Source organism: Nyctibius grandis, chromosome 1, assembly GCF_013368605.1.
Source record: "Nyctibius grandis isolate bNycGra1 chromosome 1, bNycGra1.pri, whole genome shotgun sequence".
NCBI lineage: Eukaryota > Metazoa > Chordata > Aves > Nyctibiiformes > Nyctibiidae > Nyctibius > Nyctibius grandis.
The window spans coordinates 39,360,941-39,432,640 of record NC_090658.1 but is presented as its reverse complement, the minus strand read 5'-3'; the positions used below and the strand labels follow the sequence as shown (position 1 = coordinate 39,432,640).

Below are 71,700 nucleotides of genomic sequence, written 5' to 3'. Positions count from 1 at the left end.
AGATTTGCTTAAGTGAATCCCTCTCTGAATTTGCTCAAATATTTCAAGTGGGATTGCTTCATGGCAGATTCAAAATCATCTCCTAATTTTTCTATTGCTTATATATTTACATGTGCCTTATTTTCTACTTCAAGTGTTCCAAGCAAACTTTCATTCACATGCATCATTGCCTTGGAATGGGTCAATCCCCTGTTTCAGTCAAGGCTGAAATGTAGGGAAGAATATCTTTTCAGGCACAGATCAGCTATTGGGTTTTTCATGCCTCACCAGTTTCACCCTGGACACTTTAAAGAGTATTACCACCAAAATCACACTGTTAGCATACTTAAGCCTTTCAATGTATGCCCTAATTGCAGGAACTGGTTCTGAAAAATAATTTCTAGAATCTGTTTCATCAAAATGCACACATTGCCTGGTTTCACTGAATACTATTGGGAGAACAAACTGTCTTAGAGAAATCAGCTCTATCACATCCTAACTGCTTGACACAACCCAAAGAAGCATGCTTTCCACAATTCCTCAATCCACACAGGTACAATAAGGAAATCATCCTAGTCCATTGGGGAGAAGGTGGTCCACTTAACCCATGTATGACTTGACAGTTATTTCAGAAGAGGATTTCTAAACATCCCAAGATTACACTCAAAATCTCCATCCCTGAAAAAGTTCTCTTTAAATTAACATACTTCCCGAAGCAAAAAATTGGGACCCCTGCACCTCCAGGCATGGCCAAGTGTAAAGGCCTACTTACTCCCTCTTCAAAGTTTTCATATTCCAGAGTGACAGGTAGCCATCTGAAAAACCCACAACGAGCTGATTGCTTCTGCTTATGTAGTAGAGGGTTGGTATCGCTGTTCCTGAAGGATTTTGTAATTGAAAACAGAGATGTCTTCCTTCTCTGGTCACAGTTTCTCTTCTTTGTGCAACTTCAGCAGGCACTCTAGTGACAACTTCTAGATCTACACACACAAAACAATGCAATAAATGAGTATGTTATGCCATTTAGGTTGCATTTGAAACACTGATGTGACAACATGTATAATCTAATTCTGCCGTCCCAGGCAAAATGCCCATTTATGAAACACTTTTTTTGCTATTTCCACCTTGTATGCATTCAAAGAACATAAGAACTCTCTGATCAGACAGGTATTCTCACTCGTAGTTCAAAACCAAATAAAAGTGTAACCTACACAGACAAATTCTTCTTGGACTCTCTGAATCAGGAGTTTCGGCCTCATGATGAAGCTATTAGAGGTGACATCAGCTCCTGAAGCCACTCTTGTAATTGCCAAAACAGTGTATGAAATCTGAACGCACACATTAGAGATTTCATTCATCCAAATGCATGACTTTTGATAAGTCGCATTTGTTTTAAAAAACAAGCCTAAAATTTGCCCCAAGTCAATTAACAGAAGCCGAAGAACACGCCCAAGACATAGGGCCCCTCTGACACAACTGCCTCTCAGGCAGCTGCACTGACTCTGATCGGAAAATTCCTACACCTCACTGGCAAGAACCGTGGTGACATAGGGGTCTTGGTGGGAGGGGGGCATTTATAACGTCAGGAAGAGTATGAAGCCACTCCCATTTCTAATCCGTTCCAGACTATACAATGTCAAACCGCCATCTGTAATCAGTAGTCATAAATGTCTGCACACCAGTGTCTTCAAAGTGGGATGCATATTGTTTATTTAAAAGACACAAGTTTTCTTACTTTGAAATTCAAGTTTCAAAACTGCAAGCTTACCCGATGCTTCTACTTCATTCTGACTGCAGGACAAATCATCCAAACAAAGGTCAACCAGAAGCAGGTGACCAACGTCTGTAGCCACTGCTACCACTCCAAAGAGCCATCGCAGGCTCTGATGTAGGTGCAGGGTGCTCACACTGGCTCCTCCACAATTAGTTATGGGTTCTATAGCAGTTACCTACAGGAAAATGACAAGTTAATATTCAAGCTGTTTGACAAGCTAAATAGAAACCACTCAAAAGTGAAGCCAGAATTAGCACATCAGAAACAAGAAAGTAAATGCCAGATCATAAGACTTAGAAACACAGCAGTCTTTCCATAGGGAAAAAAAAAAAGCAAAAGCCCTGCACAAAAATCCATTCCTGCCTTCTACTTACTAGATTTCCTACAGTTATTTACCCAAATTAACTTCAACTTAAATGGTGCCTTGTCTTGTTAGAGCTTCCCAATTTCCATTTCCTACTTCAAAATAATTATATGCAAGAAACTTGATCATATTTAAGGGACTTAAGTAAGAAAGACAAAACCAAATCTAGTTCTCTCAATTCTCCCACTGCTCACAGCCCAGCAGCACTGGGATACAGTCTGTGCCGCCTTTGCCAAACAGGAGCCAGGATACATCACGGCTCCAAGTCAGACGAGGCAGCGGCCAAGTTGCATGGTAGACACACCATTTCCATGTGAATGAAATGTTTTTAGGAAGTGTTGAAGGGACATACAAGCTTAGCAAAACTTACACTAGTTCTCATTTAGAATGAAAAGAACGACCAGATAAAGTAAGAAAAGATTTCGATGCACACCAGCACTTTTATCAATGTTAACAGAAATCTCAAAAGCCAGCCTAGAACAAGGGCAAAAAGAGCAGCAGCTTGTTAGAGAAAAAGCTAACTCCAGCTAAGGACGAAGCGCCCACTGCTCTCTAACGTGCCAAGCAGTCTGCATGCAACTTTCTCACAAGGTGAAGACAGACCTTTCAGCACCCGCAACACAGCCCAGGACAACACTGACTGCTATAGCAGAGATACAAGCGCGTGAAGACTCCTGCACTAAAGCTATACGACAAAAGAACACAGGCTATCGTTTGGCCTTCTTACAAAATGTAACACAATGAAAGCAGCAAGATTTACATCAACAACAAAGTTTTGCATGAAAGTAAAGCAAAGAAGTGAGCGTCACAAGGTAGTCCAAAAATGTTTCCCTGTTTTAACACTTTGATTTTCCATTTAGAAGCTCCTGAAGCTGCATATTTTTCCACTACACTATGCACTGGCTGTTCATGTTCTGCTAAGCTACAGCCAGCTCATTCTGGGAATGAATAAAGAAAACTTTTCTCAGCTCACTGAATCTGAATGCTACCCTTCTGCCTCATACAAACCAGGAAAATTTGTGAAAATACCATTCAATAGTTCTGAAACATACAACCATTACAAACCAATTTAATATAATTAATCTTTTAAAGTCAGATTTGGTTTTAGTAGAATCCAATTCGAATAATACTCCAGTAACATTATCAGTTTTCTGCTGCATTTCACAGGTATATCCAGAGGGCAATGAGAGATGTTCTAGAAAAAAAAATATGCCAAAATTCCTTCTAAGCTTGTGAGTTTGGTTTTTTTATTGATTCTTTCCTTTACTCTCTGAATGACTACACACCTACTCTTACACTAAGAGGCAGTCATACAGTCACTCTAAATGCCCTGTATTAATACACTAATGGCTTGACACCTTGGACCAGAGTTACACTAAGTCAGGGTTAACCTGTAACAACTTAGTTGTCCACAGAAGACATATCCACATGGAAAACAGTCCATAAGTTAAGGTGCTCATTAAAGCCTTAAAACAGTAACGACAAAAACTGCAGAAAGTGATGGTAAGAACACATCTGCATTTTACTTTTAAAAATAATCCGTGTGAAAATCAGAGAAAGTTTCCCGCAGATTAAAAACGCATTTTGTGTAACGTATAATTTGGAACTACGAGTTACAGAATAAATGGAAACCATATGGGCAGTGGCCAAGCTCAAGTTTTATCTCCTTGTTTTCTTACCCTTACTCCCACTCACAACTTAGAAGTTAACAGTCCAACTAGCAATACCTGTGTCCTGTCTATGCTGATCTAACTAACCTAAGAGCAAAAAGATAGGAAGCAAAATGAAAGCAACAGACCAAACATGCCTGTACTCACCAGGATTCAGGGCATAAGAGTACAAATTCAGATAAGCTTTGGCTTGATTCCAAAATTCATGACCTTCATCACACAACAGCCAAATTTTGCCACCAAGGCTTCTTCATATTCTCTCTGGAACCTCATTTTGGTACAGAAAAGCTCCCTAATACAACTGGTAGTTATAACTACATTTTGTTTCAAACCACTTCTGTAGACACAGATTCCATATGTGACATGGTCCTTCTTAACCTTTCCTTTTCCTATCCCCAGCTTACTTCGATTTAAGAAAAAAACCTTAACAAAGCTGTGTCATTTCTCACAAACATAATTTACTTATTCACTATATGCTTATGTCAGCACACAGCTTGCCTTTCCATCTAAAACTCTAAGATTTATCAAGATGATCGGCAAACCAACACAGAGGAGCATCAACCCAACTCTCATCTTTAGAAATCACCACAACACAAATGATGACAACTAGTAATCACGCGGTAGCATTACAAGCAAACAGAACTCCACCTGTCTTCTAGCAAGTCAAACCAAATCCCCTCATGGAAAGCTCAGTCATAACTAAGTATTTATTTGTTGCAGATTCTAAGGTGATCAAAACAGAGTGAATCTTGATGTTCTATTAACTTACACTGATTCTTGTTTACACGAGCACAATGAGACTAGGGGACATCACATCATTTGAGTTTAAGGGTTATGGAAGACAGAAAAAAACTAGTAACATTACACCAGTGTATCCCATCTACACAAACACAGTATTCAATAAGCAGAGATTCAAGGACTGCAGATTCCAAGTCAATCTATCAACAACCTGTCAGACAACTCACTCGAGGCTCTTTTTTCCTATCCCCAGTCAACATAAAAATGTGTTCTGCTCTCAAGTCACCTGCTTGCTAGTCCGAGATTCATGGGGAAGTCATTTACAGCACAACTAGGGAAGTCTGAGACATTTTAAAGACAGTAGTTCTGACAGAAATTAAGCATTTCCTAAGTGTCTGTTACAGATACTGTAAAGAATGTGGGTTTTTTCCTTTTTCACTCTGGCCAAAAAAAAGCTACTTTTCAATGCCTTTTTGTGGAAGTGGAGAATTAGGTAACCATGTGCACTACAATAAAACCAGAAAACTTGTTTTACTCTCAGTAAACTCAAAAGACAATGGTACTGTTAAGCCCAAGATTTTACATCAAGGCTCTCTTGACCGATACTCTGAAGTGACAGGTTGTTAATGTAAAAGGGAAAAAGTACTTCCTACAACGAGACGCTCCAAAGCTTTTCCTGAAACACGAATATGCAGCACCTAACAACATAAAACCTTCGTTTCTCCGGTTACAAGGTACGTACCCTTCCTGGGAGAACGACCGCTTTAACCACTCTTGATATTCCAAGGTCGTACAGACAGAGAACACTTCCCTCTGCTTCTTCCAATGCAACCAGTAGTCCAGTTCTCTTCTGCCAGGAAAACTCCTTTACCACACGCACAGTGGGACGCTGATCATTTACTCCACTGAAACAGTATGCAGAGAGCCGCTCTCCTGTCATGGAGTTCACTACCTCAAGTTGAGGACCACAGGCCAACCATGCTAGGCCCTTTCTCCCTGTAAGAGAAAAGAAAGCTGACTACAGCAAATTTCCCACACAAGACTGAAAACAACTGAAAAGCCACAGTCACTGCCCCATTCCTTCAATAAAAGGACCTAACAGAGGTAGACCAACTTACCTCATTCTGGTCAATTCCTTACAATCACCCAGTGAAATCCTCAAGCAATACATCCTAAAATTAACAACCTTGTTATTTTACATTGGTACCTGGCAGTCCTGCACTGAAGAATTTTGATTGTTTGGGATAAAGATTACAAGATATTGATCTACAGTCTTTATACCATATTCGGCTTGGTTTTGCTAGAAATCATCTAAATACATAAGGGAATACAAGTCTTAAAGCATACTTCAAATATAACAAATCTAAGCCAATTCATTTCTAATTAATTTTACTTGACACATGCCTACTTTGGGCAGGGCTGAGAAATGACATAAGATTCTACCTGGCCTTAACCGAGGCCTAGACATCCAGGCAGGCACCCAGCGCTACTTTCGGATCACCTAGGAAGTCAGCTACCTCATCTGCTTAGCCACTTTCAGCAGCTCTCACTGGCTACTCATCTGAATCCTATTCAATACTTTGGAAATAGGGCTGCAGCGCTTAGCAGGCTTATCCTCTTCCTTATGGTTTTATCCAGAGTAGAAAAGAAAAAGTAGGGGGTTTGGCCTCTGTAACATTGGAGAGGAACTATTTCTGCGTGTGCTGTTACGACAGTCATAGAGCTTGAGCTGGTGCAAATCAATACAGCCCAAAACAACACTATTACTTTTCTGAAAACTGCCTTTTATTAATGAAAAGTTGAGGAGGGCTCACTGACTCACCATGTTTAGGGAAATTATTTTAATAGCACAAGATTGGTGTGAGTTGTTGTAATTTCAAAGTTGAAATCTTTTCATACTTTTAATTGTTAAAACATCCTTTTTGTTCTCTCAAAACCTGATGCATCTTAACAGCACCAACATGACACAGTTGATACTACGACTCTATGCTTCAGGTAACCTCCAGACAAAAATTACTTTGTACCAAGACCAGATTTATAGGAGAATGCTCACCTCCAGAAAACTTCCCACACAGCACAGAATCTAGGGTTATCTCATCTTCCCCAAGTGCCTGAACAGTCACCTCTGGAAACCGCAGCAGACTGCTCGTTACCTGAGCCGTTAGCTCTCGCATTCTTCACTGTAAATAAAGAAGAAAATGCAAAAATGGACTCAAGTCAGCCATAAATATTTTCGAGACTGACAGAAGTTTCACCAGTATGCAGTGAAAAATCTCCTATCCGTCACCTGTAGCTCTTCTCCTTAAAAAAATGGCACTCAGGACAGTTTTTAATCTCACAGCAGAGCAAAAGAAGAACCCTTGGCTTTTCTGATGCCTACAAAAAATGGCACAGACGTATTGACAAGATAACAGGAAAAAAAAACATTACACTGACTTCAAGTCTACACACATAGGTTAGTAAGACGCGATTTGAGAAAAAATACTTATTTTAAAAAGCTTCTCAGTAACAGGTATAAGTTTGCATTTGTCCTTTCCCTTCATTTTATACTTTATTATTTATTGTCAGTTGTCTTCTGGTAGACTTCACCATTCATTTATGTCTTGTTCACTTTCTGTACGTTTATTTTAAACATTAAGGAATACTAAGTTCTTAACTGCCTTCATTCTCAATTTCTTCCAGAAAATGTACTGGTGATATTGTCACGTTTCAAGCAATACAGACTTCCATGGCTCATCAATCAGACAGTGCTTTTCCATACGCTTATGATGTAAACATAGCACCGCACTTCGAAACACTGACTTTTTTCTATACTTAAATCCTCCTATTCCTTATTCCAGTCCCTTCCTTCCTAGTGCCTGTCCTTATCACAGCTCTGCAGTATTTTACTAAAGTTTATAGGCCTTTCACACAGTTTCCACACTTCTGCAGGTGCTCCACAAAGAGGTCACATGTCAGTATGTCAAGACAGACTTTTTTGTGTCTTCTTTACCCCCTCCCTTCAGGTATTTATATGCACTGATAAGATCCCCCCTGAGCCTTCTCTTCTCCAGGCTGAACAGTCCCAGCTCTCCCAGCCTTTCCTCTCAGGAAAGATGCTCCAGTCCCCTCTCACCATCTTTGTAGCCCTTTGCTATGCTCTCTCCAGTACCTCCAGATCTCTCTTGTGAGGCTGGGGAGCCCAGACTTGGACACAGCACTGCAGGTGTGGCCTCACCAGTGCTGATTAGGGGAAGGATCACCTCCCTCCACCTGCTGGAAACGCTCCTCCTCAAGCAGCCCAGGACACCATCAGCTGCCTTTGCTGCAAAGGCGCATTGCTGGCTCGCAGTCAGCTTGGTGTCCACCAGGATGCCCAGGCCTTTTCTGCCAAGCTGTTTTCCACTGGGTCATTTCTTTCCCGCTTAGGCAGAAAACCTCCCCACGATGTTTCAGGGAAAAACCCTACATTTAACCTCAAACCTAAGTTCTAGTCTAAAAAGCCTGGCCAGCTGATCTGCAAAAACATTCGCAACACGTGCAACAGGTCCAGGGTTTTGGTGACTCTCTCCTACCAATTTAAGTACTCTCTCCACCACACAAGTGAAACACCACCACACCAGCAAAGGCCTGGCAACACTAGTTCTCTAAAACTGTATCTGACAGGTTACTAGGTAGAAGATGTGAAAATAACAGAAGCCTGATTAAGTTCATTTCACTGCTTAAAAAGCAAACCCCAGGCAAATCAGGGCAGGAAAACGAGCTGATGCAGTAAGTGAAAGAGGAGCTGTCCTCAGCGGAACAGGACACAGTCCTGTGTGCCCAAACGCATGTGGCAGCTGCCAGCCAAGACTGATACTCCAGACTGATGGGCCTAAGAAGGCACTTGGGCTACCACGTTTAGCCAGACACCCCAAACGAGGTTCAGCATTCCTGACAGAACTAACTCCCTACATTTCCCATCATTTTACCAAACATGATCAGGAAGCAATTATTAGACCTGAAAGACTGACACCATGCTTCTTTCCATTGGCAGAAGCTCCACACCTGGAGTCACGCTTTGTTAAGGAAGAAATCAAGCACTTTTGTTTAAGCCAGCAACTTTGCTGCATGTGGCACGCTTCACGCAAAAATCAAGAGACCCCTCACAAAATGCACTGGATTCCAGTAAAGCTGTGCTCTCCCCAGTAAACCCAGCCCTCTTCCCGCGATCGCCGCTCTACGCAGAGGGCGAACTTCCCGCCTCCTCCGTTTGGCAGTTACCCACGTTGAAGCAGAGAAACGGTTCACGAAGAGCAACGGGGAGGGGAGCAGCATATGGCCGTTCAGTGAAGGTGTGCCTTGAATGATTCACTAGTCAGGGCATCAGCAGACCCCTTCTTTCCCAGAGCAGCCCATCGTGCACTCCTTGGCTCTTACACACCACAGCCGCCTACTGAAATGCTTCTGTCTGCCCAAAGAAGTCAAGCTAACATTGGTTGCTTTCAGACACATGCCCAAAATTAAAAGCACTATTGTTTTTTGGTTTCCCCTTGTTGAACTGCATGAGGTTCCTGTCAGCCCATTTCTCCAGCCTGTCCAGATCCCTCTGGATGGCAGCATGAGCCACTGGTGTGTCACCACTCTTCCCAGTTTTCCATCATCAGACAGGTTGCTGAGGGTACACTCTGCTCCATCATCCACATCATTAATGAAAACACTGAACAATCAAGTCCCACCCCAGCCCCAAAGTAGCCTGATTTAAAATATTCAGTTGGTCAATCCTCCCTTAAGGGAGAACACTGACTATGACAACACATACTAAGGAACTTTAGGAAACAGCACAAAATTCAAAAAAAAGACCATATATCATCGTAGTCAATAAAAAATAAATCTTTTTTGTAAATAAGCACAGAGATGTCTGAAAAACAAGTCTGTGTGCTAAGTGCTTCATGATTACTAATAATACATCAGAGTTTTAGCAAGACAGTCTTAAGAAAAAGAGTGAACAAGTATCTTCCAGTAGGGCAGGTAACAGCATTCAGGAAAACTTCTCATCTGCACGCTCTCCATGAGTCACCCTGCCTTGGCCACTCCCACCTGGACAGGCCAAGAGCACAGAGGAAATGCCTGAACTTTCTGTGGCCAAATTGGAAATCCAATTTTAAGATACTCTACTGGGGAGATTTGAGTTGAAAAACAAACCACTCACCACCCCAAACTCCTCACCAAATCAGAAAGAATTCTTCTCTGCTGGAAAGCTCACACCTTGACACAGTGTAGCCCTGTCTACAGCGCACATCAAATGTGCTTATCAGTCCAACAGCACCAGTGAGAACCACCAAATAACTAACAAACACCCCAACATCTGGACCATTCACGTAACTTTAAATTTAATCATGCTGCAGTTGTTAACTGCATAGAAAAGCATGTGAAAATGCCAGAGCATCAGGCATGCCCAGGCTTCCTCTAGTAAGCCAAGGGGCATTTTAAACACTTGTTTTCTAGACATCTGTCTTGGCAAGATGGAACTAGGAAGGGAAAATCCATAATGAGTTATGGACAGTATATCTAGTGGTCTGGTTATTAGGATGTTTTACTTGCATCGTTCTGCCAAGTTAAAGCAAGGATTACTGGCAAAGCAAAACAGGGGGAAACCAGTTAGAGATCGGTTAAAGGCATGAAGCCTCTCCTTGGAGAGATAGAGCCAACACTAGCTGTGTTTCAGCTGTCTTTGAAAACAATAACTACAATCACATTCCTATTTCTGTCTGTTAGAAACCAGATCAGTGTAAAACGTCACAGGCTTACGCCATGCTCAGGAATAAACCAGAATCCAACCTCCCGGCTGTATCCTATACCAAAGCGGTCTGTGTACAAGTTGTCACAATCACCATTCTTCTTCACCCTGCATACTTACGACTTCCAAACATCATGAACTACTTCCAAAGAAATGAACATGTCACAAGTCATAGATGGATGACAGTGTTTTGGACTTAAAAGATCCATAAAAAAAAGAAAAATGACATGTTCAAGCAGAATTACACACAGCCAAGTCAGAATTCTGGGATGTCAGTTTTGACTGACAACAGTACATGAAAATCAAAGGCCAACAATGATACAGGCTTACTGAAGAAAAAGCTAAAAATATGGTCAGTTGTAGCTGAAGATATGATTTCACAAAACATGTTGACTTCACCACCACCGAGAGAGGCTTTGCTGCCGCCTCCCATCTCTCCATCTGCTTCTTTGTTCTACTACTGTATTCCTGGGGCTTACCTTGCACTGACTTGAACTCTTTTCAGAGCACTTTATGAGCTCAGTTAACTCCCTAAGCAGACAGGAAACTAACACAGAAAAGTAGTCAGTTTTTTACCAGTTTAGAGAGTTAAACTGGCTTGCAGAGGGAACTAGTAAGCATAAAAGTTGGCACAAGGAAGGAGGTAGGACAATGCATTGGGAAGGAGAGGCAATTCCTTCATCTCCATTTTGTGGCAGTAAGCTGTTATACTAGCTCATACACGTGTGAAACTACACGCAGTTTGCAAGGAGAGCTGAAAAACCCTTTACTTTTAGCAAGGACACCACCCAAGACACAGTCAGTCAACTTTTAACCCCTCCTTGCACGTAGAGACTCGCTATCTCACCGATAAAGGCTGCAGGTGACAGGCATCATTCTTTCATTCAGCCAGATGTAGAAGCTAATGGGATTTCAGGGAAGTGTTACTTGGTGATCAGAGAATGGACATCGTGCGACACTATTCAGACCACATTTTCTAAGGAAACAGGACAAAGAGCGGGAAGAAGCCAAAGAAGAAGAAATGGAAGAAAAAATAAGTTCTTTTGAGAAAAACAGCAACCACTTTGCTGAATAACAGGTAAAGATGACAATTATTGAATTTTTTGAATTATTACTAACAACTGGTTCAATGACATTTTCCCCAGAAAAACAGGAAGCAACTCACAAGCACTGGAGAAGCAGTAGATGGAACAGACACTTTCTGGACCTTAGTAGTCAGGTTCTGTGAATCTGCGCTTTGCCATGTTTCACTCCTGCAGAAAGAGGATTTAGTGAGTGAGTTAGCAAGTGATATAGTGGGTACCACTAGGTCACTTCTTTCCCACTTAGGCAGAAAACCTGTAAAACTATACCCAACAGCTCACTAGGCAGAAGATGTGAAACTAACAGAAGCCTGATTAAGTTCATTTCACTGCTTAAAAAGCAAACCCCAGGCAAATCAGGGCAGGAAAACGAGCTGATGCAGTAAGTGAATGAGGAGCTGTCCTCAGCAGAACAGGACACAGTCCTGTGTGCCCAAACGCATGTGGCAGCTGCCAGCCAAGACTGATACAATCCTCCAGACTGATGGGCCTAAGAAGGCACTTGGGCTACCACGTTTAGCCAGACACCCCAAACGAGGTTCAGCATTCCTGACAGAACTAACTCCCTACATTTCCCATCATTTTACCAAACATGATCAGGAAGCAATTATTAGACCTGAAAGACTGACACCACGCTTCTTTCCATTGGCAGAAGCTCCACACCTGGAGTCACGCTTTGTTAAGGAAGAAATCAAGCACTTTTGTTTAAGCCAGCAACTTTGCTGCGTGTGGCACGCTTCACGCAAAAATCAAGAGACCCCTCACAAAATGCACTGGATTCCAGTAAAGCTGTGCTCTCCCCAGTAAACCCAGCCCTCTTCCCGCGATCGCCGCTCTACGCAGAGGGCGAACTTCCCGCCTCCTCCTGGAAAACGACACCGAAAGAGAGGAGGGGGGGAAATGGGGAAAGAATAAAATTGGGAGGTGGGGGGAACACCTCCAAAAAGTGACCGAAGGAGCGAGAGGCGGGGGCGTGCACCGGCCGGGCGGCGGGCGGCCGGGCAGGAGGCGCATCTCCCGGCGGCAGCCGTCACACCTCCCACGCCCCACAGCCTCTGACGGCCGCTTCCCGGCTGCGGAGCCTCGCACGCCGCCGCCACCTCCCATGTGCGCTGCCCAGGCCTTCCCCGCCGCAAGCGGGCCTCGTACGGTGGGGCACGGCGTCGCAGCCCAGGCGGTCACTTACATAAGGCGCCGGGCCCGCCGAGGGCCCCCGCTGCGCCAGCGGCGGCGGTGCCGGCCTAGCCGCCTCAGGAGCGCCCAGTACCTGCCGCTACGGGGGAAGGAGAGAAGGCGGGCGGGCGCTACCGCCACCTCCGCCTTTTTTTCTCCGCGCCGCTCCCTCCCACCCCCCCCAGCCCGTTTTTCCCCCGTACATGCCGATGAGGGCGGCGGCATCTCCCGCAACGGCTGTAACGGCCTCCGCCTGCCCCGGGCTTGCCCGGCCGTTCCGCGCTCGGTTCGTGCGCAGCCGAATGCGCCCCGTCCCGCGCGCAGCTCCCGCCCTACCCGCGCACCCCTCTGCGCTCCGCTCCGCGCCGCCCCCCTCCCCCCGCGCGCGGCACCCACCTCGCTCGCTCACCCGCCGCGCGGGGGGCGGGGCGGGGGGCGGAGTTCTCGCGAGAGCTGCCGCGGCCACCGCGGGAATTTTGAAATCCGCAGGAGACGGCGCGGGGCAGTGGCCGCCCCCGGACTACGTGTCCCAGCGTGCCGCGCGCCGCCAGCCGTTCCGCTCCCGGCTTCCTTCCGGTGCGGGCCGGTTTCGCGCGGGGCACGCCGGGAGCTGTAGTTCCTGGCCACTGCAGCGCCCGTCTCCTCGGGGGTGTGAAGGGGCGGTGTCGTTTTGCCTCCGGCCACAGCGGCCACCTCCGCCGCCGGGGCGTCTGGGAGGAGGGCGATCCCAGAGCCCACAGGGAGCACTGCCACCCACGGCAAAACCACCCGCCCTGCAGAGCCCACTCTCGGCCCACAGCACCTCACCCTGTGGGGCTGGGCCTGCCCCCCGGTCCCGCCAAGAGGAAACCCACCGTGGCTGGGAGATGGCCTGCTCGGGCCAGCCTTGCCTACGCCTGTCCTCATAACAGGGACCGCCCGTCCCCCTTGTGCCAGCCCTACCTACGCGTGTCCCTCTGATCACAGGGGCCACCTGTCCTCCGTGGGGCATTTTATTGCTTTTGAAAATGGGTTTCAGAGGAGCTCAGCCCTCCCCACGTGTAAGGCCCTGCTAGCCAGGGCAGCATCCCTTGCCATTGGGCTCCACTCCTGGCAAGCTTAGCCTGGAAATCGAACTCTTCACTAGTAGTTTGCAGGCTTGGTTTGTGGTTTTTTACACCTCATTACAGACGCTTGCCAGCACAGCTGTATCATCAGCAACTACAATCTTGGCTGTGTCAGTGAAAACTCAGGAGAAGATGCAACCGTATTTCAGTGAAACTTAAGCCTGGTGCCAATGTGTGAGGTGTCTGTAAAGGTGGTGGTTCTATTTAAGCATCCTTCAGCAGTCAGAATGGGGTTTATGCCAGGAGTATTTCCTTGTAAAATATGCTAAGTGCCAATGAGAAGAGGACTTTGTACATTTTGTAAACAAACAGGTTTCCAGGCATGTTTGATTCCTGGTCTCTAGTTTATTGCAGCTGTTCCTACTTGACTGCAAAGGTCTAAAGAGCAAGGAAGCAGAAACATAGCTAGACTTTCATTAAATAATACTGGCAATTAAAAGTACTTAAAATAGTTTGGCTCTAGACATTAGATAAAATTTTAAACTAAAAAATACCCATATGGCAGCATAAATAAGCATTTCTTTCCAAATAGAAACCATGACTATTGCACGCATTTACCACTGAAGAGAGGGCAGCTAGAGTTTGTACAGTTTACCTGTACAAAACTATTCTTTACAACCATCATGAAGATAGTGCTTTGTGTTGATTTGCCAAGCTTTGTGACCTTCTTTCGATTTACTTTACAACACAAAGTACATGTCACCTTGGCAAGATGATACTTACCCTTTTGGGTTTTGCCTCTTGGAGGTAGAACATCAGCAACGTTAGGAGAGAGAAGTATCACTGTACTTGTGAATTACTGTTCCTTGAATCCTAGTTCATGACTTTTGGTGCCCTGGATGTTGTTTCAGTTAGGATGAGACAGCGATAGCAGACTGATGTATCTCTTGTGCGACACTGTTTATGTACAAAGAATGAGCAAAGTCCCACTTTCTTGCACTGAGCAAGAATTAGATGACAGAAGATACTTCCAACCCCCTTTCCACCTAATAATTGCCACTAGGACCCCATCTTTTTCTCCAGGTAGCCAAGAACTAGGCATTTTGTTCTTTTTTATCATGTGTATTCAAATCTCCATCAACACTCAGAAGACAGTTTTTAATTAGTCTGCACAGGCCTGTTCAAAATGTGGTACTCCTTTTATTTCAGCTACCAAAAGAGTTCGATTTCTTTTATACTTATCTTCAATAAAAGAAATCCATTAGCTGTTCCAGCTTCAACAGAGCATAATGCAGTCACTAACACACTTAAATGGCAGCCACCTAGTTTCTTTTATGTGTTTTGCTGTTGTCACAAGTTAAGTAAAGCTCACTGAACTTGCAGTAGTGCCTGCAAGTTCCTGCAGCATAATTTCTTTTCATCCCTCAGTTTAAACTAAGGGACTACAAACCTTCTGTTTTCAACTTTAAAAACAAAAGGAGAGAACTTTGGTCTTTGGCATTTTAACAGAATTTTCACTTTCATGCTATTTTTTCTCCAACCCATGTAGTATCCTTCACAAAGAGATTAATTGCACATCGCATTCAAGATAATTTTCATTACGATTTACAATTTGTCCAGAAAATACCACAGCTATTGTCACTCCAGCAGTTTAACACCTACCTTTTTTCTCACATTTCCACATGTATGTCCTAAAATACCTTACAAACAGTAAGAGTGAAAATCAGAATACAAGCCAGTTCTTGCATTTCAGACCTCTTCAGCACATCCATAATGAGTTTAATTGATTTTGGAGCAAAGCAGGTAAACTGTGAGATGAACTTTTAAACCCGCAACACAGTAATACATGCTCAAAAAGGTTTACCGAAAAAAAAAAAAACGAACCACGTAATAACACTAAATGATCCTCCTTGAGATTCCCATATACTGTTTCAGAACAATAGCTTCTTGTAAGTAAGGACTAATCTGTTTCCCATCACAGCAAGGACTCCCTGTTAGAGTCCGAATTTCTTTACAGACACAAATTTATTCAACACAAAATTCAGAAGAAAAAAAAACCCTCAATATAAAATATTTCCACTGAACACTCTAGAGTATAACCTACACACACCATCTAAGGCGCATGATTCAAAGACGACTAGCAGACACCCACCTCTTTCTTCACCTCCTCTTTCCCAGGAGAGGTAGCCCCTGCCAGTATCCCAAACTCATCTGATAACTGCTTGCCCCTCCCGCCTCAGTCCCTCTGGATTTTAAAGGGGTAGGCTATTTAGCTGCAGTTCTCCCTCTTACTTTTAATAAGAAAGCATATGTAAAAACCAACAAGTTAACATAAAATTACAGTTACACTGTTAGCCACTGAAAGGAGAGAAAGTAAGTATGAAGTGAAAAGTGCAAGTCTAATGCTACCCCTTTGAGTGTATTTCTTGTAACATGGTCAAAACACTCTTTGACTTTAAAACAGACATTTTCAGATATTAATAAACAAATCTTCAATGCTTCTAAGAAGTGACAGGATCATCAAAGGAGTGACAAATACGTTCAATTTCTCCCAGCATTGTTAACGGCATACATTATCTCTAAATTACTGCTGTGCCTCTTAAGGTTAAGTATACCATTCTTTATATTATCATGCAAATGCTGATTGTGACTTGGTGGCTGCTGTTGACATTTTAGACCTATTAATTTGTAGCACATAAAAGTGCCGGTCATGGACAAGGAGCCCACCATGCCAGGCAATGAAGTCGCATGGGACAGCCCAGCTCCTGACCTAACGGGGGAGGTTCTGTGCACAGTCAGAGAGGGAGCATGAGGCATCAGTGAGACAGTATTTGCCTGTGCAGAAGGAAGCCTAACCCTTGTCAAGTGTTTCTTGTGAGGAAAAGGGGAATTCTGAAGGTGTGTTAGTTTTGCAAGCTGTGTGCAGGCGGCTCCTCTCAGACATGCTGGGCAGCATGATGCCCGCGGGGCTGCATATGAGACGTACCCAGCAGGTGATACCACTGGCTGATGGGTGATGACAGGGCAGACTCTGTTATGCATGAGAGGCTGTGCCTGAGACAGGCAAAGTTGGGGTAGATTACGGAAGGTCTTGAAAGTGAGGACAAGCGTCTCTCATCTGATGTGACAGAGAGTAGGGAGCTAGGGGAGAAATGCAAAGATAGGCATGGCATCACCGGAGGACCAGATAGTGCCGTATCCTTCACCGAGACATTTAGAGTGATTATGTGCAGGACAGGGCTGCATTTATTAAGGGCAGGACAAGCGCTTCTGCAGTAAACATGATTCAAAGTGGTAACAGCTTGGATGAGGGTCTTAGCTGTATGGATGGAGAGAGAAAGGCTTTGTGTCAGGAATTTTTGTAGAGAACAAACCTTGCAAGTCTCAGACATGGCCTGAATAAGGACACAAAGAGAGGTCTGGACCAAAGATGCCCCCCAGTTATAGGCATGCATGAACATTGGCCTAAACAGTGACTGAGGAGCACCATGATGAAGTGATCTGTTTGAGCCTGAGCTGGCAGCAAGGCTTGCCTGGGCAGGCATCAGAGAGGCAGGCAAGGCTGTGTTTGGAAAGAAGGTCTGGCATTCATCTTGCCCAGTTTTAAGTATCTACAGTGCAGTCATCAGCATCAGAGCTACTACTACCTTTTTTGGTAGGGGAAGGCAACAGGCTTTTCCTGGGTGCCATTCATCTGTCCTGTTTTAGATGACTCGTATAGGTTTAGCTGTAAAGGGAGTCTAGATGGCCATTGCAGGTAGAGACACCTACACTGTAGCCTTTTATTTCTGGTCAGGTTAATCTCACCTTGAGAGACTGATCTGAATAGAGCACTGGATCTTTAAGTTGCTCAGCAGCTGAATTTATGTTTGCAGTTGGGATTATGCAGAGATAAGGCATAGAAGAGAAAGAGGACAAGGACAGAGCTTTATACCACCCACACTGGAGTCTGGCAAGTGAGATAAAGAGGAACCTCCACAAGCCGTGCTGGTTGAGTGAGGGAAGGGAAAGGGGAGGGTAGAGCTGCGAAAAACAGAGGGAATAACCTCTCAGGAAGAGAAGCTTGTTGACTTGTGGCAAGTGCCTGACGGGTGAACGGAGATGTAGGGGAGAGCTGGAGCTGCCTAAGAGGAGGTCATTCAAGGCTCCCAAGACAGCAATGCTGACTGAATGGCAGAGGCCAGGCGAGGGAGAAGGAGCAGCAGGAGGAGGATTCCAGGCTTTTGCTGAGCTTACAAAGCAAAGAGAACTGAGGTTCATGTTGGTTAAGAGAAAGAGAAATGTATAAATAGTAGTTATTGGCAGGGGAAGAAGGTTGGTTGGTTGTAAACAATAAGAAGATTAACAGATGCATTAGTTGAAATGATGAAGAGCCAGAGAAGGGTGAGCAATTAAAGAGATAAAATGAGAGTGAGGCAATGAAGGAGATGAGAGAAGGTGGAACCAGGAGCAAGCAGAGGAGCAAGAGGACAAAAACAGGGGAGAGAGCTCTGTGTCTGTGGCAACAGCAAAGAATCGGAGAGGAATAAGTGGAAGTAGATGTGAGACCGTGTGGGGAGTGTCCAAAGTCGAAACACTGGAAGAAAGCAGTGAGATCCTGTGCAAATAGAGAAGAAGGAAGATGCAGTAAAGAGGGGAGATGCTGCAACTGAAATTGTGTGCAAACTGTATGCAAACTGAAAATGTTCAACTAAGCTAGAAAGATCAGGCTTCTTGGCGTACAAGATGTCATCAGGTTTCATGCAGTTAAGATTGTTGATAAACTAGTGGACAAGCTATATTTGAAAGCTAATGTTCTTATTCAGCTAAGTTAATGACTGCCAAATCTAATTGTTAGGGCTGGGTAAAGAACAAGTGGAGTCACCGCTGTAGCAGCACACCAGCTCTGAAATGGGGCCCCTGAGACCTGGGCACCAACTCAGCCGGTCACCGCTTGCTGCTGTGCAGCTGCGTGTGCCTGGGCACTGGCTGCTGATGCAGCCGTCGGGGGTACTGGACCTGGCGATACCCCCTCCCCAGAGGACTGGGCAGCCTGGAGCACAGCGCTGCATGCAGGGAAGGGCTGCAGCACCGCTGCCTTCCCTACTGAGGCAGACCCTCTCCTCTGGGAGAGATGGCGGGAGAGCCCAAAAGCAGTTTTTGAACTACAGGGAGCAGGAGGTGGGGCTCAGGATCCTCGGTGTCATCCTGGGCAGCACAACCTTCCTTCCAAGTCAATAAGTCGATATCTAGTTATGGATGAGATTCGCTAGCATGGTCTGCTGCTTGATGCGGCTGTCGCTCTGGTGTAACCAGTCAGCATCCACTTTTGCCTTTGTGTTGCATTCAAGTCTCTACGAATCTGCCTCAAAAAGCTAAAATGGAAAGTGATGCATGTTTGATAATATTTTTTTCAACTCATTATGAAGAGCATACCGTAGCATCCTTTACAAGGACTTCTTAGTTGGTGCTCACAGTCTAAAATTTTTTGGTAAGCTGTACCAGAATTAAGAAGATCCTCAGAAGAAGAAAGCCCTGTGTTAAAATGAAGTTCAGACTGTAAGCATATGTCAGGGACGTAAAGGTGAAACAAAAAAAAAAATGCCACAGTGGTGTAATAATTATTTTCAAGCACAGGATTGTTTATAAACACAGGATGCTCAGAGATGTGGTTATACTTATCCAAGTATGTAATTACAAGGATACAAGTTTAAAAACAAGAATTAAATACTGCCTTTCAGTAATTACATAAGAGGAATCTATTTGGAAAACATATCCCCTGTCTTTAAAGCCAAATATTAAAAAGCCTCAGGCACAACAGACAGGAGTTTGGGCTGTTTGAGAGGTTTCATTGTGAATTGTTTCAATTGAGAATTTTTTTATTTAGTCTGTGTCTTGATTTTTAAAAGACTAATCTTAATTTAGTTTTCTGGATTCAGAATGCCTGGTTATGAGATACTAGCAATTAGTTCAGTACATTTTTTACTCTTAAGTAACTTATAAATATTCTCAGCCTTTAATTCTACTATATATTTTATTGGGAATAAATATTTTCTATTTTTCCTTTAAAATGGTATTAATTCAATTGTAGAGCATTACTAATATTACACATTGAAAGCACTAATTAGTGCTTTTCAATATCAAAACCAAAGTAATTAGAAACTTAATGAACCAAAAATAGTATAACAGGATCTCTTCTATTCTCCACTAGAGCGGCAATAATTTAATATAAAGAGAGGCACTCCAGAATTTCCAAGAGAAAGAGAAACATAAATGGTGGTTGGAACTGCAGTTGCTAAAGTCATGCAGCCATTAAAAAAAAAAAAGAGAGAGGGAGAAAAGTGTCCACATTTCAGTTCAAGCAGAAAAATGGACCTTTGGAGACCTTGAAAACTGCTTTCTTGAGGAGCACACTGTCTATCGGTTGTATCTTGGTTTCATCTGTAAAAATGTTACAGCTTGATTGTCAGAGCTACTCCCAGCTGCATTTTATGCATTACAAAGTTATGAAGTTTTGATTTTAATGATTTTTTTCCATTGGGGGCAATTGTTTGAAGCCTAGACATCTTCCTCTTGCTGACTTAAAATGTGGCTTTTCTATCCTTAAATCAATTTGGGACAGGAAGGTGCTTTCTGAATCTGCTCCTCTGTCATGCCTCTGCTGTGCGTGGTAATTGGGGAAGTGCTGTGCTTAGTAGGTTTGGTGTGAGCTGTGGCGCTGAAAAGACCTGTCTTTGCTCTTAACACTTAGTTTGCATATGTGTGTTCCTATCTGAGCAGCAGAGAGAAGACAAACACTGTAAGGTCTGGCTTCAGGGAGGTGGGAACCTCTGAGTAATATTAGTAGCTTGACTAATGCTATTCAGGCTTTTAATTTCATAATTTAGGGACACCATGTCATCTACCTACCATCTACAAAAAGCAGTCACTTAGAAGTGAGGAAATGAGGGATTTCAAATATTTTACATTGCCCACATAAGCAGTTTTTTTCTCCTCAAGTACACGCATTTCTTCACAATGCAATAACCTTCATGTTAACCCAACCTTAATATTGTTCTGTCAATAGCAAGGCTGAGAAGGAATGCAGATGTACCTTCAAGGCAGATGATTGCTTCTGGAAACAAACTGGTCATTATGACAGGATTTCTCTCATCTAAGTTTAGCTGTATGAAAGATGAGTATCTAGTTTAAGTGTGCCCAAAAGATTCTTTTTCTTCAGCTATGCTGACTGATCCATGAGTCAGATTTCCCTCACTTACAACCACGCAGTGCCCTGGACCGTACACCCTCCCACCTACAGCACCACTGCCAATAAATTAAAGAAGTCATCTGGGCTTCCTCTGTAGCTGGAGGAAAGAGTATGGACTTCAGGAGACCTTGTTTGTCCCATTGCAAGAGAGGCACCGGGGTGGGTCAGCATGAATGTCCTGCTGGGGTGCTTGGGTCTCCCTCTAACATTAGAGGGAACCTAAACAAATTGCAGGAAGGGTGCTTCACTTTTAGACAGCTACCGATGGCTGGGAGGAATCGCTTTGTTCTTCAAGGGTTGGGAAGCTGCTGCTACTACACCTTGTTTAGTGCATAGCCAGTTAAATCTGCTTAAAGCAGGCTTCTCTCATATATTGTGCTTGTTAGACTGCTCTAAGACCCTCCAATATCCATACTGATCATGACATGAAAGGCAAAATAACTCCCCAGATGCAGGAGTCTATAATTATATATTGCAGTTCTTTATAGGGAAGTTCATGGCCCACATTTGTTTACCTTTCCTTTTATGTTTCTTTTTAGGTTCTTGCAGGTAAAGGTAGGCGGCTGCTTCAATGTGTATAAAATGACCAACATATCAAAACAAAGGGTAAACTGTGCTAACGTGGATATACCTGACACAGTTAATTCAGAGCAGGCTGTTTCTTTCTTTTCAGTTTTTTATTCTCTGACCACACAAGAAATTCCCAAGTTCTCCAGCAGTGTTTCACTTGACCAGCCTTTTGGTAACTGATGTCCCTCATTGTGCAACATGAAGGTCACACAACAAAAGTACCCACCAGTCGACAAAGTGAGATGTTCACATTCCAGCAGTAGCACTTGGTCTGCATTGCACATCTTGAGAAAACTAGAGTTTGTACTTGATAATGTAAACAACAGATACTCCTTTATATAGGAAAGGAATAGAAGTTCCTACATAGCATGTGTGCAATGTGTCTGAATTAATCATACTGTTCGAGCACGATGGCTTTTTTGCCTGTGGTTTTGCTGATAAATCTCAGTGGTCATTAGTCCAAAATCAAGCTTTTCCCACAAACTAAGAGATAATTTTTTCAGGTGTGAGGTTGCATTTCTGGTGTCTCTTATGGCTCTGACAAACCCCCATCACCTTTCATATTAAAACAAAGGAATAATGAGTTTGCACATTTGCAAAAAAATAAATTAATCCTAAAGAGTAAGGTCTTAAATCTAACTTTGAAATACAGTTTCCCCGTGATTTCTGGTGCAGAGGGATTTTTGAACTCAGTTTATGCAGCACAATAGCAATAGGCAGTGCAAGGGAACTGAGAACTGGGTTGCCATGCTTAAGGTGCTGCAAACTAGCCTGCAGATGCTTTCTGAGGTCTAAAGTAGAAACACTCCAATAATTTAGAGGGGGTTGTTCATTGGCACCAAAATAATTGGCACTCTGCTGACTACAGTTCATTATCACTGTGCAAATACTGCATGTGTAAGGTGGTTTATACTGTGTTCAAATTTAGAGTGCTCTAATTTAACGCAACTTGAGCTGGGAAGGGATCAATTTGAGATTGTTTGTATTAGGCATTTTCTTTGGTGGTTATAGGCTTCGTGTGTGACCTTAGGTCAAAATACCAGAAGGTGTAAACTAGAAAACTTGGAAGCAATCAAATCAAAACTTACATAGCAAAAACTTGAATGCTGGAAAGTACAGCCTGAAAAAGGAAAATAAATCAGACTGGCTTCTTTCATAGGGAATGTGGTCATATATATTGAAACGACTGTCAAGTACAGATTTTTTAAAAAGCACGTGGTATCCGGCAGTTCCTCTGTAAGCAGGCAAAGAAAATTATGGAAGTTCCTCGTGGCTGTGTGCAGGGGAGTGCAGGATATCCGTGTTTCCTCAGACTGTCTGCAACACACTGGCTCTTGAAAATATTTGAGAGAAAGAGTCATTAACCTGTGCAGGTAAGGTTTAATGTCAGTGTGCCCGGCTGTGTGAGAAGCACTGCTGAGTGTGAGTGGCTAATACATTTGCCAGCACAGCAGCTGCGATGTCTAATTTATTGCTGTGTGAGCTGTCTGGGTAGCTCAGCCCTGCAGCCTTTTATTCTGCCAGATGCTGATCACCTCCTGAGAGGTGCTAAGACACCTCATTTGTCAATGGGTGCTTGGCACCTTGCAGAAAGTGATCGACGCCTTGTTCAGTTTGACCCACAAGTGCTGAAAATAAAGGTATCCATCCTCTTGCGTACAGAGGCAGCTAACACAAAGCCGGTGCCCTTAAAAGAGCCACTGTGACCTCTGGTGTGAGCAATTTAGAGGAGGAGACATCACTCAGTCTGCTGAATCTGCTCATTAGCTGCTGGAACAAAGATTGACTGTGAATAAATTGTCCTTTTAGTTTCTCCTATTCCACCACTTCAAAGCTAGAAAATATTTTTCTGGAAGTGGCATAATGGAAATGAACTGAGCGCCATCAGCTTGAGGGTCTCCCTGGGCAGCCTCAGGCACGGGGAAATGCCCAGACAAGGGAGGCTGTGGAGGTTAGCCCCCATGCTTCACCCTCCTGCCTGGCTGCCCCTGCCTGCATGCGTGGGTTCGTTTGTGCTGGGTTTATGTCCCTGGCACGGCTGGGGCAGCTGCCAGCACTGGCGCTACCTGACCTGCATCAGACTTTGCTTCTTTGCCTGGGGCTCCCAGGGCCTTTCTGGGGAGGGCTCTTTTCCCTGCCGGAGAGCCTCAGCTTGTATGTAGCACCAACTCAGATGAAACACATCACCTGAGGCAAGGATCAGCTGTATCGTTGCCCCATCTCCACTAGAAACTCCACCAGCAGTTTGTACCATGCTAATTAAACAAGTCAGTGCAGCTTTCAGGAACAAAACGGATGCTGATGTCCTACAAGGAGCATTTAAAACGAGTTTGTCTGACAACTTGTGTTGCTGTTCCTTTGCTGATTATAAGAAAATATTTCTTTTAAGTGAGGAAACAAACAGGTATATTTACTATTTTCTCCCTTCTGCTAGCAAACATTTCTGCTGCAGGTTGTATGGCTTTCAGCATCAACCAGTGGGCAAAACATGGGGTTCCCTGAAAAGATGCTGACTAAGAAGTAATTTATTTTCTTGTTTCTTTGCTCTCTCCTTGCTCTCTAAGCCTCAAACAGTGGATTAATCTAGGAATTATTTCAATAGCTCAACAGGGAGGCAGGGCAGGGTGCTGCCTCCCTGCTGCCAGTGCCTCCAGCAGAGCCAGCTCCTCCTCCTGGGTGCCACCACATGCAGTATGTCTGCATGGGACTGGCCATGCTGCAGCACCGCGGCTGGCACCCTGGTGCCAGGTAACTATATGGTATTTAGCTTCTTCCCATGGAGGGCTATTTCCATCCAGAATTTCACAGGATCAGGGAAAGGTCTGAACATGTAAAGGCTAGTAGGGGTTTACAGAGCGAGGAAGAAAAGCCAGTACATGTGTCTTGTTAGACACATCACCAGCTGTGTGTTCCACAACTGGTTGTGAGCAAGTTGTATGATTTCACGTATAATCATTTATATTACGGTAGTATCTAAACCAGCACCAGTTACTGAGAGGACTCTGGTCAGGGATCTCACTGAAAGCAAGTTTTGCCTGGTTTTGCTATGTGACTTGTCCTGCAGCCCTAGAGGAGATCCTAGATTTCTTTGCAGGCTCACAGTCACTTCAGTATGCCCCTGGCTCTGTTGCTGCTGGCAGACAAGCTGCTGAGCCCTGCTTTTTTTTGGATGTACCTAACTAAAAAAACCTAAGTTCAACAAGTTTGGTCTAGATGCACAGGCTGACATGGGAGTTCTGTTTCATTAGGCTTCATATAAAGACAGGATTATACTCAGCCTGTCTCACAAAGTGCTTGCAACTTGACAAACTGGAAGGGAAATAGCTATAATGAGAAATGCCTTGCCAAAATTCATGCAACAGATCAAACGCTGAGCCAAAAACATTAGCCAGGTATCCTAGTTCCTCCCATCACTTGGTCAAGTAGCCTTGCTTTCCAAGTGGGTAGGGGTGGATCTGTGTATTTATTCATACCAGTGGCTGCTGCCTCTCAAGAAATATGCTCAAAAAATTACACTGCTACATTAAATATACTTTGGAGGAATTGCTGGCCCTTGGTTGAGCAGCACTTCAGCCGAAGAACAGCTCCAGCAGCAGCTGCTCGTGCTGGATGATTAACATCACCTTCCTTGAATTTTGCAAAGCTAACAGCATACAAGAACCTACTGAAGGGCCAGATGACACCATTGACTTCTAGTCCACATTCGTCCTTGATTTCAACAGGGAATTCTGTCTAAAATAATCACTGTGACTTGGCCCTGGCTTTGGAGAATAAAGATGCATAGGGTTTTCAAGCTATAAGAGGTTAATTCAGTATTCTAATCCCTCTTTCTGCATGAGAACAAATCACTGGAATTCACCTAGTCATTTCCACATCAAGATCATGACTTTTGGTCGAATGACAAATTATCCTGCTACAGTATGCATGCTAGCTGAGCGCCTCTCACTTCAGCTGGAATTAAATCATGCAAGTAGGAATCCTGCTCCCAGGCCCCCCTGCCCTTCTGAGTGAATGTGGCTTGTCCCAAAGTGTCACAGATTATTTTAGCTCCTCGCATACATGATAGATTCTAGTTGCTCTGCACTTTCTGCTTTATTAATCAAAACCAGCTCCCTGGGAAGGAGGGTTAGGTCTAGAATTTGCTTTTGACTGTGTTGCCCATTAGGTCTGCCAGAAAAATGTACTGCTGTAACTCAAGAAACATAACCCTGGAGACTGACACACTGGATTGCTGGGCGTGCACTTAGAATTATGTACTTAAGAGTTCTGTTGTGGTTAACCCTCTGCACTTTTAATAAGGAATACAAAATCCTTAATACTAGTCAATCTCTTTTAAGACTGTTTTGCAGTGAGCTGATCCAAATTGTTTCACTTCCACCTGAAGCCTTTTTGGACAGTACCAGGATATAGTGCAATGTACTGGTGAGACAGACAGAGGGACAAAGGTGAGGTCCTCAGAATGAGAAGGAGAGAAACAAGGAACTGAACTGTGGAGGCTGCATATGGTTTTAAAACCCCACAGCCAACGGAGGGAAACCAGGGGTGATGCTGAAATGGTAACCGAGCATCTTGGCTGCAAAAAAAAAGAAGAAAAATCAGAACTCAGGGGTTGCCTGTACTGAGAAGGTGATTTTTTTTCTGTTATACATAGTAATAGGGATTGGGTTTGCTCAGCAAAGGTTTAGCTGCGCTGTGTGGCTAGCGCTATATGGGTTGCTGATTGCTGTACTACCCAGGCTGCCTTGACAGAGCTTCCCCTGAGAAAACTGTTCTTGTGGCCGTGACACTGAACAGTTATAAGAAAAAGCTGTGTGCACCACCAAAATGATGTGTTTCCATCTACTTCATCAGCTCAGGTAAGGAGATGACATATTTCTGAGCCAGACAGAGCTTGCAAGTGTCTGCCAGCAGCAGAAAGCAGAGCAGGCGAGCAGCCTGGGGAGCCCCGCTGTGCCATTTGATTGTCACAAGGTAGGCGTTTTCTCATGGCTCAATGTAGAACAAATAAATAAAGTTTCTATCAAGAAAGTGACCTGCTGCCAAGAGGGAGAAGGAGCGCAGTTGTTGATACAGGAACAGAAAAGGACTTGTAGGACATCTGAGGCAGCGCCTCGCCGAGTGACAAGTGGTGATAATTTCTTCTGTGACTGCCCTTCTTCCTAGGTTAGTAAAAGGGAGAGATCTGGTTTCACAGCCGTTACATCTTCATGTGGCCAGATTATTCTTTTTTCTTATTTGGGTGCCAGTCAAGGGAAACGAGTATGATTCATTGCACAACTTTTACCATTTTGGGTTTTTTTTTTTTATTTGGTCTGTTATAAAATTCTGTATGGGATGAGCATCAATAGAGCAAAAATTACACTTGCCAGAGGCAACAGCTGTTATACTTGTGCTTGAAGAGGAAGAAAGAAAATCTTTTTGCAATGACTGCCAACAACTTCTTCATGCTTTTTTGGATAAGAGTGAAACAACAACTGGTACAGACACGTGTTGCTCTCTGTCTCCATCTCGCATTATTAGCAACGGTTAGTGAAATTCAAAATAATAGTCATTTACTGGTAATAAGTAGTTTTACTTGAAAATAGTTAATTCCCTACGTGTGTGAATACATTCTCAAATGGAAAGATACAAATTAGTCATGGTAATTTTTTTGAAGTAAATGGGGTTTTAGGCTGTTTGGACTGAAACTTGTGCAGCATCTGATATTTATGGCTATAGCAGGAAAATGATAATGATATTTTAATCAAATCATTTGAATGAGAGGTTAGAAACTTGTAATGCTCTGTCTGAGAAACTAGTAACGTGACAACACTCTGTATTAAGCAATTGAAGCATTGCAGTTGGTAGGAAGTGAGACTGTTGACATCTCCTCAGGCTGAGGGACAAAAACATCACTGAAACACACTTTGCTGTGATTGAGAAATCCTTCCAGTGAAGAGAAATAAAAGACAATACAAAAGGGCTTCAAACCCAGCATCACAAGCAGGTGACATACAGCACTTGGCCTGACTCAGGCAACATGGTATTGATAAGCTGCTCCTCCAGCCACCTGCCTTCTTCACTTCTTGCTCCTCAGAGAGGAACAGGCCCAAAATACCTTCGCTTTTGCCATTTCCACTCAGGATAATGTATCATTGCTTCTGTTACCTCCCTCAACTCAAGGAAGAGGGAGGGAAATAAATCCATGTCCTATCTTGGGTGCATGTGTTTTTTTTTTCCAGGGGAAGGAGTCTGCTTTACTCTTTGAGCTCTTCTGAATATGTTTCTTAGCCCTTCCTGCTATTTCCCATGATAGCAGCTGGGTGACATGTTTTCATGCAGAAGGACTGTCTCCAGCAGGACGTGGAGGGCACTGCATCCACCTCAGGAGAGTGAACGTGCACCTGGTTCTCACAAGAGCTCCCCTACAACAGCTCTGGCTGGAGGGTGGTACCAAGATCTGCTTCTTGCAAAGATCAGCTGATAAAGCTGAGCAGTTCTCCAGGCTGAACAAAGCCTCCACAGGAGGTCCTTCCAGGTCCCACATAGATCCCTTGAGCAGGTGTCATGGGTGGTCACCATAGTGCATTAATCAAACACATGACTATGATGAGTCCCCAGTGTGATACAGACATGAAACAAGGTAAATATAGCTGTTGGATGTGTCAGGCCAGGCATTTGCAGTAGGCTTTGGTGCTATTGCATAAGGGCAGAGGTTGAGCCCTCGCCTGCAATCCTGTGACTAAGCCTGATCACTCGTGTTCAGGGAAGATAAAGTCAGATGGAAGCAGGTGAACATTTGGGACATATTTTTGGCAGAGAACGTGCTAAAAGGTGCCAAGAAGAAGTCACTGCATCCTTTGTCAGGGTTGCTAGTGAGAAGGGTGTGCTGGGAGCTGAGCCATCCCCACCGGTGCCTGAGCTGACCACGCCAGCCCTGTGATATAAGGCTGCAGCGGGCCTGTGAGCCAGCTCCACCTCTGAGTCATCGGCCGGTCTCCAGCATGGCCATGAGTCATCCCTCCTTGGCTGTCCTTCCTCTCAGAGTTTCAGCACAGCAGAAAATCCCAAACAAAAGTGTGCTGGGTAGAGGAAGCGTGGTGCTCTCATCAGAAACTGTCACGCACTCGCTACCCTCCTGGGGGATGCTCAGGCAGATTGCTGCTGCGGTTAAGATCTTTCCCTCTCTGTAATGCACTAATTACCCAGGGCATCTGGCATAAACAAAACCATTCCTTTGATTTACTCAAATTCTAGTTTACTCAGTTCCCAGTCGCTGCTTCACCCAGGGAAGCAGGGATGGCTGGGGCTGGCAAAGAGCTTGTCATGTCCTCTGAGCAGCAGCAGTGACATAGTGTTGGGACACCTCAGATAAGATGTGCTCACAGCTAGAAAAACTGAGGAAACACGGTGCTACAGCACCGGCTGCCCTGTAAAGCCAGGGCTTGGCCAGAAGGTGTGGATGAGTTTCACTGAATGTTGGTTGCAAATTAATGATAACAATTAGTTAGATATAACCAGATGATGCCTGGATTACAAGAACAGAAGAAATTTAGACAAATGGGTAATTTTGGGGCAGCATCAGAACCCACCTTATCTTATAAAGGAAGCCCAATTAGTAAACATTTTCTTGGTAGCCTTTCTAGCCAGGATTCATTCATCCAATCTGGGATAAGTCAGAGGATGATGTCCTGAACACGCAGAGCTGTCCACTGCTACCCATCAGAGCTGATGTTAAAGGTGCTCCTTCATCCTTAGCCTGAAGAACTAAGTCTAGGGGCAACTTCTCTGAGCAGGGACCACTGGCCCTACCGTTGCATTCACGCCATCCTGAACTCCCTCCTCAAAGTTCCCAGTGACTTGCCCAGACACGTGCATGTAGCTTTCCTGTTTCTTACTGTCATTGAACCTTATATGGAGCTCCCCTTCTGACCTGGGCTGACCTCCCAAGCAAGCCAATCCTGCCACAGACCCCCTGCCCTAGCCCAGGAGATGACCCTTTTGTTGGTCCCAGGGAGTACAAGGAAGTCACTCCTGTGTTCGCCTCCTCCATGACCTGCTGAAGGGTGGAAATTCAGCTCTCTTCTGGTCTCTTCTGACTTCACTTGCTTTTAGAGCAGGATACTCTGTTAGTTTTCTTTCCTCCACTGCCTTATATTCACCACCTGAGATTGTAGGCTGCACGCTGAGTAGGTGCATAACGGAAGTATGCAGGATATAGGCTTGCATCTCCCAGGGTGACAAAATCCCGAGTGCAGCATCCCAGAGAGCCTGAATCTCAAATCCTCCAAATGGAGGGCAAATACTGAGATCCATTTTAAAGGCAGCAGAGGAAGAGCCCAAGAGGGGTGGCAAGAGATGACAGGGCATCAACCCCACAGAGCCAAGCCACAGCTCAGGGACTGCCAGCTCAGGTGGGGTCTGAAGGGTGACACTGGACTTGCTGACACAGACCGAAACAACACACTGTACATTTCAGAAGACTTCAGAAACCTTGGAGGAGGAAGAAACTCTTCAAGAAGGTTGTTCTTGGCACTTGAACAAGAGAAAACCAATGTAAACTGTAAGTTAATCAAATGGGATCAAATGGCACAAGGTTTTGCCATCATGGGATGCTGAGGGAGGAAGAGCTGTGTGAGTTGGCTTCCAACCTGCCGGAAGGGCAGATACTCTCTGCTGGGCTGCAGAAATGGCGGTCTCTACTTGAGCTTGTGGCTAAACCAGACTGGAAAGCATTAGTCTGATAACAAAAAGAAGGGAAAGGCATAGGGGTACAAACTCAGTCTATTCTGCTCCCACTCGTAGGTAATGCATTGAGAACCCAAGACCTAGGCGGAGAAGAAGTTCTGAAATATCTGTGAAACAGCATCTCACTCAGAAATGAGGGAAAACAGCAACATTGCTTTACGAAAAGAAGCTTGCCTGAGTTGCTATGGCTAACACATGGCTGGATGCTGAGTAGGAACAGTGCTGACAATCACTGGCTACAGGCACTGATAGATCTGAACAGAGAAAACGCGGGTGAAACCAGAGCCTTGCTGAAGGCAGGGAGAATTTCTCCATGTGACGTGCTGCGAAGCGCCAGTTGCCAAGCCTGAGTTCAGCCCAATGTTATTAGCACAGCTCCAGGGCATCCATCTCAGTTTTGGGGGAGCCACCATGCTTTGCTGTTTATGACTTTGTCTACAGATACACTAATAATCATCTGGGCTCAGGCTCGAGCTTGCTGGCTGTGAAGCCAAAGTTGTATCACACGTAAGAGGGCTGCCTGACATAGCTCAGTTAACACCCCCAGAAACATTTCTCGGTGTGCGAGGCTGCCAGGATGCGTGAGGGTAAGGTTTCACCCTGCTGCACAGGAGGCAGGATTAGTACGTTCAGTGCTGAAATACACATTTTCTTATTTACTAGCAGAGTGCCAGTTCTAAATTCCCAGCAGAGGGAAAAGAGGATTTAGATCAGGTGGCTCCATTGATGCAAACATATTTTAATTCCTCCAAACCAGCTTTTTATCCCAAGAGTGATGTTTGCTGATACTTTAAAATTGTCTGCAGGCCTGCCGGAGCCAGCTTCCCACATCTCTAGAAATCCACCATGAACAAATTTTCTTGGTTTCCTCTACTTGAATGCCTTCCAAGTTTGTAACTGGTGAAAGGACAAGTTTTCTTGCAGTCAGCAACGGTGGCAGCGGCAGCGGCGGCAGCGGCAGCGGCGGCAGTGACTGAGGTTAGTGCGGGGAGAGATCGGGCCGTAGCGGGCGAGCGGTTTCCATGCGGTTTCCGTGCTCCGGGCCCCCCCGAGCAGCAGCCCGAGACCCGCCTGGACCCGGAAGTTCCCGGCAAGGAATCAGGAGAGGAGGGGGTGTAGCACCACCCCCTGTGATCGGGTGATAAAGAGCCTCCTGGAGGACAGGGACTAGTTCCTGCCCAGAGGGGAGAGGGGGAGTCAGCAGTGACTGTGTGAGTCAGCAGTGACTGTGTGTGTCCCGGGGCGGGGGAGGGCACAGCCCCAGGGGCGTGGCAGTTTGCGCAGCAGTTCGCGCAGGCAGGGCGGCGAGCAGGGTAGGCGGGCAGGCAGGTATGGTTTCCACTCGGCGGGGCCCTAAGTCCCTTGCAGGTGCCAGAAAAGACATGGCAACCCAAACGGACCTGCCGCGGAAGCATGCGGAGGTGCAGGTGTCAGGCTGCAGGGAGTGCCAGAGCCTGGCCCTGGCACTCGAGGGTAACGGAGACCTCACCTGTGTGAGGTGCGAACAGGTCGATGACCTGATCTCCTTGGTGGCCCAACTCAAGGAGGAGGTGGAAAGGTTAAGGAGTACAAGAGCATCCCAGGAAGAGGATGGCGGGCAGTGCTGTTCCCTGCCTGTCCTGGGGAAAACGAACGGGCCTAATGCTCCCCGGGTAGTGGAGGATCCTCTTCCTCCTCCACAAGGAGCAGGAGGAGACCTAGGGGATGGGGGGGAATGGAGGCAGGTCCCTGCTTGGGGTGGCAGGCAAATCCCATCCCGACCTTCCTCCCCTCCCCACATCCCCCTGCAGAATAGGTATGAGGTGCTGGAGCCTGAGCGTCTTCCTGAGTGTCAGGAAGATACAAATCTAGGTGAAAGATCCTCTACGGGGCTATGTAAACAGAAGCAACCAAGTAAGAGGGTTGCAACCAGCTCCAAAAAGGAGAAAAGAAAAGTAATTGTTATAGGTGACTCCCTGCTAAGGGGAACGGAGGGCCCCATATGCAGGCCAGACCCGACTCACAGGGAAGTCTGCTGCCTCCCGGGGGCACGGGTAAGGGATGTTGCCAGGAGGATTCCTGAACTGGTGAGGCCCTCTGACTACTACCCACTATTAGTATTCCAGGTGGGTAGGGATAAGATTGAAGAGAGAAGTCCCAGGGCTATCAAAAGGGACTTCAGGGCCCTGGGGCGTTTGGTAAAGGGGGTAGGTGCACAGGTGATATACTCTTCAATTCCTTTGGTATTTGGTGAAAATAGGGAAAAGACTATGAAAGTACAACAGATTAATATGTGGCTAAGAGACTGGTGCCGTAGGTGGGATTTTGGGTTTGTTGACCACGGGGCGGCTTTCATGACACCGGGCCTGCTTATGCCGGATGGGGAACAGCTGAATCAGAAAGGGAAAAGGGTTATGGCCCAGAAGTTGGCAGGGCTGATCAAGAGGTCTTTAAACTAGGTTCGATGGGGAAGGGGGATAAGACCAGGGCAGCCACAAATAAACCCAGGGGTGACAGGCCTGCGTCGGGGGCAAGGCCGCTAGCCCAGCTGAAGTGCATTTACACCAATGCACGCAGTATGGGCAACAAACAGGAAGAGCTAGAGGCCACTGTACAGCAGGAAGGTTATGATGTGGTTGCCATCACAGAAACATGGTGGGATGACTCTCATGACTGGAGTGCAACTAAGGATGGCTATAAGCTCTTTAAGAGGGACAGGCGAAGCAGGAGAGGAGGTGGGGTAGCGCTATATGTTAGGGACTGCTTGGACAGTGTTGAAATTGAGGAAGATGGTGAGGATGACAAGGTTGAATGTTTATGGGTGAAGATCAGGGGGAAGGTCAGCAGGGTGGACATTACGGTGGGAGTCTGTTATAGACCACCCAACCAGGATGAGCAGGCGGACAAGGCGTTTTACAAGCGGCTGTCAGAAGCCGCCCGGTCGCCGGCCCTTGTACTTGTGGGTGACTTCAACTTGCCGGATGTTTGCTGGAAATACAACATGGCAGAGACGAAGCAATCTAGGAGGTTCCTAGAATGTGTGGAGGACAACTTCCTCATGCAAGTGGTAAATGAGCCCACTAGAGGAGGGGCCCTGCTTGACTTGTTGTTTGTGAACAGAGAAGGACTAGTGGGAGATGTGAGGGTCGGTGGCCGTCTTGGGAATAGTGACCATGAAATGTTAGAGTTTTCGATAGTGGGGGAAGTAAGGAGGGGCAAGAGTAGAACTTCTGCCTTAGATTTCCGGCGGGCAGACTTTAGCCTGTTTAAGAGACTGGTGGACCGAGTCCCTTGGCAATCAGTCCTGGAGGGCAAAGGAGTCCAGGAAGGCTGGACGTGCTTCAAAATGGAATTGTTAAATATTCAGGAGCAGACTGTCCCAGTCTGTAGGAAGGCAAGCCGTCGGGGAAAAAGACCGGCCTGGTTAAACAGGGAACTTAGGCTAGATCTTAAGGAAAAAAAGAGAGCCTATTTGCTCTGGAAGAAGGGTCAGGTAACTTGGGAGGTCTATAGGGACATGGCCAGGTCGTGTAGGGAGAAGATTAGAAGGGCCAAAGCTCAATTAGAGCTCGATTTGGCTGCTACAGTCAAAGACAACAAAAAAAGCTTTTACAAATACATCAACAGCAAAAGGAGGGTCAAGGAGAGCCTCCACCGCTTGCTGAATGAGGAGGGTAGTGTAGTGTCAGGGGATGAGGAAAAGGCAGAGGTGCTCAATGCCTTCTTTGCCTCAGTCTTTAATGTCAAGATCAGTTGTCCTCAGGAGACTCGGCCCCCAGAGCCTGAAGTTAGGGACGGGGGGCTGTGTGAACCTCCCATGATCCAGGAGGAGACGGTTAGTGACCTGCTGTGCCAGTTGGACACCCACAAGGCTATGGGCCCACATGGGATTCACCCCAGAGGAATGAAGGAACTGGCAAATGAACTTGCCAAACCACTCTCGATTATCTACTGGTAGTCCTGGTTAACTGGAGAAGTTCCAGCTGACTGGAAATTAGCAAATGTAATGCCCATCTACAAGAAGGGCCGGAAGGACGATCCAGGGAACCATAGGCCTGTCAGCCTGACCTCGGTGCCAGGCAAGGTGATGGAACAGATCATCCTGAATGCCATTACACGGCCCATGCAGGACAATCGGGGCATCGGGGCCAGCCAACATGGATTCATGAAAGGCAGGTCCTGCTCGACCAACCTGATCTCCTTCTATGACAAAGTGACCCGCTTAGTAGATGAGGGCAGGGCTGTGGATGTAGTCTATCTAGACTTCAGTAAGGCATTTGACACTGTCTCCTACAGCATCCTCCTGGACAAACTGGCTGCCTGGGGCTTGGATGGGTGGACTCTTAAATGGGTTAAAAACTGGCTGGATGGCCGAGCCCAGAGAGTGGTGGTGAATGGGGCAAAGTCCAAGTGGCGGCTGGTCACTAGCGGTGTTCCCCAGGGCTCAGTTCTGGGGCCGGTGCTGTTCAACATCTTTATAGATGATCTAGATGTAGGGATTGAGTGCACCCTCAGTAAATTTGCAGATGACACCAAGCTGGGTGGGAGTGTCGATCTGCTGGATGGTAGGAAGGCCCTTCAGCAGGATTTGGACAGGTTAGATAGATGGGCCGAGACCAACGGCATGAGGTTCAACAAGAACAAGTGCCGGGTCTTACACTATGGCCACAACCCCATGCAGCGCTACAGGCTGTGGGAAGAGTGGTTAGAAAGCGGCCCGGTGGAAAGAGACCTGGGGGTGCTGATCGACAGCCGGCTAAACATGAGCCGGCAGTGTGCCCAGGTGGCCAAGAAGGCCAATGGCATCCTGGCCTCTATTAGGAATAGTGTAGCCAGCCGGTCTAGGGAAGTGATCGTCCCTCTGTACTCGGCACTGGTGAGGCCGCACCTTGAATACTGTGTCCAGTTCTGGGCCCCGCACTTCAAGAAAGATGTTGAGGTGTTGGAGCGAGTCCAGAGGAGGGCGACCAAGCTGGTGAAGGGTCTGGAGGGTCTGACCCACGAGGAACGGCTGAGGGAGCTGGGGTTGTTTAGCCTGGAGAAGAGGAGGCTCTGAGGTGACCTTATTGCAGTCTACAACTACCTGAAGGGAGGTTGTAGTGAAGTGGGAGTTGGCCTCTTCTCCCGGGCAACTAGCGATAGGACAAGAGGACACAGCCTCAAGCTTCGCCAGGGGAGGTTCAGGTTGGACATCAGGAAGAATTTCTTTACAGAAAGGGTTATTAGACATTGGAACAGGCTGCCCAGGGAGGTGGTGGAGTCACCATCTCTGGATGTGTTTAAGAAAAGACTGGACATGGCACTTAGTGCCATGGTCTAGTTGACAGGGTGGTGTAGGGGCAACGGTTGGACTCGATGATCCATGAGGTCTCTTCCAACCTGGTTGATTCTGTGATTCTGTGATTCTGTGATTCTGTGATTCTGTTCCTGCAGAGATCTGAAACACAGATTTTCTGGTCAAATGGCAGAGATACAATTTTGGCAGAGGCAGATTTCCAAATCATCTGTGAGCTGCTCTCTTGCCAGGGAGACGGGAGTCATTTCAGCAGTTTCCATCACAGAAAACAGATTCACTCAGGGCTGTGCATGTGTACCTGGCTGTGCTGGGCAAGGAGGACTTTGCTCTGCCGAGCTGCAGCAGTCCCCTATTAGGGAGGACTAGGATGAGGAAGATGAGGCTGAGGATGCAGATGAGGACTCTCCCGGGGTTATTGGGGAGCTGAGTTCCACTTCTCAGATGCCACAGCGCCCTGTGGGCAGGGGGAGCCCGTGGCCAGCTCCTGAGGGCTGGTGGGCACAGCATGAGGGCACCTCATGGAGCTGCTCCCCCTCTCACCACCCGGATGGGGAAGGGGAAACCCACTCCACCCGGACTCAGTTCAGGCCCAAACAAGGCTGCTGTGAACCCATTAAAATGAACCCCTCGGCAGACTCCTCATCTTTTACCACACAGTGTAAAAGTGCAGCACATCCCCATATAGTGAAGGGCCTTTGCTCGTGGCAGCAACACTGCAGGGTGAAAAAAATTCAGCCCAAACAGACGTGGTGTGTTTGGTATGGTAGGGAAGTGTGGCTGTGACAATATTATGTGTAATCTCACATTGCAAACTTGGGAAAAGTAGGCAAGTAGACTGGAAAGTAAGCTGGCAGGCACCTGTGATGCTGGAGCTGATATGAGAAGTGTTCAAATAGGATAACTCAGGTTCTGGGAATGACACTGCAGGTCGGAGTGCCCAAACACAGCTGTCTCCTGCCTGGCCATAAGCAATGCATATGCCATTAATGGGTGGAGGGGGGCTAACTGGGGTGTACTTCTAGCATCCCTGTCTCCTATGTGGGATTGTAGGCTTCCAGCTTGGGTGTTGTGAAGCACTGCCTGGAGGAGCTAATGCCTCCACTGACTCTGCTGCGGGGCAGAGGCCTTGGCACTGAGCCGAAAGGCACAGTGGTGGGATTGCTCCAAACATTGCATCAGTTAAGCTCAGTCTGTTCTCTTCTAAGTGTGCACAGGAACTAACTTAATGAACTTCTGAAAACTATGTCTTTTTCTTTTACCTTTTAGACTTACACGGCTAAAGACAGGTTCATTGGAAAGGCACTTACAACTTGTGGTAACATAAACCAGAACCAGACCTGAACATCTTCCTTTACTTTTCCAGGTGTTACTGTTAGACACTGCTTGATGTCTGCCCACCACCTTTGCTCCCACAGAGATCAAACTTGCTACCTCTGTTTGCAGTAAATAATGGCATATTCTTGGGCAGCTCAGTGGCCATCAATGCCTTTACTCACAGAGTATGGTACTACTCATGAGGAACCGGCAGGCCCTGGCCCTGAATTAGTATCAGATGCTTGTGTTTCCTAGATCACATTACTCATGCAGAGACAGCAGTGTTTGGGTTTGGGAGGAGATGTCTCTAGAAAAGCCTGCTCTGAGAAATTAGACCAGTTCAGGAGGACCCCAGAGGTGGCAGAAGAGAGGATATGAGGCTTCCAGGACTATGCTTAGATTCAAATTAGACCCTATGGTGATTTGCATTTAAAAGGATATTGTTTAATTTGACAAGTGAATCAAACAAAAGCAGGCAATCCCTCTGCTGTCAGCAAATGATCCTAAGGTTCAATGGGTGACATGTGTTAGCCTTTTTCTGTGATGAAATATCACAGAAATATCTCCTTAAGATGCATTTCAGTGCATTGGATATATTATATGTCTTCAGAATATTTTGCAATATTATCATAACTCTGTCTCCCAAGAATATACAACAGGCTGTACCTTATTTGTGTTATATCAGTCTTTACAGGCCTCAGCAGAGTTTGGGACCGCTTTGCCAAGTACTATGAAAACAAATCCTGGCCTTCAAGACCATTTCCAGAGACAAGCAGTAGAAAGGAAAACAACCCCAGAAGTGGTGAGTAACTTGCTGAAGTTCATCAGTCAATCAGTGACACCGTCAAGAGTACAAAACAGACATTTTTGAGCCCAAGCCATTAGAGCACTCTGTCTACCTAAGGAGAGTTCCTCGGTGTTTGTGGTTCCAGAAAACACCATGGTTTGATATTTCTGCAGAAACGTCCAGAGCTTCTGGCTAAGCATAAGTGGCTTCATGTTCCAGGAGAGTGATGGGAGCAGGAGTGCAGAACCCAGACGAGAGTTTTTCCTGAAGACAGTCATTCAAGGGCCAAAACTGGGTCTTTTTCTTTTGCTTTTTGTGTAAATGTATTATGTAAAATATGTACTTTAAAACAATAGCTACAAATGCCCTATGTTGCCTGGAGCCAGTTTTCTATTGTCTTGAGTGACCTCTCGTCTGCAGCATGGACTGAAGCCAGGCGAAGGCTGAAGTGTGTGTGGCACACAGAGATGGGAATGAGGGCTCGCAAGTGCCATTGTTCTCCTCTTTGCCTCCCAGTGAACAGCGTTTAATTCTGTTTTTGGTTGTCAGAAGAGATTAGATATCTAAATTCTGGTATCAATAAGTGGTCTGTCTGATCACTTATGTGCAGAAAACACGTTTCACAGAAGAAAGTGTCAGATGCATGATTAAGCCGTTTGTATGTTACCACAGTGGTATAGCGCGTGTTTACGGAAAGTCAGCTTTTGAAAAAAGCACTCAAACAATACAAAAATAATTAAATTAACAAGAGTCCTGGGGATAAAGGATTAATCTTCCCAGCAGGCTGCCAGCGGGGATGATGGCTGGGTTATCAGCTCCACGTAAGAGAGGTCTTTCTAGCAGAGCAGTAACACTCAGCTGTCCTGAGGAAGGCCCTCTCCAGAGGAACAGCACCAAAACATAAATGTTCCTCAAAGAGAAATGAAAACTAAAATGTGAATGATGGGAGGAAATCCAACAGAAAAACAGTATTGCAAATGAGGGAGAAAAGGAATGAGCTAATATTTTAAATGCTTACCAGCAGAGGACACTTCTGTTAGCTTTTGGCAGAACAAAAGGACATTGCAAAGAAAGTCAGAAAAGTGCTGCTTTTCAAAACACTTTACAGTCAGCTCTGAAATCATATGTGTACATAGCCTCCAGAGGCTTGAGCAGAGGGATATGAAAATGTCCGCTGTGTTTCTTCTCCCAGAGACAAGAGGAATATATTTTTCCTTATGAAAATAAGGGATGATGAAAGAAATTTGTCAGGAGCATTGTGGCCCTGGGTGTGCTACCCTGGGGCATTCCCGCGCACAGCAGGGCAGGCTGCTGTCCCTGCAGCGAGAGCAGCAGCCACCAGCCCCACAGGGGGAGAGCCTGTGCCTCCTCTCTATCACAGTTAATTGCAGTCATTGCTTCTAGGGTGTTTAAGGTGCACATGTGTTGCTCCTGCTCTCCAAAAATGCCATGTGTCACGGTTTAAAGCTGGGCCAGCTATTAAACCTGTGGCAGATGCTCTCTGTTAACCCTCCCCCCCCACACCCAAAGGGAAAGGGAAAAGGGAGAGAGACTTATGGGTTGGAAATTAAAACAGTTTTAATAACTATAATAATGAAAAAGAGTATAATAAGAATAATAGAAATAATCAAATATATACAAATATATACAAAAACCAAGATCGAGAGCTTGGAAATCCTCCTCAGGCAAAGTTGCTCGCCCCAGCACAGGCAGAGAGGAAAATGCAGTAGCTCCCCCTGCCATCACACCTGCAGGCTTTTAACTGGAGAACTGGCAAAGCTGGTACCAATCAGTGGGAGACAGGAGAGCCCCTCCCTCCTGGGCCCCACCTCCAGGAGGCAGTGGGTTAGTGATAAATAGGAAAGTGAGAATGATGTGTATGGGATGGAATACCTCATTGGTCAATCTTGGGTCACCTGCCCTGTCTGCTCCTCCCTGCAGGTGCAACCCCCCTTTGGCTCTTCACTCGTAAGCAGTGAGGAATTTAGCAGTGACCTTGGTTTCTCTAAGACTAATTGGCCTGGTTTGGGCCAAACCAGGACACCATGGCAGGGGGCAGAAGGAAGACATGCTCTGTTCCTGCCTGTATCCTGTTTACATGCATCATGTCCAAGGCCCATGACAGAGAGGATGGAGTTGCTCCTGCAAGACATCCAGCACCTTGAGGCACCCCGTGCTCAGCCGGTGCAGGGGTGCCGGGCTGTGGGTTCCCCCAGCCTGCAGGCAGGCCATCTCCCACCGTGGGGAGCACCAGTTCTCCCACCTTGATCCCTGGCTCCTTGCAGTGGATATCCGGGCCTGGGACCAACAGTGGCAATAACAGTCCATCTGGTGCAAATATAAAGCAAGACAAAATAAATGCAGGGAATAGTCCTGTTCTGACAGGAGGGGTAGGGAGGAGGGACAGAGAAGTCCGCACAAGACCCGTTCTGGTCCAAAGGGTGAGGCAGAGCTTGGTCCCTGCTCTCCCCCTGGCTCAGAAATAGATGGAGGAGACAGCAGCTAGGGACACTGGCACCCATGGGCTATTTGCTCTCTCATCACTAGTGAGGCTTTTTGGGGAAAAAAGCACAAGGAGGAATCGTCAAGGAGGGGCTGCAGAAGCAGGGAGTGCTGGGGAGCGCAGCAGCTGCTCACACTTAGCATCCGCTCCCTGGGGAAGAGGCCATTCCCTCCGACCTGGCATCCTCGTCGCCTCCAGCCTTTCTGTCCCTGTTTTCACACCCAGTAACCCCCCTCCCAGTGTGCTTCCACATGGAGGATTTAAATAAGGAAACAAAAGGAAAATACATTTGTGGTGCTCATGTGAAACTCAGCCCATGCAACGACAATTCTGCTTGTGCCTTGTTTCATCCCTCCCTTACCTCTGCCTACACATGGCAAAGGGTCTGGCTCTCCTGTGCACTGTGCAGGAACTAGTGCAATGGGACCCAGCCTCAGCTGGCTGCTCTGCTCTGTGGTAATTAAGAGAATTAATAATACAAGCAAAGAAGGGAGAGTTTGTCCAGAAGGAGAAGCCAGTGTGAGCAGGACTCGGAAAGCAACGTTGCAGAGACTTGTTTCTGCAAACAGTAAGTTAGGCTAGCACAGCTCTGTGTTTGACATGAATTTTATTGTGTTTCGGAGAAAACTGTGTACAGTCAATCAGGTTACTCCAGCAGCAGGTAGTATGTTTAGTATGTGCAGTCTGGTCTTTCTTTCCAGCTACTCAGCATAATTCTTAGCAGGATTTTATGCTCTAAAGGGTAACTAAAACTACCAACATCCATGGGGATGTCTCTTTCTATTGGGGTTAATGACATTTTTGGGAAAATTCCTAACTATATTCTGAAATAAAGAAGAGACATCCTGTGTTTTTGTGAAAATTCAATAATATCTCTGTATCATTTCCTAATATGAGTATCTGAAAACGTCCTCCGTAGACAAAATGTACTGCCAGTGTTGGAGAACATTTTCTTCAACACAGAGCTTTTTATTTGTTGTCATTTTTGTCATACATCACCATCTCACATCTTTTTATGAATAACAATTGAGTGGTTTTGAGTGGATAAATTTTTATTCTGAGAAGGGCTCTGGATTTGCAAGAGAAAAAAATCCTAATGGAGCTGCAATTGCTTTAATGAAGTACATTTTAAAAAAACCCTGATGGCTGAAGATTAATCATCTGACAGTGAGGAGAGTATTGCTTAAGGAAGGAACACAGATGCTGTGCTTGTGAGTGCCAGCTTAAGATACTTCCATCTCCGTGAACTTTGCATCGCCTCTGTGCCATGGCACACTGCTCCCAGCCTTGTGCCAGCACAAGTATCCTCTTGTTGCATTATGGTTCTGGGAGCTAAGCTGGCTTTTAGATGAGAAATAATGGGCTGGGTTATTTTCCTGGCAAAGGAGAACCCTTCTCTGGTTTAAAGTGTGGCAACACCTAGGGCAGTGCTGGCACGTGTGCTATGGCATGGATTCAGGAAGAAGCAGCTGCAGAAATGCTATAAACTGGAGTGGATGCTGAAGACTTTCTCCGAAGTAACGGGCTTACTTTCTACTTCTCTGTATCAGTTTTTAGCTAATGCTTTATCTCTGATGTCAGTGCAGTTATATATCCATTTTCCATAGGTAGAACTCCACTGACAAGCAAACATGTTTGGGGATTCCCTTTGCCCACAGCTATCTGCAATTTCCCCTGTAATTAAAAATAAGAACTTCAGTTCCAAATTACCTTCTTGTCTGTTACAACCCTGGGTTATCATTTGTACAATTAATTATAGTCAGACCTAACATTAAAACTAGGAATTGAAAAAAGCCCTATAAAAACAGAACACAGAGTCCATATTTCAATCATTAAAAAACAAAAGGAATCAAGGCTTTCCTTGATTTTGGATAGTCCGTAAATGTCTTGAGGTAGTACCTGAAAGAAAATAAGCAAGAGAGTGAACCTGCATACATAAAAGGAAACTGCACACTTTCAATACAGCTCAGCTGAGGAACCTTAAAACTCCTCCAAACTGCCTTGCTTTGTAACCTCTGTGTGCTACTCTGCAAAAGAGCGTTCCGAAACTATTTATACCAGATATTTAATTAAGTGAAAACTGATAATACTGTTAAGGTTCTAACAGATCTAAATAGAAACTTTAGGAGTTCAGAGCAGGGGACCATAACTACTCCAAAGGACTGCAGAGGTTGCAAGGGAACCCTTAGGAAAGGTTCACATTTACAAGGCTCAGTCAAAAGAGGCTTTAACATGGCAGAAGCAGTGATATAACTCATGTCAGATTAAATGACTGTAATCAGGCCCACTTGACTCAACAGGGGCTCCAGCCAACTGCCTTACCTTCATCCAGTCGCGAAAAAGCCGATACACTTCTTGTACATAGTATTACATTTCAATTTTATCTTGAATCCTGGCCCTGCTCCTCTTCCCCTCCCTGGCGTTTTGCAAACTGCACGCCAAGAACAAGCAGCAGCATACAGCAAGAAACAGTTTGATACCTGTGATGGTGATAAGCACGAGGCCCGATGCAGCAAAGAGTAAAAAAGGCAAAGGCGAAGGCTGGTAGGGACCAGGTTGCTATGGCAAAACCAAACCATTCCACAATTTCTCCAAAGTAGTTGGCTCCAGAAACGTAGGTGAACAGTCCCCCTGCATCAACAGACAAAATATGTAATTTTTACAGTCATCTCGTGCACACGGAAAATTCTTTCCCATAAAGTCAGCAGCAGAATACGCTACCTTTCTTATTCAGAGCCCATAACAGCAACCTAAGCCCGCTGCCCTGAAGTCGGTGGAGCCATGCCAAAGGATGGTCTCGTACAAGACTCTTGTACAAGAATCAAAGGTGATTCTAACCCAGAAGCTTCCAGCACTTTCATGATCATTTATTTTCATTTGGAAAAGGCCTTAAGAAAGCCCATTATTAGATTTCAATTAAAATTAACATTAGTCAATTCTCTTCAGGCCCTAAAAAATATTTTGCAACTCCACTGCCTTTGAGGAATGCCAAATCTGGATCTCAGTTTTGCATCCTAGCTAATCACAACATCTACAAGAGACGGATAAGTATCAGAGGTGAGAAACCATTGAGGGAGAGATATTACCATCCGTAACAAGCCAGAGGAAGGAGTCAGCTCCAAAACCAGGAAAATCCTGGCTCCCCATCCATATTGCTCTACAGAGCTAGACATTTCCTGGTTCACCACTCTGGCTCATGGCCGCTCTTCCTCACCCAGCCCCACCTTGAAGGACATGGAAAGGAAATTCTGCACCTTGCATCCTTGGTGTTATTTTTTCTCCTGAAGTTTACACTTTGACTCTCCCTTTTGCCATGTAAGAAGTCCGCTACTTCTTCCTGGGCATGGAGAAGAATATTTCCTTCTTTGCAGCTGCCTTTTACAAGGCTAAAATCCTCTTCCTATGTCCCACTTCAATCTTCTCTAAGTTACCCAGCCCATTTCCTAAAAACTGTCCTCACAGCTCATGTTTTCCAGATACTCTTGTTGCTCCTCGCGGACTGTCTGCAGCCAGCTCACGCTAGTCCCTGCAGCTCAGAGGGGCACCTGAACCAAATACCTGTGCAATCCTGGCATATCCGCTATTATTGTCACTTTGCTGTGAGTTCAGCCAGAAAACGTCATCTATCCCACTGCCCTACTTTCTCCAAGGAGGTGGGGGATAAGAATATACCTTGAGGAATCTTGTAAGTGACTTCCCCGGGTTTCCTCAGCTGGCGCAGCAGGAGATCACTGTGAATGTTGATTCCCATTCCCAGCAGAAATAAGAGGAGGCCTAAGAAACAAGAAATGGATTAGAAAGACAGCTCTGCCTAGTTATCCTTACTCAAGCACATACGTGAGGTTCATCTTTGGGGCAGGCAGATAGGAGACCTAACATGAGGGTGGATTCTTTTTCAAGTCAAAAGATGCGCTGCTACTGAGAAGGCTACTGAACAGGAGAAGCATAGGCGACTGATGACAAATAACGCTGTATCTCTGTGTCAGTTGTGGGATCACAGTCTTCTGGGATCACCTGCACTGGATAGCTTCAGTGTGGAGAGCAACTCTGGACAGAACGATGACCATCCTGAGCACACTGTTTTGTTGGTGAGACCAGAGCACTTTCAGCTGGTGTGAGAAAAAACTGAACTTCCCAGCTGGCCATAGTCACCATTTATTGAACATCAAGGTGAGGGACAAAGTACCCAACTGACACTGCTGGCCGATGGCAGCCAGCCACGGCTATGGACCTTACTGCAGAGCAACCACTGAGCTCTAGGCAAGTACCATTACTCTCATTTTACAGCTGGGGAAAGAGGAGCACAGAGAACACAGACTTATCCAGGACATCACTGGAGCCAGGAAGGGAACCTACATCTCAGTGCAGCTCAGTCCTCTGCCAGTGAGGCTGCTCGGACAGAGCTATGGGCATGCTCTTGGAGCAGTTACTCGCTGAAGGATGCTGATAGATTTGACATTCATTGACCATACTCCATTTAGCTGAAAAACTAGAGGCATTTGATTGAGAAACCCTGCAGGTGACATGCCCTACATTTCATGCCACGTTAGACACTGAGAAAACCACCTCTGATAATGATTGGGAAGAAAGGAAAGAAATAGAGGTGGTGTGTGCTACAAAGTACAGAAAAAAGGCTAAGTGCTGCTAAAACCTCAACACTTCCAGTTTAGCAACAGAAAGTTGATAAGAGTCTGTAGAGGAAGAATATACTGCTTGGTTTTTATTTAATATTTCAAGTACTGCTAATGTTGATTTCCTTTTTTTTTCATTAAATATATATTTAATTTATCATGCAAATTATGTGATGTGGTGTTTTCTTTGTTGGGTGTGAGAGCTCTTACTAAAAAATGTCCAGGATTTTTAATATGTGATGCTGTCTGGAAAGACTGAACTTGCATCCACAGTCTGAAATAGGGTACAGAAAATACCTTGGTTATTTTGTGCTTGTCATATCCAAAACATTTCCTCAGACCTTCATGTTAATCTTCATTTCTACATGTGCATTTAAAAAACATCCTCTGTGCAGCACCAAATGTGTAATGCCATCTAGCTGCTCTTGCTCAGTTATTCTCTCAGGGATTTTACAGGGTGAAATTCAGCTAGGCTATTAAGTTACGGAATATAAAGGAACCACATTAACATACAACCAGACTGTGCGTGATCTCTAATCTTCCCATGTGCCTTACATGAGAAAAAAGAGCCCTTTGTCTCTAAAGCCTCATTTATGCTGGGGTTTTGCCTTTCTTTTCTCTCTCAGTTGTAATAGCTGCATCAAGTGCAAAGCTGCCTGGCAGGGCAGAGAAAGCCACAGTTGGCGCTTGCACACGGCCGCTGCTGGGTGGACACTTCTGGCTGAGCAAGGGCACATCCCCGTTCAGCTGAGCCCTGAGATTGCATCTCCACAGCCGGTAGCAGCGGGAGGCTCTGGAGGGGTGTCAGTAAAACAAGGCTGGTGATTTGAGACTAACAAATAACATCGTACGCCTTCAAAGGTGGCTGCTTAGCAAAAAAAAAGTCACTGCACGTTTACTTGTTTTATCTGTGCCAGCAGGCAGGTTTTATGCTGACTTCCATCACAACTGATTTGACTCACATGTTCAGTGAAGATTAGGGCATAATTCAAAATGCTTACAAATTGCTTGGGGATTAGATCTTGGGAATCCTGCAGCTGTAATTACCTGATGTAAATCTGATGTCGGTGCACCAATTGTTTGGATATTCAGCGCAGTAAATCAGATAGTACCCCTGGAGGAAGCCATTATAGATACAGAATAATGTGCCAAAGAAAAGCAATTGCAGTGGGAAAGGTCTGCCTCTAGTGAAGAAGGGGTAAATAAATGTCCTAAGGTAGATAAGAAAAAAAAGTCAGCACATTACTCATGGTAACATTGTATTTGCAATTTCTCTGCTGTAGCAAAAAAAAAACCTGTAACAAAACACAAAATATAAAAAAGGTCAATAAAGATTAAAAAAATGGAAAACAACTGTAACAAAATAAGATAAGCAACTAATGGGAAGAAGAAATACTGCAGATACCCACATTTTTCTGGTCCTTCAGGACTGAACTCAAGGTGGGAAGCTAGAAAACTCATCCAGAGTCACTGCCGCCTTGGGAATGTCTCTCTGCCTGCCTTCTCCCTTGTTGGTAAATTGAGGAACTCGTGCCCACAAACAGCATTTTCATTTTAAGACCTTGGCTGTCCTTTGCTGTAATGCTGCAGAGGGCCAAGCAAAGGATGCTGTGGAAGCACACGGGCATGCTGACGTGCAAACCAAAGTATTGCGGGGCAGTACCAATTGCAATATTGATTCCCCAAATGAGCATTGCTGTGCCACAAGCACTGTGGAGGAGCTTTGTTGTGGAGAAGATGTTTCTGATCCCACTGCGAGGACCGATCCCTGAGGGCTTTAGCCCATGGTGGCAGATGGAGTTGAAGGCAGTGTCAAGACCCTTCTGGTTCTCTCATCCTCTGTAGTATATAGCCTGAGGTGTAATCCCCTTTCCCAGCCTCTCCCGCTCCACTCAGAGACCTGTGTGCTCATCTCCAACACACAGCAGCTCTGTCCTGCTCTGCTCAGACACCAATGCAGAGGCAGAGCAATGTTGTTGGCTGCTTGGGTAAGCTGCTTTGCCTCCAGTCCCTCCCTCTCCTCCATGCTTTCAAACTTTTCTTTAGAACAAGCAGAGGTAAAACCCTAAGTTTAATACACTAAACACCAAGATTTCCATGCAGCTCCAGCACCTAGGGCTTCCTTAGACAAAAGCTGTGCTAACACTAGCATTAACATGTGTAGGAGTAAATAATTTGTGTTTGTATAGTTTTAATTTTCATATATCTTTGGATCAGGTGGGTGTATCCCTCTTGACTCTTTGGACAATCCACATCATCCTTAGGAGATTGAAATGGAGAAGTTGTTATATTCATATTTGGCAGGTGTGTTCTTTCCTGGCCAATCAAGTTCTGTATGGAGTAAAATCTACACTCTTAATTTCTTTCTTTTTCCCTCTTGAGCTTTGGATGGTGCTAGTCATACCAATATTAAGCATTGTTGATAAGTAATCCACATCCTTGGCTGCCAATATCAACTTAAGCAAGCTGAGGCATAAAATGTCATAACATTATAAATCTAGATTAAATCATACTGAGCATGTCTGAAAGTGAGTAAGCAGAGTACAAGCAACAACATGTTAATGTATTCACTGCTTTCCAAAGCAAAGTAAGACAGATTTCCAGCAATTAAGACAGTTGTAATGCAGAAATGTTAAATATTTCTAAGTATAGTGAAACCTAAGAGGTATGGAACATATTTTTCAGACAGTGGTATCACATTTGTCATATTTATTACAGTATGGAAAGGAATGCTCTTTGGAGTAATGTTACCAATAATTATTGGGTTTGCCCTTCGGGAATGGGATGCTGGAGCTACAAGTAGGCAAGGCCAGCTTTAGCAATCTGACCTGCCTGTTGAAGTAATATTGACAAATCGGACCTGAACAGTGATGAGAAGTGGGAAACTTGCAAATGGAAACTCAGAGAAACCAAATTGTATATGAGAGAATGATATCAAACCACACAAAGTGAGTTTAGGAGGGGAATTTTTACAGCAGATTGGAGTCGGACTTGCACTGCTTTATCCTTTGTCAAAATGAGTTATATTTGAGAGTCTCTCAATCTTTACAGCTGATGCAAACAGAAATTTCTAGCATGAGCTGGCATTTCTCAGCTCCCAGCACAGTTGATTGTTGCCATGGTGCTTCCCGATGCTGCTGTTGCAGGATAAACGTTATAGGCCCTTGAAAGGTGACAAGGGCAAAAATCAGCCATAGACCTGCCTACCATGGATGTGGTGGATGCAGGACAGAAAGAACCTGCGTGCAAAGTATAAGTACAATCGCAGGGGAGCCAGGAGGCATCAGCTTTTTTTTTGTTGAGGGAGTGAAATCCTGACATTGCTGAAATCCTCCCCCATAGTGGTTTTGAAAATCCAAGTCAGGTTTTCGTCCAAGAATCTTTGTTGCAGAGCAACTTTTCCAAGGAAATTTCCTTGGATCTGTATATCCCAAGGCCAAATTCAGTTCTCTGTATCTGAACAATGCCCTAAGTCTGTTTCAATACAGCACTTGTCGGCTTGTACTACATAGCTACTTGAGGGTGCACAAACAATTCCTGATGGGTTTTGAAAAAGCGACGGAGATAAAGCTGGGACATTTAATAGGTTTAAATATTCCATGGAAGAGTCAGCATCTCTGCTGGAATTATTTTGCAGTACAAAAATCAAAGGGTGACTGAAGGCATTGAATAAGACTCTCATTTTAGAATGACAATGACTCTCATTTTAGAATAAGAGAACAAAAACTGGACTTTTGGATTTAGACTAATAACAAATTTGACCTTTTTCTTTCAGTGCAGTATTGATGACTAATCCTTTATTCCTTTATTATCTTTACTGGCCAAAGGCACTGCATCTGACTAAACCATTGCCAATAGCTTCTTTTTAAATGAGTGAATAATACATTATTCATCTTCTTCTCCATCATTTATTTTCCAAAAGAACAGGTTTTGAAGAGAAAATCATTTCACATTGCATCAAATTCCATCTTAAAGGTATTAGTTCAGCTCCTTGAAAACTCCAGAGATCCTCACCCAAACAGAGGGAAACTATAGGTTTGTTCTTCTTTCCACAGAAGGTGGAAATCTTTTCACAAATGTTACCATAATCCACTAAGAGTGGTCTCTCAGTCCTCCTCCAACAGCTTGTTAATTGGAGATGTTTATGCTGTTGCTGTGTCTTCTCCTCTCCAGGGCCCAGATGCAGTAGGTCAGGCAGTAGCAGCTCACGTTTTCCAGTCTGGAAACTTGGGGTGTTTCCAGTGCTCATGAGGTGTTTTACACCTGGGGCAACTGGGTCAAGGGCTCAGGGCTGGCGGCTAAGAATGGGGGCACCTTGCTCCCTCCCACCCTCTGGGTCACCAGCCTACTGCTGTATCTGCCCACCTAGCCCTCTGCCACCAGGCCCTCTCCCAGGTCTAATGGAGATGAACTGGGGTTTAGGAACTGGAGATACTGCAAAGGCTGGCAGGGTTGGTGTAGTGCCTTTCCCTTTGAAGGAGGGTGCTGGCCATAACCCAGCTTGTCCTACCCATGGCTGGGGAACTGTCTGAATGCCCTGGCCCATCCCCTGTGACTCTGGCCAGCCTCCAGAAGAGAGTTATGGACTTCTGACCAGGGTTGCTCTGAGCCCCTGCAGGGATTTTTCAGTTCCCCTTGGAGGATGGAGGCAGGGCCTGCCCTGCATCCCTGGTGAGGATGAACCAACATGCGGAATGGTGTCTGAGAACCGTTTCCACACACTCCAGGCTCCACACGCTCCAGTTTCTCACCTGTCCTACCCAGACATACGAAAGGTGAGGAAGGCTTGGTGGTCCAAGCGAGGCCAGGCCCCTGCGAGGGCAATGCTTTCAGGGACCTCGCAGCTCACGTGTACGCTGAGCTGACTCCATGGCTGGCTGGGGATGTGCATTGGAAAACGCTCCACTGAGAGGTGGGTATGTGCGCAATGATTGCAGGGGTCACACAGGTGGGCGAGCTGTGCCCCTCTTGCAGGGGAGGGACACCCTGCTACATCGAGAGCACACGTCACAGTCCCTTTTCTCACTCCCTGAAAACTCCTTGCTGAGGAGCTGTCTGCAATTCTCACTGCTTTACTTCTCAACCAAAAGTCTCTCTAAGTTAGAGGACACCTCTCTAGACTCTTTGCTGCAGCTCCCTTCTTAGGGGGGTGCTTTCAATTTTCTTAGTTTGTACAAATATCTGTACCCCAGGTGCTAAGCAAAACTATGTGACTTGTGTTACACTAACTACAGACCAGTCAGACTTGAAAGGACTTCCCTGCTATGAAATAGTGGAGTTCCCTTCAATCTGTCTTGTGCACAGGTTGAAAAGATTGATGTCCAAACCTGGGGGAGATTACACTGACCTTAAACCAGTTTTATTTGCACTGACAATTAACAGCATAGGAGTCTTGGCCATAGATTGTCATTGGAGTCACATTGCTGGGGAGCTGCTGGCACTCTTGGCATATCTGACCACTTGGATGAAGGCTCAAGATCATAGAATCATAGAATGGTTTGGGTTGGAAGGGACCTTAAAGATCATACAGTTCCAACCCCCCTGCCATGGGCAGGGACACCTTTCCACTAGACCAGGTTGCTCAGAGCCCCATCCAACATGGCCTTGAACACTGCCTGGGAGGGGGCATCCATAACTTCTCTGGGCAACCTGTTCCAGTGTCTCACCGTCCTCACAGTCAAGAATTTCTTCCTAAGATCTAATCTAAATCTACCCTCTTTCAATTTAAAACGTTCCCCTCGTCCTATCACTACTTGCCCTTGTAAAAAGTCCCTCTCCAGCTTTCCTGTAAGCCCCCTTCAGGTACTGGAAGGCTGCTATAAAGTCTCCCTGGAGCCTTCTCTTCTCCAGGCTGAACAGCCCCAACTCTCTCAGCCTCTCTTCACATGAGAGGTGCTCCAGCCCTCTGATCATCTTTGGGGCCCTCCTCTGGACTCACTCCAACAGCTCAATGTCCTTCTTATGTTGGGGCCCCCAGAGCTGGACGCGGTATTCCAGGTGGGGTCTCACACGAGTGGAGTAGAAGGGCAGAATCATCTCCCTGGACCTGCTAGCCACACTGTTTTTCATGCAGCCCAGGATACGATTGGTCTTCTGGGCTGCAAGCACACATTGCCGGCTCATATTGAGCTTCTTGTCAACCATCACCCCCAAGATGTTCACAAACATGATGGACTTCTGCCTGGGGTATCTGTGATGCCCTGCACAAAGCCTCTAATTATTCTGGAGACTTATGGATGTCAAATGACATATCCCAAAGACATCTGCTGAAGAGTCTGTGCTAAAATCTGCACATACTTTCTCTTTTTGAGCCCAATCCTGTAGGTTATTTGTGGATTGCACTCTGAGGTAATTTTTAACTTCTACTATTTTTGAGTTGTGTTGCACTGATTCTCATTGAATACTTATAGGAGAAGACTGTCAAGTCTGTTCTCCATGTACAGTCAACACCAGGGCACAATCTGGCACCTAACTTTCCTGTGCCCAATTCAAAATTTTTCAGTTATCCCAGATTGGGTTTAAACAAATGTAACAGTTAAATGTCAGTTCCACACAGCAGGCAATCTTGCTATCAGTTCAAAGGGAAAGTAAAACAAAATATCCCAAAATACTTTCAAAAGTGAAATGAAGCATTTTAACCCTCCCTCATCATGATGTCTACAGATGCCCCAGCATCACAAACTGAGGTAGAGCCTCCTCACCCCTCACATTCTTCTTCTTAAACATCCTACCCTGAGATGTTTTGCCCTTCCCCACTTACTCTAAGGGACTCTGCAGTAGCCTGAAAAGGTCAACAAGCCAGGAATATTTAAACAAAGAGAACAAGTAGGTTATCAGCAGCCACTTGCACTGCGCAGGGTGAACCGAGTCCCTCTTGCTAAGAAGGTGTGCACAGTGAGACATGCTCTGGCACAGCCTCAGGAACAAAATCTGAGCTACAACCCCAGTCACACACACACCAGCAACGCCGGACTGGCTGTTAAGCCCCTGGCAATAACCACTGCAGGCACAGGACAGACAGCAGGTCTCCTGACTGCACTATTGTTATTATATCTCATCTCCTGATGTAAGGAAGGCTGTAAGTTCAGGAGCTAAGCTTTTTCTCTGGAGCTGATGTCTAGCTGCAACTGCCTGCAGAGCCCATGGGCACAGAGGGTGACAGTGGCCGTGCTGCCACCAGATGACTGCCAGCTGCAGGGCACGTCTTCCTTGCTGGGCAGGGGCCGGGTCAGTGCCTGATTCCTGTGTCACTGGGACTGTGTGAAGCCATCAGATAACTGTAATCACTTGCTGGTCCACAGCCCAGTTTGTAAACTCATTTTAAATCACTGTCCAGTGATTGTGATGGGAGCAAGAGAACTCCCTTTTTGTTTTAATCATGCAGATTTACAGATCTAGTTATGACCAAAGTTGGAATTAGCTCTCCTTTCCAAGCCACATGCAAAACATCCTACTTCCATGGTCCTCCAAAGATCTTTGGACAAACTTTTGATGACTATAATTTAAGGCACAAGAAATATATACATATTACTGAAAAGCGTACAATTTAGCTGTATAAAAAAAATAGTAAACCTGTCATGTCAGGTTCATTTCTGAGTACTCTGTCTAAAAAAAAATTGCTCAATCTACAACCCTTGGGCTGTTTGTGGCCCACATATGAAATTCATCCAACCTGAAGTCTGTTCACAGGGACACTCTTTCTTTGTGGTCTCTTAGTAGCAGGTTCAGGGTTGGATGAAGACTTCTGGCAGGAGCAGACTCATCTTTCCTGTGCAAGAGACACAGGCACACATCTGATCAAGGGATGGGAGAAGGACTGAGGAAACCCTGAGACAGATGGCACCATGCTCAGGTTTGAGGAGTTCTTGAGAAGAAGGGCAATGAAGAGCAGAAAGTCTGGGCAGCATTAATTTAAGGCAAAGACAGCAGAAATGCAGAAGGATTCAGTGGCAAAATAAGAAGAGGCATAGAAGAGATTTCCATACTGAACCATTGAGTCTGCTGAATTTGGACTGGAGATTAATAAGAAAGATCTATTAGAGATAAAAGATAACATACAATATTAGAAAATAAATTATTTGTGAAAGCTGAATAGCTGTGACCAAGAGTTTTCATGATACTGAAAGGAAGTAAGTTTGAATACAATGAAAAGAAGTGTCTCTTAAATGTGATACAGAAACAACATTGAAGTAAAGAGTTCAGGAGGGCTGGGAGAAGAAGGGCGATAACCACAGGTTACAGACACAGGCAGGTCCTTTAATAAAGAGAAGAAAAAGTCTAAATGTTTGGAATACATATTCATTTTTATCTTTCAAGGGATAAACCGTATTCCATTTAAGAGAGGCAGAAGGTAGCAGCTGCTCTGGGCAACCGACCACCATTTACTGCACTTTCTTTTGAATGATCTGATATTGCCTTCTGCCAAGACAGAGTACTGACTGTGAAGGATCTCTGCTCTAATCCAGTATGATAACTTCAGGGTTTCATATTGTCTCGCAACTCATCTAACAACATTACACATGAATTGAACAAGTTAAAAATTATAAACTCCCTAGAATAGATAAGCAACTGCTTAACACCAGCATTTACGAGCGAAGCTCCAGACTGATACTTGCTATCCCAGGAGGGCTGACACCATGGATGGCAGCACTTGCACAAGCCAACTCCAACTGACTGTCAAAGGAAATCAGCAACTGTGTTTGCCTTGTGGCCACACAGTTAAATACAGACTTCAGGTTGAATAACTGGTGCCGGGTCAGAAAGGCTCAGTTGCTTACAGCTGCATTTGAATAAAGTGGGATTATAAGAAAAAAATATACAAATATTTGTAAAAGCATGTGTATCTGATGTGAATGGCTAAAAATAAAATGCTGCTTCTATATTACTGTTAATCATTGCTGAAAAAAAACATGATGCATTTGACCTCAGATAAATTTAAGGAATGAGCTACGTAACGCTCAGTCCCAACACTATAAACACCTAAAGTCAGTCATTCTGAACATCTAGCACTAGTCAGTAGTGCATCAGTGATTGTTACAAATTGCAGGTGTGCTACACAGTTAGCAAAGTAAGATGGACAGATACAGTTCAGGGATGAAACTGAGTCCTCTTCCCATTGCATACAGGAATTACTAGATGTGCTATACTTAATAAAATACAAGTGGTTGAAAAAAGGAAGGAAAAGTAAAAGAACAAGACCTAAGAATGGATATTTGGTTTTAATCAGTAAAGAAGAACTGTGTATGCTTGACTCCACGGCAAAAATTTTTGCTCTTCTAAATTTACTCCAACAGCAGGCAGGTTTCAAAAGTGTTTTGCAAGTTTGTTTATAAATTACTTCCTTAGTCCTCTTTTTCTTCCATTATTTCTGAAACTGTCACTGGAAAAATCTGGTATCTCCCAGTGGTTACCAGCATCCAGTTAGAACCAACAAAGGAGAATTCTTCTCTGTTGCTGGCAAAAAAAGGCACTGAATCGTGCAAAGCATTGATATTTTCTACTGGCTTTAGCAGGTATAGGAACAAAACTCTATTCTTCAATTATTATGCATTTTCTAAAGGGAAATCAAGAACAGAACTGTTGGGTTTGGTGCATTAACAAGCTGCATCAGCAAGTCGCAACCCATCAGCAAGTTACACTCAGTATACATTTGTATTAGTATATTTGTTTCTCAGATGTTTCCATTTTGGTGTGCAAATACCAAACGGGTTTTTAATACCCTTAATTATGAAATATTATTTTATTTATATTTGCTATTAGCTAACCACTTATTTCTTCCTTTTTTGTTTGTAATGGGAAAAGGAGTTCTGAATGAGAGCTGAACTAAACCTTGGTAAAAGTTGGCTGAATGCCCGTAACCAAAGGCAACTGAAGCAAGAGCCTAGAACCAGCATCTTTCTCGCCATCACCTGCCAAACTGGGCAAATTCATTGGAAAGATAGGGATTTGTTTTTAAAACATTTTGCTCTTTCATAGCCAAAGAAGGTAAAGTGAAGCTAATAGAGCAAAGGAAATATGTCCTCTGTACCATCCCATACAGACCCACAGTTTGTCCTCAGACACGACATAGCCAAGCACTGGAGTCGAGGATGTACAGCATGATGGACCTTTTGTCTAAAAAGCCAAACACTAATGCTTGTAACAGCCTCCTTGCTTGGGAGTCCCATATATCCACAACAGCAGGAGGCAGTACTCATTTCTATATTTAACTTAGGTAATCCTATTTTTTTAAAACAGGTTTGTTGAGTGAAGGAATTGACTTAAATTGGATATATTATAGGAGAGGGACAGTAGCAGCAGCAGATGTCCCATGTCTTGACCCTAGTAAGATTTTTTACACTGTCTCACATGTCAATTTATAAGTTACTTGGGGTTTCCTAGTTTAAAGGATGTTATTTTAAGTGGCTGCAAAATTGATTAATAAATTATACCAAGGGATAGTTAACAACTGTTCACTATGAAACTAGAAGGATATTTTGAGAGAGGTTCTGCAAAAGACTTTTCTGGTACTACTCAGAGGTTTTTCATGAATGATATGCCTCTGGGGAAAAAAATAATATTCCAAATGTTTGTGGCTGGCACAACTCTGGGAGATGCTGAGCACACCAAGAGTGAGGGCTAGAGTTTACAATAATCTTGAAATATTGGTTTCATAGTTTTAAAACAGCAGATTTGATTCAATAAAGACAATGGCAAAATACTACACGTGGGTAAGACTGACCAAATGTAAAAGACAAGCTGGAGAACAGGCTGAATAGTAGAGGGAGTGCTGGTAGGTAGCAAACTGAGCAAGAGCTAGTGATGTCAGGCTGTTGTGAAAAAGGCAAATGTTAAAATGTAATGTGGGAACAGGAGTGCTGTTGGATATACCTGAAGTAATCTTTCCCCTTTGCATGGTGTTAATAGGAACTTAAATTTTACTGTGTCCAGCTGAACTCTGCACTTTATAAAATACAAGGACAAAGTGGAAGCAGCCCAGACAAAAACAACTGTGGTCCAAGAAATGTGACATATAGAAAGACTGAAGGACTCAGGGTTATTTAAGCTAAGAGAAAACCGGTGGAAGACATTATAACAATGTACAACATTCTAAAAAGTTGCTGCAAAGCAGAAAGGAGTAAAACATTCTCGTCTACTGGGAACACAATAAGAAGTAACAGGCCTAAACAGAAAGAAAATGTATAGAAAATGCAGCTTAGACATTAGAGAAGGACAGAGAAGCACCGGAACATACTAGCTGAAGGGTTGGAGGAATCTCCATCAATGGCAATTGTTAAGGACAGGCCAGACAAATGTCCATCAGGAGTGGCATACACAGTCCTTCAGCTGATCATCTTTCCTTATTCTATGTGTTTTACCCAGCAATTGGTATTCTGGGCTGTTGCAGGCTTGGTCACTACAGAGCACTGGAGCTCACAGTGCTCTCTCCTTTGCTAATTTCATCCGTATAGGCCAAAACACTGAGAAGAAAATTTGAGGACTGTATGTGGCCAGGAACTGTCTGGGAATGGGAACTTGGAGCTATCGTGGTGAGAGAAAGGCTCTGATGAGAAGCCAGGGCACAGGGACAAGATCTGGAATTAGCTAAGCAAAAAAAACTAGCACGAGCAAAACCTTTTGCTCAGGCTGCAGACTGAACTCAATGCCAGGCCAGCTATCTCAGTTGAAATCCTAACTAAACTTGGTCCAGACTTATACTTGTATGAGGATTAGAGGACAGGACAACGGTCAGCACAACTAGATGGATTGTGGTGATGACAAATGTGCAGATCTCACGGTGCTTCCTGATTACCTCCACTACTTGATAGTATCTAAAGGGCAGCAGTACTTAAAGATTATGCAAATGTTTGTTGTTTTATCTCAGCAATGGTGTGTCAAAGGCTTAGCCAGCAAAAGCATATATTTCAGCAAGGTATCTCACTCTCTTCTTCTCCAGAAATAACCACTTGATATTTATGAAGACAGATCACTTTGTTCCTGTTGCTAAACTGTGAGTGTCTGCCAAAAGCATGAAACATGTGCCAGAGTAATTTAACCAGACACTACACTATATACTTCAAAAAGCCTATTGCCCCACTGGAGCAGATTGTTCAAAGAGTTCACAGAGGCTGAGAGCGTGAGCAGAACAAAAGGACGCATCTACATGAAAAATGGTACAAAAAGCCAAGCATGCACAGATCTGTGCTCTTACAACTGCATTTATCAGAGAAAGTGTAATTATTTTCCATAAGTGGTCCACGTGGGGCTGAGAAATGACCAAAGGAAGCCAGACATTTGGTAAGCTATCGCTCTCCAAAGCTAAATCTTGGCCAGACTGTATCCAGCCAACATACACTAGACTCTAGCGTTGCAAGACACATGGCTAATAGTCTTTAAAATGCTCTTATCTGGCTTTTTCCATTCTAGTAATTCCTTCTTTTCCTCTTTTATGCCTAAACTCCTTCTCTGTCTCCATTTTGCTCTTCCAGCCTTCCTTTGTCCTTCCTTCATCAGATTCTCACCTCCTTTAAGGCTCTTCATGTGCTTGTTTTCCAATTAGGAGTTGTCCTTCTCACTGTCCTACCACTGCACTCTGCCTCTCTTTCATTGTAGTTCTTTCATCTGCGTCCCTCTCCCTTTGCAGTTATGACTGTGTATCTTTAGCAACAGGATTGCTCCTCTTGGCCTTCCTAACAGGTCTTTGTTCCCTCTGCAATAGCTTTTCTGGATCCTGTAGCTGGAAAGGACTCAGCAATGACACAGGATTAGTATGCTTTATATTGACCCTTACATGAAAATGCATCATACTTCCTGTACTATTTAATTCCACATTCCGTTGGCTTTGCACTGCCTCCATGGTGTCCCATTTCAATAAACTACAATCTCTTTGCATAACTGGGACATATAACAGCACTGATCTACACAGTTGCTGCAACAGAAGCTGGCTGTTTGTTCCAGAGCAATGTTGAGCACTTGTGGACATCAGCAGAGGTGCAGATCACCTGGGTTTCCTCTCTCCCAAGTGCCCATGCAATTGGTTTGTGTGAGAGAGGAACAGGCCAGGTACCTGGTGGTGGAGGGTTTCCAGTGCCAGTCTCTAGCTGGGGAGCACATCCACCCTTGGGGATCCTGTGAGCATGTTTTCAGAGTGAAAGGCAGCATGCTCACTGCTCCCACATACAGCAAGCAGGCTCCCAGCTGCTTCGCTGGTCAGCCCAAGGAGCCGTGCCTGGCAAAGGGGGTCACGGAGCAGGAGTGGTGCTTTGGGGCTACAGCAGACTGAGGTACACACCTAAGGACAGGGGTGCATGAGGTGACAGCCAGCTGCAGAAGTCTCACACTCAGAACATGAGTCTTGACACATCTGGGTTGTTTATTCTACTACGTAAAGTAGATTGTAAGCTGTATGTTGCTGTAAAAAAAAAAAAAAAATCTGAGAAATAACTGAGGTTGTAAACTAAAGCAGTTTCTCTCTAGCTGTTTTATAGATGCTCCTGTCAAAAACAGTTCTAAGTCCTGCCTCCACTGCGAGTGCTTCTTTCACCTTGCAGCAGGATAATGGTAGAAGGATTTTTGACCATTTCACCACAGAGTTCAGAAGTGCATCGCCAGACCACCTTATTCCTTATTTGTTACTATACAAAGAAATGTTCTAAGAACCTGAAAGATGAGCAACAAGCTCTCTGCAGCAGATTAGGCTTGTTGTGTGTTGGGAAAGTCTTCTTCATAACTGATATGGCCAGAAACACTGCATACATTTTTTCCAAAACAGCAAAAAATGTTAAAAGCTGAAAATTACAATTTCTAAATCCTTAGGCCCACATTTTGAAGAACATTGGTCAAAATGTCTTACATTTGGAAAGGTAGTAATCCAGATTTCTTCTGAACCTGTATGACCTCATGGCATCCATGGCAGTACACACACAGAGAGGAACAAAATTTGAAGTGGCCAGGTCAGGTCCCGAGTTTGTGCTCACATTAAAATGATCAGAGGACTCAATATCCTCTTTTTTTTTTCCTAAGAAAAACTGCTACCATGGGCTGACTCTGAGTCACAGTCATCTTTGCTCCCTCCCAAAATGTGTCAAAAGATTTCCTAACACTGAAAGTTGACAACACATAGAAAGTGTCAGTATTAAAGTGTCTCTTGATACCTGAATACTGCCCTCTCACATCATCTCCTTTTCCCTTCCATTTCTTCTCTCTCCTGCCCCACCTTCTGCCCTAGCTGTTTTTAACAATTCTACTTGTCCCTTGCTGTGGTACTCTTTTTCACCTGACCTTTTTATCTCTTCCCACCTTCTAGCCCTGACTGTAAGCCTCGCAGTGTTTTTTATTTCTCTGCATTCAAGACTCCTTGTATTTTCCTAATCCATGCTGCCAGGACTCCAGTTAGGAGAACACTTCTTCCCTGTTGAGCACCCTCCCAGCCGGAAATGCATGAAAAGTCCTGCTCTGCCCCTACAGTGCCAGCCTGGACAATACTTGGCTGGATTACAGGCTCACACACTGTGGTCCTGCTTATAGCCTCAGAGGAACCAGAGGAACTGCTCTGCATGGGCAGACTCTAAAGATGTTAGCTGACAAACTTTATGTTTGAACAGATACAAATGCATTTCTCAGAAACAACTCTGCCAAGTTTAAATTGCTTTTCCTGGGAACAGCCAGAGACATATCTCTACACTTAGTAACCTTAACCCAGGCCAAGTTTGAAAACATGAATGCTTTAATGATTCTTTTTTTTTAAAAAAAAAAGTTTCTAAAGAGAAGCAAACAAACACAAAAAACTCAATAGCATAATGTAAATACAACTTCTTTTCCCTCTCCTTCATTGTTCTCAGGAGCAGCAAAAGTTTTATAGACACACATGCATTGTCCTGCGCCAGATGTGTGACAGGAGTCACTGGAAGGTTTGCTTAGGACCACACTGTCCAGAGGTATTTTCATGTGCATCTCTAGCAGGAGACCACGCTAATGTGACTAGACTGCTTTGAGTAGCCCACCTAGCTTATTCAGAGCTCTCTTTAGCCTTCCTGCCCCACACCAAATGATGACCTGAAGGCCTATCTCAAGGGCATTTGGCTTTCTAGGAAAGCCACCCAACCCATCTTTACCAGTACATCAAAGTGCTGCAGGTCGTCACCCTGCCCCAGGATCTGCTCCAGCATAGTCCTGCCTGGGAATTGATGTGTTCCTTAACATCTCTGACAGGCAAACCCTCTTTCTCCTGTAGACAACACCTCTCTTTGCAGACAACCTTGATACAGTGACATTTTCCAAAGATGTTTCTGGGAGGCAATCTCCCAGCACGGAAAGTGTTGGATTAAGTTGGTGAACTCTAGCACAGTTATAAGAAAAATGGTATCTTATATATGCCAAAAGTTGACTGTGGGTGTTGCTACTCTATTACACGTTTATAAAGAGTAACTAGGAAGGAGGAGGTCAAAACCAATTTCCTTCACATGTGACCTTTTTCATTATTATTGCAGGTCACATTTTGATGCACCTTTCTAGGAATGGTGAAACATTCTGCCCATCCTTAAGTATTAATACAGTAGCAATTGATGTTTCAAAAGTTCACAGCTAGATAGAATTTAGCTGGGTCTCAAAATGAATTTGGATCTATAGAAAAATATATACATTTGTCTTCTTATCAGTTGATTTTTCCCATCTTCCTGCACCAAATATTTTAAACCATTTTTAGCATTAAATTTTTGTTATGAAATAATTTCATTGCTATTGTTGTATCTATGAGATGTTCCAAAATAATTACAATGCCAGCTGAGTGGTCAAAGATTAACACAGCTCTTATGTTCAAATGGGTGTAGATGTACATGAATTTAATAATTTGACCAATTCGGTAAGGATCACCCTACTGATCAATTCACCTGCCACATTTAAATTCAATGTCTAGAGGGAAGGACACTTTAATGTGTGTAACTTAAGAATAGTATCTTGATTTATAGTTTGAAAGTATTTTCTTTATCATAATTCTTCTTGAACAAAATGAATGTTTAATTTTGAAGGATGATACCAAGCAATATAATCTTACACCAAGGGAAATAGGTTGCAGCCTGTCTGGGATAAACATTATTTCATAATCATACTACTAGGAGGTTATTTAATGAATTCTATTCTTTACATCTGAGCCTCACCCACAACTGGGAAATGACCTAATTGTCTAAGCTTTTGATGTACCACAAATGGGGACTCTGTGAAAATATTGTCCTTTTAGTCAAACTGTATTTAGTGCCCTCAGTAAACTACAAGAGTATTTACCTTCCCCTCCATAATGGCTGCCCCTCTTATGATAAGAAATCCAAAAAAATAGACTTGTGGACCTTTGAAAAGAGGCAAGGTCATAAAGTTCCCAATGCCCATATGGAATGAACCATTAACACTTTCCCTTTGCCTTTTTATTTCCTACTTGAAAGAGCAGTCCCCAATAAGGGAATAACAACAGACATCCCACCCCCCAGATTTAAACAAGTAATTTCCTTGTTTGGTAAAGCATTATTATTTTAAGTAAAAACATTTACTGAAACTCCTGTATATCATTTAATCTTTTTCTCTTTGCTTTAGTATAGCCCTTTAGTAACCCAGCTTTGTCCAATATCAACAGCAGGAATCTGGTAATGCAAATCCAGATCTTTACATCCTCAAGTCTTACCAAAGCTCAGTGGAGTTCAGCGCTCAGAATGTATCTTCCAATAAGCCTTAAGCTCCCAGGACAGCAAGTGTTGCAACTTCCTCACTGGCCCAAACCTCACATAGGTGAGATCAGAGGGACCTACTTGTGCCTTGGTGACAGCCTCATGGCTGGGACTTCAGGTCTCTGCCCTGGGACTGCAATTTGAACAGGTGTCTGCAGAGCAGCTGGAACTGAGCATCCCACCAAGCCTTTGTGTATTTATCAGTGACAGGCAAATAGGAGTGACAGAGAAGTTTCGGAGCAAACATCAACACTCCTTTAGCTATAGCCCTGCTCCAGGTAGTGGAGATGGAATGAAGAGGGAAAAAAAACTTCTGTGACCTACTCTGGATGTGCTGTGCTTCCCTTTACTTCTGGATGACAGAATAGACATTTTGTGTATGGAGCTCAGGCCAGTGGACTGACTGCAAGACAACAAATGTCATCTAGAATCATACCTTATAATACTGTGCAGCACAAAAGCATACAAAGCCTTCTTGAACAACCAGATTAGGGAATTACGGCCTTAGGTGGCACAGTAGGATCAGTGAGTATGATGGGGAATGGAGAACAGGAGGCATGGCACACAATTATGCCTATTTGGAAAGAAAACCTGGAGTATAAATGCAAAAACATAAAGGATTGTAAAGCTACCTGGTAATGACAAAATAGCACAAATGAACTAGCATCAGATAGAAATATACTATTAACAGGCATGTTGTCTTGAAAATAAGTGAAAAAAGATAAAAGTCTTAAGTTACCTTTGCAGAAATTCTTCCAGTCAAAGAGATAAAAGGAAAAATTATGTGGGTACACTTTGAGCTGTACAAAAACTATAGGTTTCTGTAACGTTAGCCCACTTTTCAATGGGAAAGGAATGTATAGATAGGATTGTTTCTGCTAATAGTTAGGAAGGCAATCAGCTAATATTCTGTTTTGAGAGCATAATTAGGAAGGTATTTAATAATGCTAGAGGAGACTGCAAAGAAGCAAACTCCATACCAGCACTGGGTATGTGAACATTTTACGCTTCTGTGGCAAAGCATACACAGAGATATTTTTGTTGACTATTCATACATTAAATTTGAGGAACCTGGGTAAAAAAAAAAAGCAATGAAACTAGTATTTTCACTGAAGGGAAGAAATTAGATATGAGCATTACTGAAACTCACTGGGATGAGTCACAAAAAATTAAACTCATTGATTGGGGAGCAAGGAACACATGGAAGAGGCAGAGTGAATGGCCAGCCTCTGTTAGGGATATCGCTACCAAATCTAGAGTTACTGGTAAGTCCAAACAGCAGGAGAGAGGATGCAAATGTATCACTGTGTAGCTGGTGAAGGCCAAAAGGAATCTGGTTAGGATCTATTGCAAAGCATCGAGGTGAAGCAAAATAGAGAACAGGATTTGTTACTTATCAAATACCTGCATGTTGTGTGCTGGGAAATTAATGACAGAGGTTTCATGAGGCCAATAGTAAAAATGCCTTTAGTTATTGACACTTAATGATGGTGACCTTCTAAGACAAAGGGATAAAATAACTATTTCTATGGAGAAAATAAATTAATCTCTGGATTGAATCTGGTGGTTATTATATGGTCTTATTATATTCCCTATTAGTAAAGACAGTACCACTTCGAAATATATAGATATACTTCAAACTTAATCTAATCTCTCTGTTGTCTCCATTTAGCCCACACCCAGAGCTAAACAATAACCACTTGTTCTGACACACAGTCTCCCCTCCCCAACTGAGAAAGGGAATTGGGAAAAGGAGGGAGACTCATGGGTTGAAATTTAAACAGATTTAATAAAATAAGGAAACCAATATCAATACTAATACAAAAGACACAAAGTTATACTTAGCTCATAGAGTGGTAGCAAGTCATTCCAGGGATAGTAACCATTGAGAAGAAGGATGGATAAGAAAACAGTGCAAAGAACACCCCCCCCCATTCCCACCAAGCTTTCCCATTTATAGTGAACCTGACATTAGTGATATAGAACACACCTGTGGGCCAGCCTTGATCACCATACCACAGCTGGCCACAAACTGAAACAAAATGTAACAGAAACTTGATTCTATAAATTTTATCCTCACAAAACCAGGACATCTGTTTATCCACTTCATGTTTCAAAAAACATAACTAAAACTCCTTATGAACTAATACAAAATACCTCTAAAAAATATGAGCATATTAATTTACAAATGACTTACTTATTTGGGGCCTGCATCCATCTGCATTTCTCTGGGGGCTTGAGGTGCTTTTCTTACTGATCACAAGCAGGCACACCTACATGAAAAATGACCAGCATGTCCAGGTAGATGCTGCACCTGCTTGACCAACCAGGCAGTACAGGTAGGCGTAAAGAGGGATTACATGAGCCACATTCTGCAGAGCCTGGGGAGAGGGAGAGTCTTTTTCTTTCTCCCCCCAACTTAGTTTTGGAGAGAAGGGAACGGGCCAAAAGAAGCATAAAAAACTTATGCAGGGATATTGTTTTCAAATGCTCCTGGCTTCCCATTCTTTTGCCATGAAAGCCTGCTTTCCCTGATCTTTTTACAAAGATGTCAATTTGTAGAAAACCAATTACAGGGACACCAAATGGGTCACCTGCAACCAAAGGGGTTCGAGGATCCAGCTGTGTCTGAAAGAGCAGCCTACTTAATCTCTGTCAGATTCACCTGAGTGCGTTTCAGAAATGAAAACAGCATTTTTTTTTTATGTATACTAACAGAGTAAAAGATTATGATTTTGATTAGAAACAAAGTTGCAAGAGAAGAAAATAAACAACTAAATGTAATTCTAGGTGGTATTTGAAACTGAAATGCCTCTTTAAATTGCTCGGCTATTATGGGCAGCAGAGTGGGGAGCAAATGCAGCACCCTGTCTTTTACACCAGTATCTTCAGGATTAGCTTTGTAGGTCAGTGAGACAAGGCCTTCCCCCACTGCCACTGTGCATGGTGCCATCTCCTCTGCTCCCTCGCCACTCTGTCTTTCTCACTTCTAAGAGAAATGCAGCATTAAGGTTTATATGGAATTCGATTGCGATGGCTTCCTCTCATCACCTTATATTTTGTTTCCCACCTTTGGTTTTTGAAGCTGGACTGCAAAATGGAAATGCGGCAAACAGGCTTCTCCCTGCCACCTGAGGGCTTCAGCTGGCGTTCTCACTGTATTCCTTAACCAGCACAGCCCCTCTAACAGGGAAGGCTGTGTAACAAACTACATTTCAAAGCAAAATACTTTGCAGAAGTCATTTATCACAAGAAGTATTCCTGTACATACATCTTATGCCACTCATCATTTTCAGCTCATGGCCAGCTTTGCACAGAGATTGCATACACAGATGGCAGACTTGGCATTCAGTGCTTTTGTCACTTTCTTCCTCCTTTTCTCTGCCTTCCCACCCCATCAGTTTTGGAGGCCCTACCATCCCAGGCCCTACCTTATGAAAGTGAAGAAGCTATGAGCTTACCTAAAACAGATGTGATAAATTCAGATTTTTATACAACATTTGCCTTAGCACCATAGAGTATCTGGATGTGATTAAATTCACATCATGCTGTGGTAATAAATTGCCCATTGAGACATGAAGAGCTGGCTAACTAGGGACAGCAGACAAAGAGGCAGGGGGTGGGACTGGGGATTCCTCCCTTCCCTTTCCTCCCCTCAGCAGCAGCAGCAGTAGTCTGCCTTCAGCCCTTCATGAAAGCCTCAGGGCACGCACCATCTTGTTCTTGCCACAAAGAGAGAGGCTGCTGCCTAGTGGTAGCAGAGAAAGACGGAGAGCGTACTGCTGTCAGTTCACCACAGGCCACTGCTCCAGGACCAAGGTGGGAAAGGGGAAAGGTCTCCTGGCTCCATCCACCTCCTTCTTGCATCCTCTTGGGCAGCAAATCTCTGTAGTAGACTGCGCTAGGGGAGGGTGTGGCTTTTTGGCCAGCAGTTGGTACCCAGACAACCATCTCCTTTCTCTTTGAGCAGTGGCTGGATGGGAGCACACCACCTGCCAGACCTGGCTCACGGGACTCCACTGGGCAATCAGAGAGGTCCTACAAAGTCCTTGTCAAGGAGGAGCCATCAGGGAGTTTCCAGAAGAGCATTAGAGTGGTCCTTACAACACTCCATCCTCAATGACCTGACAATAAATACAAAATTACCACTGATAAAGCTGGCACACGGCACAAATTCTAGACAACTGGTGAACATCAGTGTGGGTAGGACAGCATTACTGAGCACTAAGACCATACAGGAAAGTTGCTTTAAAATCAGAGAAATACAGCCATACAAACACAAACCATTCCTAAGAAGTGGCAGAGTCTAACCTTGGTTACAATTGTGGTTACACCAGCTCCAGGGTGCTCAAAGTAGCCTGGAAACACAGGGCTTCCTAGTGTGACTCCAACACAAAAAGCACTCTTCCCATCTTTAAGCATGGGAGTAGCATATGGGAACAGGAAGGTGACGCTGTGTCTAGATACGCTACTATAACTCTGGTATTGTATTCTACATCCAACATCAATGTTGTCATTTTAAAATGGATATAGGAAAAGGGGTGAGGAAAAAAATTATCTGAGGGCTGAGGGACAAAAATGTCTTGCATTGAGGGCCTTCAGCTGTGGCTCAGTGACATTATAAATCCAGTTTAGGATACCTCAGATCACATAAAAAATGTTACAGCTACTTGATACCATGTCCAAAAGCAGGACAAATTAATTTTGCTGGTTTAAACCTGTCCCTAAATTTATGAAAAGGTAATTTTATCCTGACCAGCTTCGTGCTGGATGAAGTATCATGTGCCAGCACCACTCTAACTCTGTGTCAGATCAAGTAACGTCTGTTCCCCTGTAGCTGGCATAAATCCACCATAAAAACATAAATTCAGCATAAACACCATATCATGTGCAGTAGCTAATTCATCAGAAATATGATCGCATGCTCCTATATTATCTGGATCACACTGGTGCAGATGGAGGACCTGACAGCTCTGTAACAAGGAAATTGAAAGATGATCTGATTACTGTATAAGTGATATCATGGAAAAATGATATATCAAGAAAATAGTAAAGGATACTAAGGAGTGCTTTAAATTAGCACAGAGCAAGAAATAGCAAGTGCCACTGGGAGAAAATCAAGGCTAGTCAAATTCAAGCAAGACATTTTAAACATATTGTTTCAGGGATAGTAAAAGAGTTCAGAAGACTACACTACCAACGAAAACAGTGGATTCTCCATAGAAAATGATGGATTCTTCACCTTCAGGGGGCTTCAGATCAAGACTTGAAGTTACTCTGAAATACGTGCTTCAGTCAAACACAAGCTACTGGGGCAGCACAGCTGGCCATAACATATAGGAAGGCAGAATAGCTAGCATAGCAGTCCTTTAAAAATCTGTGTTTTTCCATTATGGACTATATTGTCCTTCTGAGCATATCTCTAATCAAAACTTCCCTTCCGCATGCATGTTTAGTATAACATATGAGACAAAATTAGGAATGATAAAAGCTTCCCTGTGGAGAGAAAGGAGTCACGAAATTATGCAACAATATACAAAGAAACTTTTCTCTGTTTCATACAAACATAAAGGAATGCTTAAATACCGATGTCAGATGATCAGTAGTAAAAGTACGAGTAGATTAAAAAAATACACTTTCAATTAAAAGTGGAACAGCTTTATTCACTTCAAAATTTTAAAGTCAGAAAAACTGCAGTAGGCTACATCCATTAAGTTAATGTAATTTTATTATGAATCAATTGTATGTTTTACTCATTATACTTGCAGTCAAGTTTAATCACAAAAGTATTTAAAACTGTTGTTAAATTATTTCTAGTAAAGATAATAAATCAAAAAAATACCAAGATAAAGTTTGGCTGTTGTATCAAAGTACTGAACCTCTTTTCAAACACTATGTGCTGATGAAATACCCTAACCCAGTGTGACCAGTACCTCCTGCTCCTAACCCCTGGTAATATGGTTAGCATAGCCAATGCCATTTTATAAGGCAAACAGCCATAATATGGAAGCATGCTGACCACATATCACTCCCCGCCTTCTTTCTACCCCTTTTCAACATCGCAATAAGATGGTTTGCCCACCAGCATTGTCACCAGGATGTGGTGGCACCCACTGCGGAACAGGGAAGCATAATAGCACATGAGATACTGCCTATAAAATCCAGCAGCTGCAAGCGGACTTAGATGGGAACTGCTGCTGGACAGCAAACCCTGCGATGCCCTGGTGGTCAGGGATGCCTCCACCATCGTCGTCTTCTTCCTCTGAGGACTAAGTAACTCATGTTCTTTTAGGTAAAGTCTGAGTCTAGATTACAATTATTGTATCACGTGCTGATTATTAAGAATTTGACCCAATCTGCAGAGGGTCCAGCTGACTAAAACATCTAGGTAAATAAAAATTCTAGATACTAAGCAAGCTATGCAAAATATTGGAAATTCTGCTTAACTGTAAGCTATGCTAATTGCTAAAAATTCTGTGTAACAATAAGCTATGCTGACTGCTAGAAATTGTAGACAACTATAAGCTATGCTGATTGTTAACATTTTTATATAATAATAAAGCTCTAATTATAACCATTGGTCATTCTACCAAGGATCCCTCAAAGAACCTGCCTGTCCCCACAGCATCAGGTGACACCCAGAAAAACTCCTAATTTGCTATTTTTGTTGCGCTTTTACATAACAACAGAGCACTAATATTTAATAAGACATTTCAAATATTGATTCAGTAGAATCTCAGAATGTCTTGCATGAGAAGAGGCTGCACGCTGTAAGAATAATACTGGAGTAACAGGCAGTATCAGAAACAAAATTGTTTGTTATAAAGACTTGGTTAAAGTGAGGGATTTTATTTTTACAAGGGAAAAAGTATACTCCAGCCACAGATGAGAAGACCCCCAAACTACCCGAGAAAGAAACGTATGGAAACACAGTGCTTCTGCCTCAGTCTAGCAGCAATGTTGAAAAAGAAGCCACTGACTCAAAAGATGTATGCATACCAGTAGGGTAACACTTCTTTCTGTTGTCTAGTGGCACTGGTTGTTTTCTGTGTTTCTGAAACGATCAGAAATCCTTGGGAATAGCAGAATGCATTAAATTAAATTTAGTATAACTAAATCTAATTAATACATCTAGCTTTCTGGGAGCCAAATGTACTATAGGTAGTGTCCTCCAGCTGACTTAGTCCAGCAAAGAAAAGACAATGTTAATGATAACGAATATATCTCTACATCGTGTTTTAGCACTTTAAACCATTCTCTGTTTTAAATTTATCTACAACAGCCTAGAGTTTCTGTCCCTAAACTGTCTGTAGAGATACTGCAGCTGGATTTTCAACATATCGATTTTGGCTGAGTTGCAAATAATAATTTCCGATCAATTATTACATAAATGTTTTCTATGTCTAGGAAGCAAAATAAAAAACAGAAATAGGAACTGGGGCAAAAAATGGCAAGCCAAGTCAGAAAAAGTTTTGCCTCAGAAGTTACACAGCTCTTTACTACGTAAGGGTATAACATTGTCACATGCACTTGCCATTTGTGAAAAGCCAGTTTTTTCCATGAACAGAGAACCAAAAGTCAAATTCCTCATGAAAGAACTCCATAGAAAATGGAAGTGGAGCAGAAGATAAAACATGCTTAGCTCAATATGTCAGAAGATACATTCCGGTGATATATTCCAGAACCACATCCCACTGACTGCAGAACCAGGTCACAATTGTGGAGCTATGTCACTTCAAAGTTATCAACAGTGGGTCAAAACTCTACTTTTTCTTTGAGCTCCTGGTTAGTAAATACAGAATTAATTAGAGTTACAGCATTCATTGACATCTGATATGACAAAGTTTCTGAAAAGATTAAAAAAAAAAAGCGAAGAAAATAAAGATAAATTGGTACTTTGGTAGTGAATGACGCATTGAGCATAAAGACCCAACTTTTGTGTTGTGGTACGGAAAGCCTGCAGTGACTTTGTTTTTTCCTCTGCTAACCGCCCAGCAATGCGGCCCATTCAGTCCTCGCTCTCTCCCTGCCGTAGCGGTTTTGCATTCGGGCCATCCTCACGCGTGTCCCCACGGTTTGCTCTGGCGGCCGGCGCTGCTCCCGGCGCTGCGTGTGCTGCGCTTCTCCTGCCCGCAATGAGCACTTCGCATGTTCCTTTACATAACATTTGGATTAGCTTCATCCAAAACTTTGCTCCAGCTTAGCGAAACCTCGTTCTATTGTTTTTTTTTTAAGCTAAAAATGCAAAGCATACATCCTCTCCCCCGCCTCGAGCACCCGAGTACCACCTGCTCCTTCCCCCGGCGGCCAGGAGTGGGGAAGAGACGCCGGCCCGACTGGCCTTACGTTTCGAGCAAAGCCCGGGGGCGCGATTAGCCGCTCCCGCGCCCTCCCGCTGGCGATCCCTGGAAGGGAGCGATGCTGCGGGAGGGAGCGATGCTGCGGGAGGGAGCGATGCTGCGGGAGGGAGCGATGCTGCAACCACGACCTGCCCCAGCCCCACCGCCCACGCGGCCCCGGCTGCGCCCATTCCCGCAGCTTCCCTTGGTTTATTATTTCCCCCGTTTCCCGAGGGGAGGCCGCAGCTCTTCGCAGCCGCCGCTCGCCCCCGGAGCGTCGCGGGCCGGTGCCGGGGCGGCTCCGGGCGGCGGGGGCGGGGTGAGCCGCGGGCCTGGGGGGAGCCTGCGCGGCGGCGGTACCTGTAGAAGTAGTGCCAGCAGAAGAGGCAGCAGAGGAGGCGGCAGCCGAGCGGCTCGAGGCGGGGCGGGCTGCGCAGCGCCAGCAGCAGCGCGGGCACCAGGAAGGAGGGCAGCTCCTGCAGGAACCAGGCGCAGCGCGCCGGCAGCCGGCCCCGCGGCCGGCACAGCCGCTCCTCGTGCTTCCCGTAGCGGGACGGCACCCGGAGGTACAGCGAGAGCTGCAGCAGCGCCAGGGCGCCCAGCAGCGAGCTGAGGGCCAGCACCAGGCTGGGGAAGCACTGCATGCTCGGGGGCACCGGGCAGCGCGGGGCACCGAGGCGAACAGCCCTCGGCCAGCGCCAGCTCCGGCCTTATTAGAGCCGCGGCGGTCACCCCGCCCCGCCGCGCTGCCTCCCATCGCCTGGGCTCGTCAGAAGGCGCAGCCCCTCTTGCCGGCGCGGGCGAGGCGCCCCAGCCCGCCCCGAGAGCAGCTGACCCCCGCGGGGCCCGCTCCGGCCCCTCCCTCAGCCGGCCCGGTTCGGCGCCGCAGCCCGCTGGCGCGGCGCGAGGCTGACGGTGGCCGTTGACGGCCAGCGCGAGAGCGGGCGCTGAGGTTCGGGGGCGGCGTAGGCGGCACCGCCGGCGGCGCGCGGGCTGCCCGCGCGCGGCAGGGCGCGAGGCGGCGGGTGGCGGGGCGCGAGGCGGCGGGGCGGCGGGGCGCGGGGCGACCTGGGGGCGGAGGCGCAGCCCGGAGCTGTGGGTGTGCGATTCCCCGCGGGAGACAATCGCTCCCGGTGCGATGGGAGCGGCGGTGTCCCCTTCCCCCTGCCCCAGGGAGGTGTTGGGTTCGGCCCGGGCCGGCGGTCCCACCCTGGGGCGCAGCGTGACTTCTCGGTCACCAGGCACGAGGCTGTTCGCAGGCGGTGAAGCGGCGACTCAGCCTGCAGTGCCTCGGTCACCGTCAGTGCCGTGCCGTGGCTCCCCTGGTCATGCGAGATGCACTGGCCGAGCAGCCTTCTGGTAGCTGGGAGTGCTGCCCCGTTCGGGTGCGGGTGGGGAGTAAAGGCAGAGAGGTGCTAAAGGCCAGGTGAAAATTGATAAGTGTAGATGCCCATGGTAGCACTGGGGAGATCCAGTCCAAAACCTGCTAGTCTGACAACTCCAGCTCATATTTGACATAACCAGGCCATGCTTAGGCTTTTTAAGTGCCCCAAGTTTTAGTAAAGATGGTCCTAATGTAAGTCCTAGCTTTCGGGTATGCTCTGAAGCCCTTGAGTCTCAGCCACATGAAGCAGTTTTGACATCAGTTTGCCTAAAACTACAATCCAGGAATTGGTCTTTTCTTTGCCTGTTTCCGCAGGGATCTTCTTCTGGTGAGGATTGTCAGGGTGCTGAATTACTGCAGGAGGGCTAACAGAACATTCAACTGTATTGTTACTGGCCATTACAGCGTATCACCTCAAGGCCATGAATCGTAATTCATGTTCATCTGTGTTATTTTGCAGCTTCACTGAGAAAGCAGTTGGATCCAGCTCCACAAAGGACTGGATGCCACACAAAATACCCTTGTGGAGCAGAGGTGGTAATTGTTTTCTCTTCAAGGTCTGAGTGGTGAATGCACTAATCTGGCATGTGGGACACTTGGGTTCAGTTGCCTCCTCTGTTTAAGGGGATTCTCTTTCTGCAGAGGCTGACCAAACCACCAGGCTACA

General features: G+C 44.9%; 2 protein-coding genes across 2 annotated transcripts in view; both read right to left on the bottom strand.

The window, feature by feature from the left end:
• LOC137660811 (protein ELYS-like) overlaps positions 1 to 13,020 on the bottom strand; it is a 49,409-nt gene extending 36,389 nt beyond the window's left edge. The window contains exons 1-7 of the mRNA XM_068395885.1: positions 12,935 to 13,020; positions 11,449 to 11,536; positions 11,131 to 11,259; positions 6,579 to 6,705; positions 5,268 to 5,521; positions 1,748 to 1,928; positions 752 to 959 (exon numbers count right to left, since the gene is read on the bottom strand). Of these exons, the coding sequence (XP_068251986.1) occupies positions 752 to 959; positions 1,748 to 1,928; positions 5,268 to 5,521; positions 6,579 to 6,699 (764 nt within the window). The 5' untranslated portion in view covers positions 6,700 to 6,705; positions 11,131 to 11,259; positions 11,449 to 11,536; positions 12,935 to 13,020. The remainder of the gene's footprint in view (positions 1 to 751; positions 960 to 1,747; positions 1,929 to 5,267; positions 5,522 to 6,578; positions 6,706 to 11,130; positions 11,260 to 11,448; positions 11,537 to 12,934) is intronic.
• A 28,800-nt stretch (positions 13,021 to 41,820) lies between these two features.
• Positions 41,821 to 70,293, bottom strand: SRD5A2 (steroid 5 alpha-reductase 2). Its single transcript, XM_068412924.1, has 5 exons — positions 70,010 to 70,293; positions 45,667 to 45,830; positions 43,661 to 43,762; positions 42,469 to 42,619; positions 41,821 to 41,887 (listed from the first exon to the last, which is right to left on the bottom strand). The coding sequence occupies exons 1-5, from the start codon at positions 70,291 to 70,293 to the stop codon at positions 41,821 to 41,823; spliced, it is 768 nt and encodes a 255-aa protein (XP_068269025.1).
• Between the last annotated feature and the right edge of the window lie 1,407 nt (positions 70,294 to 71,700).

Bases quoted from the DNA above. Each gene is read 5' to 3' on its own strand.
- SRD5A2 (XM_068412924.1), bottom strand. From the start codon at position 70,293: ATGCAGTGCTTCCCCAGCCTGGTGCTGGCCCTCAGCTCGCTGCTGGGC. The intron at 45,831-70,009 runs GTACCGCCGCCG...TATCTACCTTAG, and splicing joins TGCTGGCACTACTTCTACAG to GACATTTATTTACCCCTTCT. The intron at 42,620-43,660 runs GTATATTCTTAT...CTGTTGATGCAG, and splicing joins CACTTACAAGATTCCTCAAG to GGGGACTGTTCACCTACGTT.